At 41.5% G+C, this 72089-nt stretch overlaps 1 protein-coding gene and 1 non-coding gene across 4 annotated transcripts; one reads left to right on the top strand and one right to left on the bottom strand.

Annotated features, from left to right (window-relative positions):
• The first annotated feature begins 21877 nt into the window (after window positions 1–21877).
• On the top strand, window positions 21878–37741 carry RAB18 (RAB18, member RAS oncogene family). Of its 3 annotated transcripts, XM_059818747.1 has the most exons (7): window positions 21878–21985; window positions 24654–24709; window positions 30374–30435; window positions 32411–32483; window positions 34288–34406; window positions 34484–34550; window positions 36047–37741. In XM_059818747.1, the coding sequence occupies exons 1-7, from the start codon at window positions 21918–21920 to the stop codon at window positions 36223–36225; spliced, it is 624 nt and encodes a 207-aa protein (XP_059674730.1). In that variant the 5' UTR covers window positions 21878–21917; the 3' UTR covers window positions 36226–37741. The 3 variants fall into 3 exon arrangements, with proteins under 3 accessions (XP_059674730.1, XP_059674731.1, XP_059674732.1); XM_059818748.1 differs by lacking the exon at window positions 34484–34550 and having other exon boundaries at window positions 36047–36191; XM_059818749.1 differs by lacking the exons at window positions 32411–32483; window positions 34288–34406.
• A 4112-nt stretch (window positions 37742–41853) lies between these two features.
• On the bottom strand, window positions 41854–41927 carry TRNAN-GUU (transfer RNA asparagine (anticodon GUU)). The gene has a single exon. It is a non-coding gene; the product is annotated as a tRNA-Asn (tRNA).
• Between the last annotated feature and the right edge of the window lie 30162 nt (window positions 41928–72089).

The following is a 72089-nucleotide window of genomic DNA, read 5'->3' as shown; positions in this document are numbered from 1 at the left end:
TAGCTGGATGTTGCCATTTTGGGCAGATTTGGGCCACTAAATAGCTTTTCCCATGTTGAAAGTGTATAAGGGAGGTATTACACTAAAAAGAGTGCTGTGAAAATGCTGTCTGGCTTTTCCTTTCCACAGACGTCTCCTCATTTCTTTCTGTCAACTGTCAGCCATAACAAACTTGTACCACCAAAATGTAGCTGGGGAGGTGGATCAGGAGTGGTTGAGGGGGAAGGAGCTGTTTAAGACACCGCTGCTCTAAGAAAGCAAAAGTTCTCAATCATCCAGATGCATGTCTCTCTCTTTCAGTTTGCCTTGGATGACACAAAATGGCACATATATTCCTCTTCTCTTCAGTGCACCAACTTCAATAACAGTACCTTATACTGAAAACATATTGAGGATTGTGATAATGAGACATAATTTCAGCTTGCTTGTTTAATAGTTGAACTAGTGTCTTGCTTCTCAACAGAGAAGGACAGGGAACTGAGTGTAAAAGCCTCATCCTGATCTCACAGCTGACGCAGCAAAGACTTTCTCTGTGGCCCACGTGAATGTAGGAAAGAAATGGGAGACACTGAGTTAGGTCCTGGGAATCATGAGGAGACAACCAACCTTGCCTGAAAACATGCTCTGACTGCACTTTCCTGCATTCATGGCACCTGCTTTACAGCCTGCACAGAGTGTAGGTGCTGTGAGGAGCTCCTTCCCACCCAGATTATGGAGTTTGGAGAAGAGAGACTTCTGGGAACAGATCTTTGAATTTCCAATCCTACAAAAGGGCCTATGCCTTGGCATTTGACTTTTTGAGTTACCAGAAGGATGGCAGGAAGGAAAACCTAGGGTGAAACTCAGCATACACACCTCAAGTTGGTTAGCTCCTTACTGTAGGAAGAAGAACTTGGCAAAGTTTCAGCTGGTAACCAGATTTATCTGAGCAGTGAGGGGGGCCCACCCAGTGGGTGCTGCAGAGGTGAGCTCTGCACCCACTGGTGCTGATTTCCACCGTTTCACTGTCACCAGGGAGTTCTGCAGGCAGCAACACTGCTGCTACAGTGTTGCAGAGCCCTTTACTACCAGGACCTCAATCCTCAAAAGCAGGATTGCAGAAAAGGCAAGTGACCTGAAAACAATTCCCATACCAGTGTCTAGTCAATGTGCTCTTTCCTAGTATTATCGTCACTATTTTCCTACTGTTACCACCATTGATGGGGTATGGGCTAGTACCACTGAAAAAACCACTACAAACCCAAAACCTGGTAGGTTTGCTCTATTGCAAAGCTTTTGGCAGACTGTCAAATATATCGCTAGAAACTGCCAGCTCCAATAGTGTTTTCTTCATGCTAGCCAGTAAGAGATCGATAGCAGTGCTAATCATGAAAGTAAAGCGAGATCATAAGAGAGCAGTAAAACAAGGGAAACTGTGAGTTTCACCTGTCATTCCTGTTGATTCTGGATGGTTTCTGCTAGTAATTTCATAATGCATCATGAATTTCCATAAGGCAGAGGGCCCAGCACATGCATAAAGAACTTTTGGAATTTTTGCCCATAGGGTTGAACACGTAATACAGAGAAAAATTTTGATCTGTGGAAATACGGGCTGAGATTGCAGTAGGGGACAATTAGCCATCTGGACTCAGGTATTACAGGTTGCCTGGTAAGCCCCAGTGCAGTGCAGATAACTGTAACCTCCACACATGAGCAGACAGGCCCTGTGGCTGCCCCAGTAGCCTCTTTAGCTGCTGTTTAGTAACTCTTTAGCTTCAGTAAAACGACTCTAGGCTTCTGCCAGTGTGAAACCAGGCACAGGTCCTGGCAGCTGAGTTCAGAGGTTATCTATACTTACACTATGAGTATGCTGAGTCTGCAGGAGGCTAGCTTGATTCGTAGACAAAAGGGACAGAAGATGGGCTAAATTACACAGGATTAGACTCTCATAGCTGCGTTTCAATATTTGCACCAGTGTGTGTGAGACACAGCAGAGCCATTGATTTTTCCCGGATGCCAGCCAGTGGGAGCACTGCAGGGCCAGGACATAACTGGGCGGAAGAAAGGGCTCCTATTCCCCCTCAGCAGCCTCCTCCAACCTTCTGTGCTCAGCATGGAGTTGAGAGCAAAAGGTGAAAGACTATTCAGTGTTTCTCTGCTGGGAGGACACTTGTCAGGAGATGGGGCTCATGCCAGGGCTGAGGAGGAAGCAACCAGGCAAGAAGCTTCCAGACAGCAATTATAAAACAATCCCAAAGAGCAGACTTTAGACAGCTCAGTTTAGATCATAGGAAACAATTTATGAACCTATCGTGTTCTGTTTTTCACTAGACTGAATGCTGATTACACAGACAGTACATGGTCAGGTTTCTTCACCAACACGTGTATACTTAGCACTTGCTGTGATGGAAGGTGATGTGCCAAGCAGCCGGATTTCAGACATGCAAAGGTATAGGGCAGAGAAAAAAAAAAAGTAAGGGTGATACAGTTTATACAGTGAAAGGTTTACTGAGCTAGGGCTAGGCACTCATAAAGATAGGGTAGAAAAAGCCATATTATAATACTTTTGATAAAAGGAAGTAGCATAGATTTCACAGAATTAGGAGGAAAAGCTCATATATTTTTACTGAAGTATTTTGTGTTGTATTTCATCTGTAGTGAAAGTAGAGGAACTACGGAAAGAGGTCCATCCAGCCCTTGATTGCTTACTTAGAAGAATTATTACAGAATTTATATACAGACCATGTCTCATCTCAGGCAATGTACTTTTCTGTCATTCATTCCGACACACACAATTTTAATATAACCAAGCCAATCAAAGATGTATTCTGTGGCATGATCAATATGCATGTTGAAGCAGCTTTAGAAGGAAAGTGCAATGTCCAAAAGCTGTAGAAACAATGAATAAAACTTCACACTACCAGAAGATGACAACTTTTTACTTGTTATTCATTCCTCAATTTATCCCTGAAGACTTCAAAAAGTTCAAGCAATTTCTATACTTTTAATACTTTTGGTGTTCTGCTGAAAATAATCTGTGATCCTTTACAAAGGCTTATCAATTCAAAGTTTCTGAATTCTGGATGCCTGCTAAACTTGAAATATTTAAATAGTCAATGTGAAATTCTTCTTCTGACATCTATTAGTAAAACAATAGTTAATGATCTAGTACACAGCGGTGAGAAGTATCTGTGTTCATAGCAAGTTGTCAGATGTTATCAGTCGTTGAACAATTTTCATAAAACCTTTTCTTTCTTTCCTTAAACAATCCTGTTTTTACTTGGATTGTATCAGCCTCCACATCACCACTGAAGAAAAATTAAACTAGACAACGAGCTTGGGGTTGTATATACTCCCGAAGTAATTTAAAAACAATGGAAGATTATATCACCTGTGGATATATGATCTGAGTGTTATGAACTCCCAGGACACTGCAATGAGCTCAGTAGTGTATGTGATGTCTAGAGAAGATGTCATCCACTGCCCAAAGCTGCTGGTTCCTGTTTCATGTACACAAGGGTATTATTAGGTGATATAATTTTGATGATGTAATGTTTGCAATTTTGTATCCTGTTTCCATAGTTTTGGTAGGTGGAATCCTAGGCTGAAATTACTTTTGCGTGGTTGAATTAATCTCTCCCATTAAAAGAGGCTGTTTTTATCACTTGTCTGCAGAATCTAAAATAGCAGCACTCCAAGCAGATGGCTATCCTCTTTGTCACAAGACAGATTCTGACTTGCAGATTCTATTTATGAATCAAGATAGATCTCAGTGGTAACTATTTGCTCATATAAATATTTGCCCAAATTTTCCCAGAAATAAAGGTAAACTAAAATCAGAAGAAAATTGGTAGAGATAAAAAGTTCTTTTTTCTGCTTCAGTTACGTAATTAAGATGGAGAAGTGCAAGCTACTCTAATAGTAGACTCCTGTGGAAATAAAGGTATTTTCCTATAAACATAAAGCTTACCAATTTCCTGTTGTCTGCATAACCTGAAATCGTCTGAATTCACCCTGAGTGAGGACTGCAGGAATGGCTCAAGCGGACCTAAGACTGTGCTACCACTGACAGTGAGGGGACCCCCTCACCCCCTTTGCTTATGTGCTCCTGCCACTTCACCTGTGCCAGCTCTGCCCATGTAGTGCAGCCATGGGGGAGTGAGACCAACTTGCTGACAGAAACCTTCCCTCTGCAAGGTTTGTTTTCAATCAGGAATTGGAGCTTTCCCACTGCACATGCTCAGGCGGCAGTGGGAGCATGTAGCTGTGAGTGGGAATAAAGATAAAGTTGCTGCTTTTGGCAGCAGTATGGTCTCAGAGAGGCTTCTGCAGCTTGTGGAGTGCTCCCTGAGTGCCTGTGCTGTGGAGGATATATTAAGACCATTTGGGCAGCTAATAAAGCCACCCCTTACCTTTAGTCAAAACAAGATTGTAGGAGCTGCACAAACTCTTTTCTTCATGTTGTAGCACTTGAATCATGTAACTCGTGTTGTATTGGCAAGTATATTTCTCTCCTGAAAAAGTGCTGCTGAGGAATAATGGATTAGGAAGGCGCCCTTCATTTTTAGAGATGACAGAATAATAACATGACATGCTTCCTAAAATATAGATAGTTATAAACTCAACTTTTGCCCTGGACCTATTCAATCTCTTGTACAAATTAATAATTAAACCATGCTTTAGTTTTTGCTTAGGAGTCTATAACCCTTTAAAGCCTGTAGTTCCCTGTAACATCTAGGCAGAGCTTACCTTCTCCTTTCGTGATACATATGAATATCTGAATTACACAGCAGGATGAAGCTCGTTTTGTTTATACTAGTTGAATTGATAGGATATTTTTACTCATAGCCACACATCTTAATTCAGCACATTTTTATGTGAGGAAGCAAAACTCCTTTTGTTTCTTGAAAGGGTAAATCCTGGAACCTGCACTCAGCCTGATCACTCTTGCTGGTGGAAGGGCCTTTCCATGGGAGCTGTGGGGAAAAAATGAACCTTTATGTTGCTAGTACAGTCTCAGGGCGACATTAGCTTGTGCAGCTAATCTGTTGCAACTCCATGGAGTTAGTGAGGGAATGACTGGCAGATCTGGGCGGCCCTGTTCTCCCTAGCAATAATAACATCGGGCAGAGCGTGCTCCTGCACTGTCTGCTCCCATAGCATAGAGACCATGCACAATCTCCTTTTGCTGTTCCTCAGGTGTCACGGGCAGCACAGCAGGGCCATGCCTTCAGCTTGTATTAAGGAAGAGGTAGGATCTGACTGAGTCTGCCTAGAATAGGATCTTAGCAGACAATGCAACTTTAGAATAACAGGCAGCTATGAAGAAGTAGCCAGTATTACTTATGTCTGTAATACAGGAAGTGCCTTTCTCATGTCGGCTGGTAGCCATCTGCCAATGCGCCCTGCAAGCAGAAAGCTTATGGTGCCTAAAGGTCAAAAGGAAGTTTTCTAGTATCAGCTTTCTTTGCTTTTGTAGTGCTTGTAAGACACAATCCAGCATACAGAGCTAAAGTTTCACACTATTTCTGCCTCACAGTATGGCTCTATAGCAATGTCTAGCTCTTTCATGATGCTTTCCATCACTAGAAATGTTCTGTAAAGGAGCTTATTTTCTTGTTCCAAATTTACAGATGAAGAAAGAAAGGTAATAAAAACATAAATACATAATGTCATTTTTATAGATCATCCAGCCAACTGCCTCAAAATTGAACCCTGGCCACCAAATCCCCATAGTGTGATCCAGCCACTAGGTAACAGGGCCTTCCCTTTGTGTACTCAGCCAGAGTGGTACAGCTACTGTTTTTATGGGAAGTCGTATTTCATGAAACATCCTGCAGCCATGTTCAGGGAGAGATTGTTTATTTTAAACAGAAGGGTAAAATAACAAGAAGCTCTAAGCAATTTTAAGAGCTGTTGACTTGCACATGTATTGAAGAAAATGTACTATTATAGAATCTGTGCTTGCTTATTTGGCTAGAAATTATGTTGTTGCTTAGATTTCAAGGCAGGGGGAGTTTCTGATCTGTTCATATGGTTCTAGCTCATTTAAAAACCTCCTCTGGTTTCCTGACTAGCCTCCTCTGTATTATCTCCCTTCCACAAATTGTTCTCCATGGTCACCCTTGTATCCTGACCTCAGGCCACAGCTCTCCACATTTCCAAGATCCCTCCAGCTAGGTGAGCTCTGCCAAGACTTCCCTGAGAACAGCTCTACCCTAATTCTTTCCTACATTCATGTTTCTTTGTACTAAGAAGCCAACATTTTCTGATAAATTACATCATCCTTCCTAGAGAAGTACAGGGAAATACTGGAGTATCTCAAATAGCTCAAGATGCTGACTGTTTGTCATCATTAATAAATTAGTCTCCAGCTATTTTTGAAAAGAAAGAAAAACTACGGGCCATTTCTGCCTATACAAGTCCATTAACACATCCTGAATAACAAAACATTATGTAAAAATACTTCCCTATGTATAGCGTTGCACATTCTCCATTCAACACAACACACTGAGTCAGATTAAATGAACAAAAACTTACTGAAAATATATGCTTGCAATTGCTTGTTCAGTGAGTCTTAAAACACTAAGCAACATAAGGTGATGCACCAAGAAACCACAGCTGAGAACAAATTTAAAAAAAAGAAAAAAAGGAAAGAGACAAAACCAACAGAAGACTGTAAAAAAACAGGAATTACTTGCAAGGAATCACTGCAGAGAGTGAAGGAAACAGAGTGCATGATATATGAGAGGAAACCATTATGACTTAGTTCTGCTTATACAGAAATCACTGTGAGATTTATTAGTAGTTCCCCAGGAGCGGGACCAAACGCTGTATAAGTGGGTATTGAATGAAAACAAAAGGTCTGGTACTGGACTGCTAACAGTTTACATCCTTTTATGTTCAATGTGTGCATTCAGATATTATGACATATACAGATTCAAAATAACAAAAGCTCACAATTAAATAGTTCTATAAAACATTGTTAGGTTCCTGGAAGACAATTTAACATCAAGGGTTTTCTTTCCCCTATGGAAAAAATCTAATAATTTCTTAATACCATGTGAAGAATTTCTCTAATTTCACAAACTACAGTTGCATGTAAATGTATTGAAACAGACTGCAAACCTCAGAAATGATCTGCAAGTAAAAAACTTTACATGAACTTTGTTATGTTGACATTTCAGTCAAGAAGAGATTAATTTCACTGATCTTAACAGGAGCTGAAAAAAAGCCAAGTGTCAAGTGATCGTGACTCTGTATATTCGGTAATAAAGATGAAAAAGCACCACTGTATTGTCCACTAATAACTGAATAATGCCATAGACCTGAAATTCATGGAAAAACCAACAGCCAAACAAACTCAAAAGCCCACAGAAGCCCAGAACCCCTGAATGCCCATGGGAAAGCCAAATAACATGTTTGCTGAAATGCAATAGTAATAGGTATTTATGCATTGTCAAATATTAGTCAAGACAGAGACATAGGTACTGCGCTTTGGAAAAATATTTTGTTTGAGGAAGGTGCACAGATTATTAAAAGGTCACAGAAAATAGGAAATTACTCATATCGCAGGACTTCAAAATCTCCTGCCACTTACAGGGGTGAACATACTGTGCCTCATCAGCTCAAATTGTAATGGAGATGATTTAAACCTGTATCACCTTGTTACAACAACTGTGAATGCAAAGGATACATAAAATCAAAGAGTCAAATATATACAAGATCTGCAAAAGTGTGTCCAAAGCTCAGTGTGCTTCTAGGCCCTGAGGTGGAAAGCTAAAGTGACAAATGGAAACCAAAGGCTTTAAAGTCCTTAGCAAACACTAAATGTCAATTCGTAATTGAAATGCTTGTGGGAAAAACTACTTTGACACAATAGATGGTGGATGATGGAACAAAAGATCTGACAGGTTGAATACAAGACCTTGGGAACTCTAGTAGTATATCCAAAGACTAAATGACAGATCTAAAAACTGTAACTTCATTCAGGTTACCGGACGCACTATAGACACAGAGTTGAGCAGACGAAACCAGAGAATCAAGGGGAAGTATTATGGTGATGGAGGAAACCCAGTGGAAAAGTAATCTTTTCAAACCCATGGGAAACAAAAAACTATGTGTAACTATATATATGGTATAACAGAGGAGGATTAGGTGAAAGACAAGGAATAATCCTCTCATGCCAGGAAAATTCAGTCATCTAATTCAAACTCCTGATCCAGAAGAAAATATTTTGGTTTGTTTGCAAGTGTTTTGGCTTATGTGTTGTCATGAGAAGATGACAGCAGATTACACTTAATGTTGCCATCCAGGACATAAAGTCTGATCACTATTTGACAGATACCACCAAGAAAAACTCAATAAGTTATAGGGAAAATTCTTGTCTGCATAAGTAGGGCTAGTTTTCTCTTTCAACAATTTCAGAAGCCCTGTGATTTTGCAGAAATGAATACAGTTGGACCCCGTTCTAATGAAGGTATCCAGGCATTTGTGCAGTGGAAATATAGAAATAATAGGAAATCAGTACCTCAGCTTGGTATTAAGGAGGCTTGCTCATTTACTGGCACTGCTTCTTATCAAATGAAAAGTAAGGAAAAAGATTATGAACATGAGCTGTAGATTCCCATTGCAATTTTTGCAACAGTATAAGGGTACTATTAGCATCATTACATTTTGACTGTGTCCATCTATATTTTGGCTTCAGTTTCAAATGGAGATTGTATTTTGCCTTGCTTTCTCTTCTAAATTGGTCTTCAAGGTTGATGTGTTACACAGTTTCTGGCTTCTACCTCAAGGAGCTGTACTTCAGCGGTTGTTAAAGAGCCTCCTACAAAGTTTACAGGTAACACTCAGGAGAAAGGGATTATACAAATATATTACAAAATCATTATAATTTTTTATGATAGACTCGATAGCAAGAAATACTGACTACCTACACCTCTTCTTAAAAGGGAGTTGCAACAGACTAACAGCATGCCTCAATAGAAAGTCTCATAATAATAGCATAGTCTAAGTGCAACAGAAATGTGATGAAAGTGCAAAAGAGTTACTCAACCACACTACTGCAGATCTTTCCAAAACCCTGATGTGCTGCAGTTTTTATAAGGGAAGATCTAATGATGCACAATGTTTGTTATTATGCTGCCATGGCCACCTAGTGAGGAATGTGCTTAAGAGAAAGTCAAATAAAGATGGCACAGTGACACTAACCTTGGCATAGGCCCTCTGTTGGACACAGAAACAAAGGTCCTTTGCTGAGTATGTCGGTGGATAAAATAAGCTGTGCTCTTGAAGGAGAGTAGGACGTCGCATTCTTGCACTATATTTCTTTTTAATGCTCATGCATTCACAGTGATGCCCAAACTTTGAAGGTATTCCATCTGCTGGAGGTATTGCCAGAGACAGATGGCCCATCCTGTGCCAAATTCCCATTTCCACTGCCTCCCTTTGCCACATTCATTCATAAAGGAACTGCTACATGGCTTCTCTCATAGGTTTTTACGTTCCTATCTTATCAGCAGGCTTGTGTGTTGGGGCAACCTTTGAGCCACATGGTTTTTATGACTCTTAGTATTAAGCCTTTTCCTGATTGGAAACTGGTTATTTAACATGCAAACAACAACAATGTAGTATTAGGAGTGTGCAACGGACTGCCTGACCAAGGTGATCACAGGGACAATGACATGATGAGCCTCTCAGCCACGGTGAGTCTCTCAGAGAGGCTGAGAGGACAGGGAACTCAAATAATAATGAAAAATTCAGTTACCTCCAAGGTAAGTTACATAAAATATCATGTCTAGACACGGTGCTAGGAATGAAGGTTTGGATTTCAAAAATAATTTCTCCAATAAACAGGAAGCTCAGCATAAGAGCGAAAACAATTCTTGACATTGTTTTGAATGACAGAAACGGTCTAGTTCAAAATGTAACTATGAAAAAGCCTTACTGTAACAGTTGTATTCAACAGCCTTGCAGAAATGACAAAAGGAGGAAAAAACAGTACCTAAAAAAAAAAATTAAAAAAAAGATGAAGAGCACTTGAAAAAGACAAAAGGGTAAACTAAAGGGTAGAGTATAGGCAAAATGCAGACTCTTTAAAGACAGGATACTTGAAGCCTGGTATAACTGTAAACCACCTGTCAGTAGCAGCTTTTGAAAGATGCAAAAGACCAACATGGATAAACAGCAAGATACAGGAGATTTTAGAATTAAGAAGGCATCCCTCATGGCAATGGAGGCCAACAGCTTCCTGGGTTGTATTAGGAAAAGCATTGCCAGCCGGTCGAGGGAAGTGATCCTTCTCCTCTACTCAGGTAGAGGCCCCACAGGTGTGTTGGGTCCATTTCATCACAATGATACTGACTTAATGAAGCCAGTTCAGTGAAGGGGCATGAATATGATGAAGGGACTGGAGCATCTTTCATATGAGGAGAGATTAGGAGACTTGGGACTGTTTAGCCTGGAGAAGAGAAGGCTCAGGGGGATCTTACCAATGTGTATAAATATCTGATGGGAGGGAATGGAGAAGAAGGGGTCAGGCTTTTCTCTGCAGCGCCCAGTGACAGGACAAGAGACAATGGGCACACACTAAAACATATGAAATTCCATTTGAACACAAGAAAACACTTTTTTTACTGTGAGGGTGGTCAAACACTGTAATACATTGCCCAGAGAGGTTGTGGAGTTTCCATCATCAGAGATGTTCAAAAGCTGCCTGGACATGGTCCTGGGCAATGTGCTCTAGCTGACCCTGCTTGAAGAGGGTGGGTTAGACTAGATGATCTCCAAAGGTCGCTTCCAACATCATCGATTCTGTGATTCTTCAGAAAGTTGGAGCCTCATTTCCACTGCCTCCCTTTGCCACGTTCATGCTACAATAATGGCTTCTCTGAAGTTAATGAATTCTGCACAAACACATCAGAGTTATTTGAGAAGCCGGTGTCACATCCAACTGATGCATTCTACTATGCATTCAATAGCTGTTCAAGAAGAGCCTTCATCAAAGATCATAAAGAAACTAAGCTGCCATGGAAAAACAGAGAAGATCTTCAAGTGGACAAATAACTGGTTAAAAGACAGAAAGCAAAGGACAGGAATTAAAGGGGGTGGGGATCCACAAGTGGCATCTGAGAAGGAAGATGTGTGCTGAGGCCTGTAACGTACCATGCACACTTCTGAATAAGGAGGGTAACAGGAGCTGACATAGTTTGATTCTGCTGCTGCAGAATTATTCAGGAGAGTGAAGATGAGGACTGAAGGAGAGTGGCACGGATCTTGCTCTACTGAGACACTGGGAGATAAAATGGCAAGGCAAAATTCAGCATATGTAAGTGAAAAGTAATTCGTGTAGGGAGAAACTGTCATATGAAGAGAAACTGAGAGAGCTGGGATTGTTTAGCCTGGAAAAGCTCAGGGTGAATCTTATCAATGTGTATCCATACCTGATGGGAGCAAGTAGAGCTGATGGAGCCAGACTCTTTTCAGACTCTCTTCTTCGCTGACCAGACCCAACCCACAGGGAAGTCTGCTGCCTCCCTGGGGCCCGGGGGAGAGAGGTCACTAGGAAACTCCCTGGTCTGGCACGGCCCGCTGATTACTACCTGCTGTTCGTTTTGCAGGTTGGCAGCAATGACGTTGCACAGAGTAGCCTAAAAGTGATCAAGAGGGACTTCAGAGCGATGGGGAGACTGGTTGAGGGATCGGGAGCACAGGTAGTGTTTTCCTCAATCCCTTCAGTGGCAGGGAGGAACACTGAAAGGAACAGGAAAGTGAACCTGGTTAACATGTGGCTCAGAGGATGGTGCTGTCGGAGGAATTTTGTTTTTTTTGACCATGGGGCGGTCTACACTGGGCCTGCTGGCAGCAGATGGAGTTAAACTATCCTCAAGGGGGAAAAGGATTCTCACCTATGAGTTGGTGAGCCTCATCGAGAGGGCTTTAAACTAGACTTGAAGGGGGAAGGGGATAAAACCAGGCTAGAGATGAGCCTAGAGGTGGCGTGCCGATGTTGGGGGCGAAATCAATAGCCCAGCTCAAGTGCATCTACTCCAATGCACGCAGCATGGGCAGCAAACAGGAGGAGCTGGAAACCTTTGTGCAGCAGGACAGCTATGACATAGTTGCCATCACAGAAACATGGTGGGACGACTCGCATGACTGGAGTGCTGCGATGGATGGCTATAAGCTCTTCAGGAGGGATAGGCAAGGAAGGAGAGGTGGTGGGATGGCTCTGTATGTTAGGGAGTATTTTGATTGTATAGAGCTCAACGATTGTGACAAGGTTGAGTACTTATGGGTAAGGATGAGGGGGAAGGCTAACAAGGCAGATACCCTGCTGGGTGTCTGTTATAGACCACCCAACCAGGATGAAGAGGCCGACGAAGTGTTCTACAAGCGACTGGCAGAAGTCTCACAATCGCAAGACCCTGTTCTTGTGGGGGACTTCAACTTACTGGACGTCTGCTGGAAATATAACACAGCAGAGAGAAAACAGACCCAGAGGTTCCTGGAGTGTGTGGAAGATAACTTCCTGACAGAGCTGGTAAGCGAGCCTACCAGGGGAGATGCCCTACTTGACCTGCTGTTTACAGAGAGGGTCTGGTGGGAGAAGTGAAGGTCGGAGGCCGTCTTGGGCTTAGCGACCATGAAATAATAGAATTCTCAACTCTTGGTGAAGTAAGGAGGGGGGTCAGCAAAACCACTACCATGGACTTCCGGAGGGCAGACTTTGGCCTGTTCAGGACGCTGATTGAGAGGGCCCCTTGGGAGACGGTCCTGAAGGGCAAAGGGGTCCAGGAAGGCTGGATGTTTTTCAAGAAGGAAATCTTAAAGGTGCAGGAGCAGGCAGTCCCCATGTGCCGTAAGAAGAGCTGGTGGGGAAGATGACCGGCCTGGCTGAACAAGGAGCTTTTGCTGGGACTCGGAAAAAAAAGGAGAGTTTATCACCTTTGGAAGAAGGGGCAGGCAACTGAAGAAGAGTACAAGAATCTCGTTAGGTCATGCAGAGAGGGAATTAGAAAGGCAAAAGCCCAGCTAGAGCTCAATCTGGCCACGGTCATACGGGATAACAAAAAATGTTTCTATAAACACATTAACAATAAAAAGAGAGCCAAGGAGAATCTCCGTCCTTTACCGGATGCGGGAGGGAACATTGTCACCAAGGATGAGGAAAAGGCTGAGGTACTTAATGCCTTCTTTGCCTCAGTCTTTAATAGCCATACCACGTATCCTCAGGGTATTCAGCTCCCTGAGCTGGAAGACAAGGATGGAGAGCAAAATAAACTCCCCATGATCCAGGAGGAAGCAGTTAACGACCTGCTATGCCACCTGGACACTCACAAGTCTATGGGGCCTGATGGCATCCACCCAAGGGTACTGAGGGAGCTGGTGGAGGAGCTTGCCCAGCCGCTCTCCACCATTTATCAACAGTCCTGGTTAACGGGGGAGGTCCCGGATGACTGGAGGATTGCCAACGTGACGCCCATCTACAAGAAGGGCTGGAAGGAGGATCCAGGGAACTCCAGGCCTGTCAGCCTGACCTCGGTGCCAGGGAAGATTATGGAGAGGCTCATCTTGAGGGCGCTCACAGAGCACGTGCAGGACAACCAAGGGATCAGGCTCAGCCAGCACGGGTTCATGAAAGGCAGGTCCTGCTTCACCAACCTGATCTCCTTCTATGACCAGGTGACCCGCCTGATGGATGAGGGAAAGGCTGTGGATGTTGTCTACCTGGACTTTAGTAAAGCCTTCGACACTGTTTCCCACAGCATTCTCCTGGAGAAGCTGGTGAATCGTGGCTTAGACAGGAGCACTCTTCGCTGGGTAAAAATGGCTGGACGGCCGAGCCCAGAGAGTCATGGTGAATGGAGTTAAATCCAGCTGGCGGCCGGTCACAAGCGGAGTCCCCCAGGGATCAGTTTTGGGGCCGGTCTTGTTTAATATACTTATCGATGATCTGGACGAGGGGATTGAGTGCACCCTCAGCAAGTTTGCAGATGACACCAAGTTGGGTGAGAGTGTTGATCTGCTGGAGGGTCGGAAGGCTCCGCAGAGGGATCTGGACAGGCTGGATCGATGGGCCGTGGCCAATTGTATGAGGTTCAACAAGGCCAAGTGCCCGGTCCTACACCTGGGTCACAACAACCCCATGCAACACTACAGGCTTAGGGATGAGTGGCTGGAAAGCTGCCTGGTGGAAAAGGACCTGGGGGTGTTGACTGACAGCCGGCTGAATATTAGCCAGCAGTGTGCCCAGGTGGCCAAGAAGGCCAACAGCATCCTGGCCTGTATCAGAAACAGTGTGGCCAGCAGGAGCAGGGAGGTGATTGTACCTTTGTACTCGGCACTGGTGAGGCCACACCTCGAATACTGTGTTCGGTTTTGGGCCCCTCACTACAAGAAGGACATTGAGGTGCTGGAGCGTGTCCAGAGAAGGGCGACAAAGCTGGTAAGGGGTCTGGAGCACAAGTCTTGTGAGGAGCGGCTGAGGGAACTGGGGTTGTTCAGCCTGGAGAAGAGGAGGCTGAGGGGAGACCTTATCGCTCTCTACAACTACCTGAAAGGGGGTTGCAGAGAGGTGGGTGTTGGTCTCTTCTCCCAAGTGACGAGTGATAGGACAAGAGGAAATGGCCTTAAGTTGCACCAGGGGAGGTTTAGACTGGATATTAGGAAAAATTTCTTTACTGAGAGAGTGGTGAAACACTGGAATAAGCTGCCCAGGGAAGTGGTGGAGTCACCATCACTGGAGGTGTTCAAGGAATGTGTGGGCTTGGCATTATGGGACATGGTTTAATGGGCATGGTGGTGTTGGTTGATGGTTGGACTTGATGATCTTACAGGTCTTTTCCAACTGTAGTGATTCTGTGATTCTGTGACTCTGTGATTCAGTCCCCAGTGACAGGACAAGTGGCAACAGGCACAAATTAAAATACAAGAAATTCTTTCCTTCCAAGTTCACCCATTCTGTAATTCTCTTTAAAAAATATCCTAAAAGTACATTCATAATGAAGAGCTCTGACCTGGCTGTTACCACTCCAGAATGAATGACAGGCAGGATTTCAGACAGATAATCCTGGTTAAAATGTAGGAATAAAAGGACAGGAATAAATAGGCAATGGAAAGAAGTAGAAAAAATTATAATACAAAGGTCTATGAAAATATTAGCTCAGGGCTAACTGGTGACCAGAAAAACAAATAGACTTAGAAAATATTAGAAAACACTCATAGCATAAAACAGAAAGCATCCCATTCTCAGCCCTAGGGGCACTAATTTTTTGTGTACTTTGTCTAGTTCTAGTCTTCTCATCTGAAAAAAGATACAGCAGGAAGGCAACTGTACAGCAAAGTGAAAATAGGATAATTAAAATTGTATTTGCTTCCTTATGAGGAACAATTAAATAGATCAGGACTCCTCTGGCTGAAATAAACAAAACTATGGGAGGATATGACGGAGATTTACAAAATCATGTGTGGCACAGAGTAAGCATAGACAGTTGCTCACTGTCTCGTCTAATCTGAGAATGGAAATCAAATGAAAGTAGCAGGTAGAAAGTATAAAACTAAAAGAAGGATGTATATGTAGTTACGGTGTGCAACTCTGTCACAAGAGGCCTTAGATGGTCTAAGTTATTTTGGATTCAAAATAGATGGATGAGAAATTCTCTTCTATGAGGAGAAATACAGCTATTATATATGAAGACACCATCACTATGGGCTCAAAAAGCCCTGGGTCACAAACTGCTGAAGTCTGCAGTAACATTCCGAGCACGTATCATTATATGTTCATCCTGTTCATAAGCTGTTGCCTAGGCAAAACTACTCACTGTCACTGGTGGCAGATGGACTTTGCTCTGACCTGATAAAACTGGTTGCCATAGTAGGCCTTGATATGCCTCCATTTGAATTTGCATTTCTGCATGCATTTCTTCCAATGATCGTTATAGATTGAATACAGATTGTTGTTTGGCTTAGTTGGCAACCTCTGCCTTGATGTTGTGTCTCCGTCCTTTGGCCACCAGACCCTGATTTATCAGGATTGCTTCACACAATGTTGTGCAAAGGGCGAGACACTGATGACAGTGGTTACATAATCCACTCCATCCCATTCTAACAGCTAATTCTGCAGGCACATGCGACCTAAAGGCTAGATGAGGTATGTTATCCCTTCAGAGGGGATTATGGATAAGATGGTTGCACAGTAGGGAAGAGGTTATTCCTTCCCTTCCCCCCTTAACATTAACCATGGTAAATACTGAAAGCAACAGGAGAAGGAGAACTGAATATATTCTTTATTAAATGCAAAGTCACTCCATTCCAGATTTTCCTCCCTTGAAATGATCATTTAAAGTACACCCTCTCTGAAAATGGGAAGAGTTTTTTCAGAACACCTGCTTTGTGAGAAGAAACCTGAGTTGCCTTGGTTGTGAGAAATACAGATGTTGCTAAAGCAGAAAGGTACTGCACACAAAGGCATGCCTACTGTGTCTCCTTTAGCAAGTTTACTGTATTCGTAAAACACATCTTTAGCTCTCCCACCAACATAGGAAGTCCAAAGCAAATCCTAAAGTGGCCTTTGAAAGACTGAGGAACCAATGTGGAAATAGTAAGCTTTGGAAATGTATTACTACTTTTTATTTCATTAAGACCGAGAGGAAACACTTCATATCAACCTGGTCTGTCAAATATTCTGTGATTTTTTTTTTCTGTCCTCTGATCTCAGTGGTAAATATATTATATATTGTGCTGCACTGGATACAAATATACTTCCCATGAAAGAAGAACAATTCACAGCACCCAGTGTTCAGTACGTTCATAAAGCGCACATGAAGTGCAACTGTGGGAAAACTAACGTCCAAACTTCGTTATTCTTACTGCGTCCTTTGAAAACTGTTGTCTCACCCTTTTCATTGTTGATGTGCAGTAGATGATAGATGTACTTCAAATATCAAAGCTGTTTTCTTATTACTTAAAATGACTTAATGTTTTCTAAGGAATCTGACAATCCTAAACAGGAATCTACTTCTGTATCATTATTGTTTACATGTTTCAATGGTTGCTTTAGAGACATTTAACAAAAGAGTATTTAGGTCATCCAGTCTTAAAAGCTGTCCTTGGTTTAAAGGTTCATGACAGGATGTAGAAAGATAAGCTGTCATTTTTAAAATTACTGCTTGCATTAGTTGGGATTAAATGATTAATCAATTTATCTGAACAAAATTCAATGTAAGTAGGAGGTGGCTAGCCTTTTCCACAATTTTCCAGCAGAGAAGTAAGATGTGGTGTCTCTTGAGTGTTACACCTTGTACCTAGCAAAATAACATTTCAAAGCAACTAAGTTTTTCATATTATCTTCAGCAAGCAAATTACTCTAGCACAAAATCAGGAATTTACTCATGATCATTATGCATGACTCAGTTAATGATCTTCAAAATACATGTTGGCTTTCTCTGAAAAACACTGGCATATCACTCTCATATCCAACCATAGCTTTTTGAGTGGCTGAAACACTGTTTTTCTTGTTGTTCTTCCCCAAATAGCTGGCTCCTGTCTGTTACAAGCCCAACGCTGTGTGTAATCCACTTTTTTAAACTGCATTGACTATAAGCAGTGTATTGTAATTGCCCAGAGCTAATGTGCTTATAGTCTTAAATCCCCCTTACTGTTCACAGAAACTGAGCAGGCACTGAGAGGATCAACAGATGGAAGTGCCCAGCTCTGGCTGCTGTTGGAGGGCGTGAGAGAAACATTACTACGTAGTTGCTTCATAAAAATAGGCTAGATTCTTTAGAAAAGGAGTGGCCAGCCACAGCAGGATCTTTTACATTGCAGTGTGCTCTCCAGAGAAATCCTGCCCAGAGTTCTGGGACTGCTGCAGCACTTTCACTCCTTGCTATTATTTGCTGAATGTGCAAACACATGGATGTGCTGACTGTGTTTAAGAATGTCACACAGAAAAAGAACCTCCCTCAATCTGACACACATGCTGATAGTCACTTTTACAAACTTTGCAAATTACCGCATGAAGAAGAAAAAAAGAATAAGCGTGTGTGTCATTTCTGCTAGGAGGGACTGGTGAGCTTAGCAATCATGCTTGTTTCACCGTGAATCATAACGCCTGACTCGCTGCCATGACAACATATGGGTCAGCCTCACAATCTGGAAATGGGACAGCAGGATTAGACTTCACAACAGGAGATCTGTAGATTGCTGTCAACCTCTCTCTGAAGTGGCTGAGCTTCTCAGCTTCCGCTGGACATTGTGCATAGTTGGCATAACTGAGGAAATCTTTGAAAGTACCAATGAACTAAGGACTTCGATACCTGGAGACATGCATCCTCCTGAGACTTTTGTGTACTCAAACAATCTAAAGAGAACCTAAACATTTCAAGGCCCTGTTTTACTTGTGATGGCACTGGTGAAGGGAGAGAGAGTAGGATAGCCATGCAGTTACGTAGCCACTCCCCCATCATGAATTTCACAGCTCATGCTAAGCTAGGCAGTGCTGGCAGGGAAAACACAAACCCTTAGCTCCCTTGGCAGATCAGCCCTTGCTGTTTCTGCAGTCTTCTATAGCAAATACCATTATCCCCATGTTTAACCTGTGGAAGCTAAGGCAGATGGTTCAAGTGAACTTACCAAAGACTCCCAGGTGTCTTTCAGACACAGAATGAAACTGAGGGAGCCCTTTGTTGTTTATTTCAGGTTGTCTTTCACCTCATTACTGACACACTCATCTCTGTTGCTAAGGTTACACTGCAGCTAGTTCAGCAGGGACAAACTGCATGGAGGTCCTTCTAGCCTTTACTTGCTCTTAGTGGCTGCCTAAGGGCACTGCGTTATGCAACTGGTCTAGGGTCCCCTGAGGACACATGAAGTGCAATGGTCCTTTCATTATAAACCCCAGCCCTACGGGAAGGACTGTAAATAATTCCCCATCTTTTGAGAAAGGTAATCACAGTTACTCAGTCCCAATGACCTGTTTTCATGGTCAAGGATATAGCCAAGTCTGTCACACAGTGGACAGGGAATTTTGATGCTGACAATACAGGAGCTATCATTGTTAAGATATTCTCCCTGCTTTGTCACATCCCTGAAGTAACCAAAACCTCAGGAACACTGATTGCATACCTTTACACTAGCTGAGATGGAGCTGACATTCTTCTACTTCTCTGAGCCCTGTATCAGGCCAGGAACCAAGCAGCCTTCATGCAAGACTGTAAAGGCATGAGGGGAAACTCTGAAGTGCAAATTTCATCTCTCTCTATATATATACATCTCCACACATGGCAGTGAGCTGCCTTTGAACCAGGTATGCTAGTTTTCTACCATCAGACTGCTTCCCTTGGCAGTGTATGAAGAATTAGGAAAGTACATGCATAATTATTTACAAATATTATCTGCAGACAAGTTGATCTGTTTGGTGCTATTGTGCCAGAAATTCAGAGATCACTGAGAAGAAATCAAGAGGAAACAGCATAGCATAAAAAAAATGCATTCAAAAGATCTCCAATGTTCTTCTAGGAAGACTAATTATCAGGGAGGGCTAACCAAGCTGTCACGGCTTGATCCTCCCACGTATGAGGTCAGGATCAAATGGGATAGTAAATGATAAAAAGAAAAAAAACCCTCCAGCCTTATTACAGAAATTAATTGGGTTAGTTGTCATGAGTAACTGAGGACTCCTGATGAGTAGTGAAAAGCACGCAAGAAAACAGGCAGACACCCAAGAATTACAGCAGGCTAGATGTCTCTCCCAACTCAGAGACGGCTTCATTGAAGAAACTCTACAAAAGCTTGATAGGAAAATAAATACATATTTTTCCCCGATTATTGTACATCTTTCAGTGAACAAATAATACTCTTACTTTGAAGGAGCTAGGTCTGAGCTGCTTTAATCATCCACTACCACTGGGCCCTGTAATAGGGATGAAAAACGCACAGCACAGCGTGGCTTTCCAGAGTTAAAATAGATAGAAAGACAGCAAACAGGTCAACTGCAGCAGACAGATCCAATCTCAGAGCAAAAGAACTACATAGTTCCACCTGGAGGAGGAGAACACGGAGAAACACCTATTCTCAAAGGGCATGCTCGGGAAGGTCTAAAGCAGCACATCCATGAGCGTGAGCTATAGGACTGTTCATTTAGGGCAGGTTTCACCTCCTTTCTTGCGTCTGCTTATCATTAAGGTCAAGGATCTGACTGTCATCTTGGCCAACCCTTCATTCTGAGTAATATATAGAATTATAATCTGAATCAAAACTAATACCCATATGGAACAGTTTGATTCTATGGCTACAATGGAAAAAATAAAATCCCAAAATACAAATAGTCTCTGACATCAGGGATTAAGTATCCTTAGTAGAATAGTTTGCTGTTTGGGTCCACCATCCAAATTCAAATTCTCATCCTTTACCATGCTAAGACCCCACAGCTCCTATACACTTCAACAAAAGCTACAGAGTATAGGCATACTGCTTTCTTGTATGACTGCAAAACACAATCCAAACCACAAAAACAAAGTCACATCTTCAACAAATCTCAGATTATTACTAATAAACAGGCACAGTCCTAGTATAAACACAGCCAGCCATTTGCATGTGTTTAATTATAGAATATACCTCCATAGTTTAATAGGATAATTATTGTTATTGTACTCGTCCTGGGAGTTAGTTTTCTGCAGTAAAAGAGGCAGGAGAGCAAATCCTGAAAGTGGAAGGAGCAAGGCACCAGAGATGTTTACCACACAAACACAAAAGAACTGTCACTGTGTTGACCCCATAACTTGGTTGAAGGTAACTGCCCAGCAAAATCAGGACTCTGCTAGAGGAACTGTGCCCTCTGCAGCTAGCATTCTGACAAAAACCACCACAGTCTCACAAGTACACCTGCCTTGTGCAAACTGCTGACACGGTTTGATCTCTTTCATTCAGTGTGACCACAGAACAGCCTACGGCCATTTACGTGTGCTACCGAGTCAGTCGTCGGAGATGAACAGAGGCTGCCTAGCTGGCCCAAGGACTATAGCACAGACCAAGGACAATCTCAGACCCACATCAGGTACACGCTTGATTAACCTTAAGAGACTTGCACTTGCTTACACACAGTCTGGGGTAGGTTTCAAGCCCTAATTGCAGGTTAGCCGAATTGGTTATAAAGAGGCTTTCTCACTGGAATCAGTTTTAGAAGAACATTTAGGGCTTTTAATGGAGAATGGAGGATACCGCTGGCAGAAATATATAGCGTCACGTCTCAACTGGCCTACACTGCTAGAGACAGGAAGATCTGTGAACAAACGAGGCCGTTTTTTTGGCGGTGGGTTCCTGACTTTCTGTTCTTCACCTCGAGAGGTGGCTGCTTGCTCTGCTTCAGCACAGGGAGCTGGCTAGCTACCATTGTGCAGCTCAAGCTTTCTCCTTGCCCTCTGCAATTTTATCTGGTTTCTTTTCTCCACCGATCCCGATTCTTGACGCCAACAGAAACGGAAAACCCAAGGGCAGCCTCCTCACTCTCCCTCCCCACACAGGACACTGAGCAGGAGCACCGCTCACCCCTCACAGAGGCGGCGCGAAGCAGCTCGGCGCCCCACCAGCCCTGGCCCCTCACGGGTCCGCGCCCTGCCGCGCACGCGCCCACGGACAACGCCCCAGTGCGCACGCGCGCGCTGACAGCACGGGCGGACCCTTCCCGCCCGCTGTAAACAAACGCCGGGAGGCTCGGCTCCCCTCCCTCTGCGCATGCGCCACCCGTAGGGGCGGGGGTGTTTTTCTCCCGCTCCCCCCGCCGCTGGCACACCTGAGGTGCCCGAGGCGCATGCGCAGGGCAGGCCGGGAGGGGGCGAGTGAAAAGGGGCGGCGGGGCGCGCAGGCGCAGGCGGTGCCGCTGCAGCCTGCGCAGGGAGCGTCGGTCGGGGCTGGGCAGGGCCGGGCGCGCTGACGGGATGGACGAGGACGTGCTGACTACCCTGAAGATCCTTATCATTGGCGAGAGCGGCGTCGGCAAGTCCAGGTGAGGGGGCGCCCGCCTCCCCCAGCCTCTCCTGCCACGACGCTGGGCACCGGTAGGGCCCGGCCTAGTCCTCCGCGGCGCCGCGTTGGACAACCCCACCGCTGCCTCAGCTGCTGCCCGGCCTGGGCGCGGCCTGCCTGGAGGAGGGGTAGGCCCCGCGGCGGGGGACTTCCTCGCCCCTACTCGGCCGGCCCTCCTGTAGACGGGGGGCTGCCCCTGCTTGGGGCTGCCTGCCTTTTCCGCAGCCCTTCCCCAGCCGCCGGCCCCGTGGCGGGGAGGGGAGAGCTGGTGTCTGCCTGACCCAGTTGGAAACTGAGACGAAGTAGAGCTCTGCCGGCCTGGCCAGGGGGATCTGGGCCTCCCTGTGTCCTGTGCAGCCTTGTGTCGTGTGAAGAGGGATGTACTTGTACATTTCCGTAGCACTTTGGGGTTAATCTGGTCCATAACATGTACATGTAGAGTCACAAGTAACCCAGCACTGGGTGTAGGAGGGGAACAGGGCCATACAGGTAGGCAGTGAAGTAGTTCTACCACTGATTCTTATGCTGACTAATCATACTCTTTCTCAAGTACTTTGAGATTTATTTCCTCCCCTCCCCCTATCCCCTGCCCTTTTCATGGCTTTTGTCTAAGCTACCTTTTTTTGTCTTTTAGTATTTCTGTGTTTTTAATTTCTTTTTGTTAGTGGCATAGATCTTCATAAAGGAAGTGTGATATAAATGCAGGAGGGCATCTGGGAATGCACCACACTAGTCATGTCAGATTTAATGTTTTTATGGCAATAATCTGAGTCTTCTACAGTGACCCTAAATAACATATAAGTTCCTAATAAGAAAAAAACCCTTATTTGTTAAAAATCTGGCACTCTCTTCTTTGAGTTGACTGCTGAATTGATAATCTAATACAGTAGGCCTCTGGTGACAGACATGATCTGAGCAAATTTCTTTTAGTTGAGGTCATCTCTTTTATATGTGGCCATATGGAAGAATTTTTCCTGAGACGGATAGTATGCACAATGTTTTTGTGTACCTACTTACATGCTTATTTCTTCACACCAGGAAAAATGTTAAAAGGGACTATGTAGAGGAAATAAAATTGCTATGAAATGGTAGTAACACTACAGCTGTTCAGGTACAGGAACTTAATATTGAACTATTCCTGAGTTTGTGTCACTTATCTATTCCTTAACTAGGAAAGGTCAGATGTTAAAGTTGTATTAGCATAGCATAGTAAGCAGTTGGAGTCCTGACTTCTGAACCAAATGCTGTCTTAAACTTGATTCCTGTGAGTGTGCTGTACTTTGTAGATGATGATATCTTCATGTGAAAGAAACGTGGAGAAAGTAGAGGTTGGCTGGGCTTAGCACTCAAGACTTGTAAACTGATGTTTTTATTCTAGTGGCAGTATGAGGGTTCCATATTTTGTCTGTTTTGAGTGAAACTAGTTTTGGTTGTAACTAAGAATAGTTGCCCTTAAATAGCATCCTGATTCAACTGTCTGAAGGTACCAGTAAAAACCCATGTGCTATCATTTTTTTTTTAATTTTAATTATTCTTTGGTAAATAAAGCTACCATTTGGTTTTGGGGTTCTGAGTAAGGGAAAAAAAAGGTTGGTCTATGGTTAACTTCAGAGTTGTCACCCAGCCTTACTGAAATAAAGGGGTTTCAGTAGTCACTTTTTTGTCAGTGCAGGACTGTGTCCAAATGCTAAAAATGACTTGGTTGCTAAATTCACATGCAAAAAGAATAGAGGAGAAAAAAAAATGCGGGGGGAGACTAAAAAATAAATAGAGCTTTGTTTTGTTTCTCTAGCCTGGAAATGAATGGAAGCTGTCAGTCATAGCAAACAGCTGTCTGCCACATGGTAATATACACTTGCCACAGATGCACAAGACTGGTGTTTTTAAAAACTGTATGCTGAGAATCTTTGTCTTTTGCCAAAATATTTACATTTGGCACAATTACACTGGCATTATTGGCACTTCTTCAAGGGACCCTACTACTATAGTGTGATGTGCTGGTAAATCTTACTTGTAGCTGTTCATCGATTGGTAGCAAACATATCCATCAGGATGGGGGAAATACTGTGTGTGTGTAAGTCCTTATCTACAAAAAGATACAAAATTGTAAAACAATGGTGAACTAATTCTACTATTAAACTTCTGCATCTTTGTTTCTGATGGGTGTAATCCTTACTGTTCTGCTGTGTGCCTAGTTCAAGGAGCTATTTCTGGGGTGAAAAGCTGACTTGGAATTTTCTTCTCAAGCTTACAGAAATACTGTGTGAGGCAATACGAAGCCAAAAAAATCTTACTTTTGCACTGAATCGTAGGAGGACAAAAATAGAATAAGAGCTAAGTAAACTGCTTTGAGAAGCAGACCATGTGACTGTTCAGGCAACTGACAACTTGCGTGGTACTTTGTTTTCAAAGAGACATACTCAGTAATAGATGCAGAGAAGAGGCCTGGCCTTCTAGCAGAGCTTGTCTACTGTATTATTTTCATGTGCCCTTTTTTTTTGTAGGAGAGAAATTACGGAAAAATGAGATGTGTTTTTATTTAGCTATGTGATCTTGCTGTTACTTTCAGAGTTGTAATTTATAGGCTTCCAGCAAGCTACAGATATGCTGCAATAACAGCAACTCTTATTTTTCTTCCCCACTATCAGCCTTCTGCTGCGGTTCACAGATGATACATTTGACCCAGAACTAGCAGCAACGATTGGTAAGTATGTGCTGATGCTACCTTAGAAAAATGTATACCAACTTCAGTACAAATTTGTAGTTTGTTCAGACTTGCCTAACCAGTAGTGAAGTTCAGACATGTCTGCTTCTTTGTAAGAAAAGAATGATGTGGACACAGTTCTAGCATGCAGCGCTCATTGGTGCAGAGCATTGACTGTAATGGCCTGTAGTTGTCCCCTTTATGCAAAAATATATCCTTGGCTAGGAAAACAGACGTAAATGTCACCCTTCACCAAGAAGATGTAAGTCATAGGTATAGGCAGTGGAAAGCTCTAGTGGAACAACCTGCAGTGCACTGTTTGCCAGTATTTCAGGCTAAAATGGAAATGTAAGAGCTACTGTTATGTCTCCTACTGATTTATCTGTGCAAGATAGCTATCAAGTTGTTTCAGTAGTAATATTGATGTCCAGAACTTGTGTTCTATGTAATATGGTACTTGATAGCTATCTTAAGAAGACTTAAGACCGTCTTTAGTAGGGGATGTTAGCTCTTGCAACTCCTGACAGTACTAGAGTGTACTGGGCACTGAGTGGCTTCTGCTTTTCTTCTGTAGGGAGGAAATTACAATGTGGCTTTTTCTTTCCTATTTAGTAATCAGTTCCTTGGCAGCTAGGCTCCTGAGGAAAATGGAAGAGAGCCAAGAATCTAGAGCTGCTGGGAAAAAAGCAGTGATGTGTCATTGCTATGCTATGCTACCTTCCAACAGTGAGGTCAGTTGTGCTGGAGGAGAGTGACCCAGAATGCAGGATATACTATGTAAATGGTTGACAAAGGAAGCAAAATGAAACTTCGAAGAATGTGATGCAGCTCTGTGCCAAATTAAATGTAATAGAAAATAGAGGTGATTTTTCCACACAATGCATTTCAATTGCATTTTTTTACTTTCTCTGTAGGAATGCTTCTGGCTAAGGACTTGTATCAGATTTTTTTCTTTGAGTTCAGCTGTTGGTAAACAAAGCCAGCTCTGTCTAATTGGTTAAGAAATCAATAAATTGATCTATCTTTCATTAATGTTAATAAGATACAAGAGTACTGTTTCATGTAAAGCACTGAGCAGCGGAGGGGAGAAATGTGGCCTATTTTTGTTAATTTCATTGCTCGTAAAAAATGAACTTGTGTAAGTAGCCCTACCTCAGTTCATGAAGGAGGATAAGGTGGAAGGAAACAGGAGTGGAACAGACCAGGTCATGAAGATGGCAATCTTGTATTCTAATCTAAATAGTTTTGGTATTGTATGTACTTCACATCACGTTACTTTCTTGGTATGTCAACCATGTGGGCCAGGAAGTCAGTGCAGAATAGCTACTTTATCTTTCCTGATTTTTTGGATACCAATAGACTAGTTCGGTCTCAGTGTGGGCATCTTTATTGGGTTTTTGGTTTTTTTTCTTAGTTGTTTTTTTTTTCATTCTGCTGTTTATACATAATACTCTTTACCAATGTCAAAAACTGACATCAGCGTGCTATTTCAGAAACTAAGGAATTATTTCCTGGAGTAATTTTTCCTCTTTGGGTTTGTCAAAATTCACAACAGCATGTGTGGTAACTAATTGTTGGCTGTTAGATAGCAGCAACTCAAGGTTTACTACTGGCAGATCCTACCTGCCAGTAGTAGGATCTACTGGCAGGTCTTACCCTGCTATGTTTCTGATGTGGAAAAGGGGGAAGAGTACTCAGTGTCAGCATTACTTCAAATAGAGACTGACTTCTGAAATAGATATACTAATTTGGAATGAACATGATCATTTGGCAGGAAAAGGAAGTTTCTAGAGAAATGAGCAAATGCTGGCCTAGATCACCTAACTGTTAGGCCTCTCTAGCTGATGTTTGTTTGTTGTAGTATTGTGCAGTAGAGCTACTGTGACCCCAACTGCAGAAGTCCTATAGCATGGTATGTGGAGCACTCATGTGGATTAGCAGATTCTTCTCTTTTAATTTTTTTTCCACTTAACTGGAAGGGGAAAAGAATCTGGGTTGTTCTTACTTGTTTTCTTGTTTCTGTTTTTTTAAACTACTAGGCTGTGGCATTGCTGTTTTTCTGGTGAATGTATTGCTAAAAAGCAACATGTCAGCTTTAAATTCAGGGCAGGATTTTTTGTTCATATGGATAAAGTACTTGGAGTGAGTTCTTAGAGAACTGTTACGTGCTGCATGAACAGCTACAGATCCTAGATGCCAAATTCAGGTACTCACAAGACAGTGAAATGCCAAAACACTTTGTGAATCTCAACCTGGATTTCTTTTTGTGCTGTTTAAACGCTAGTTTGTTTTGAGTTTGGGGACGGAAGAGGTTTTAAAATAATTTTAAGGCTTTTCTTTTGAGACTGCAGAGTATGGTGCTTTTCCAAAATGAATGGATTGACTAGAAGTAATGTCATCTTTCAATGTCATCTACATACTGATGGCTGAACTGGTTCAAGTGACTAGATTTTTATTTGGATTAGAAAGTGAACAGATACATGCTATAGGTTTAAAAAAAACCAAAACAACAAAACACACAGCTGCACACAAAATCACTACACTAGGGAAAGCCTTGGCTGTAGCACAACTGATCCCTTGCAGTGACCTATTAAGATGTACCTTATCTTCGTAGCTTGCACAGACCTACTGGATGGAATTTAAATGAAACCCTAAACTATTGTTTGTGGGGTTTTTTCTTCAGAATTTTGTAAAAATTCTGTGGTATTCTTAGAAGAATAAGCTGCCTTGGGCAAATATTTTGCTTCAGTTGGATTAACCATGTTTTATTCAACCTAACAGATCGCTAGGTCTTCCAACTCTAAGCTGTCCAACTTGTCAGTTACCTACAACACAAATAATACCCTCTAGCTGATTTTGCACTTCCTGTAAATACAGCATGGCATGCTGGCCTGAATGTGAGAGCAGCAGGAAGGTGACAGAGCTATTCCTTGTAGACTGTAAGTCCATAGTATGTTAGTGTGTAGTGCTGACTCTATTTGGCTCAGCTGTATGTGTCAACGCACAGGAGTACAGTCTAGTAGTGCTGTCTTGTTTATGACTGCGTTCCAAGGCATGGTGGAAAGCACTGTCAGCTTTGTGTTGTCAAGGGTTGAAACATCACTCTTACAAGCTCAGAATTTGACACCTGTCACAGAAACGTGTGTGTATTTCACTGAAGTATTTAGGAAACATAAGTACCCTGTTTGTTCAACTTAACAATATTTTCTTGAGCTCTGCATTTTTTCTACTTGTCCTCTTTTATGGCAGACTGATAATCAAAAACCTAGTTATTTAAAAGATTTATTTTTGTTAACTGGCTTTTGTATGTGTTGGGCTCCTTGATTTACTAGAGTTATATTTGCCATGTCTTGATCACTTTAAAGCATATAGTTTGGTGTGCTATTAGTTCATTTTCATACTTTTGCTTTTCAGTAATAAGTCTAACACACGGGGCTTATTCACTATTTTAGTTGCATTGCTCATGCAGAATTTAAAGCATTATCTTTTAATTTTAAGCCAGCAGCAAGGCTAACATAAAGGGCTATATGCATTTTCCATTAAATGAAAATTGCAGAGCTGTGCAGGCACAAGATACTGGATCTGTTTACTGAATGGGAGAAGGATACTGTGGCTTTAAAATACACCTAATACGTTTGTCCTAAAGAGAACTTTTTTCCTTCTTGAAACTACTATGGCATACTTTTGATTTGTTAAGTATCTGATAGGCTTGTAATATCTGCAGTTACACAGGTTTTGATGTCAGACTAATGGATAAAAGAATGTGCTATGAGCTGTTGGACATCCTGGTTGAGCAATGGTGACTTTTGCAGTTTAGGGAAAGAAATGCGCAATTACAGTGGAAGAAGAGATTCTGTTAGTCTGAGAGTTACTGCTGAGTGCTGAAAAATTGGCTGGACAGGATGTTCTTTAAGATCAATTTGAGTCAACTTGCTAGCATAGCAGTCTTCTATGAATGAGGTAAAGCTCTAAGAACTGGTGTTTAAAACAAAGTTAATAGCGACTGTTCTTTTCTGTGAACACAACTCTAGAATAATGTACTGTCCTGTAACTGTATTGTGCATGGCATGGAGCATTGCATTACTGCTAAGTTAGGGACTAAGACTCTTAGTCTCTAAAAAAAATGGAGTTCTGTTCAGTTACTGCAAAAGTTAAGGTACTTTGGCAAAATATTGCTTGAAATAAAGAGTATGGGCTTCTTCCAGTGCAGAATGTAGCCTGAAAATCACTTGACACTTCAGGGAACACTAGTGAGCTGAAGCTGTGAAACAGTGGAATAAAAATTGTGTGTATTTTTTTTTTAAATAAAGCTATTTAAAAACTCAGCTGCAGTGAAGTCATAGACCTGCTTGCAATGTGCAGTTTCTTAAGCATCCCATATACCCTCTGTGACTTCGTAAGTTGAACGTATTTTGGCAGCTGTTTGCACTTGTTTGTAATCTGCATGGCCTTGGGAATATAAGTACAGCACACTTATCATGAGGCCCTACTTAAACATTTTGTGTTAGAATAGTTAACCCAGAAATTATTATTCTTGTAGCAAGTATGATGACTACCATTTTAAGTCAAAGTGCAAAATATTTGCTCTTACACTTGAAGTAGTTCATATAAAGGTATCCACTTTCCACACTACTGCTTCATTTCAGGGCTCTTGCCTGGTGGGGAGTGAGAGTCACTCCAGAATAATTTAAACATATTTCCAATTACTTGCTGTTGGTAACATAAAGATCAAATCACAGCAAAATGGATCATAACTGTACCCAGCCTCTGACTGATGTGTGTTGCTATATCCTTTAAATTTGCACAGTCATTAACATCTTGTCCTTCTTGGCTTGAGTTTTGTGTAGCTTGTCCTTGGGCAAGTGATAGTCTGCTGGTTCCTGTGTATTTAAAATAAAAGGGGGGGTCGGAAACTGTCAGATGTTGAGGTGGATGACTGTTAATCGACAGCAGAACTGTTACCACGTTGGTGGTTTTTTTTTTTGCTCTGTCACTGAGCATGGTATTGGTGAGTCCTTGATGTTGCTGGAATCGCTGTAAGAGATATACTGTGTGTTCAAATAATCCAAAGCTTATTTGACATGTTTGTTAGAGGAATTACTCTAACAGTTAGAATGTCATCTAACATTATTTCTCACAGGATAGTGATCACGTAGTAGATGAGTCTCTGTCTATATTGGTTTACTGCTGAATGATCACCTTGATGGGACTTGGTCAGATTGTTTGAGATAGGGGAAACAGAGTGCATAGCTACCTGAATGCAGCTTCCTTTATTTTGAAAGTATGTTGTTCCTCAAGACCATGGACATACTCAAGGAGAACGAATGTATGAGTAATGAATAGAAAGTTAGTCCATTTGATTTATAAAGGTGAATATTTGTCCTGGAATATGTGCTTTAATACAGGAAATGTAGTATTTGCAGTACTTCCATAAAATATTTTGAGTCAATGGCTTAAAAAGGCCTTTAGGCTTTTGCAAAAGCCTTTCAGCAACAAAACGTTGAGTTTTGAGGAAGGTTCATAAACAGCTAATGAAACTTACTCTTCCTGTTCCTCACAACTTGTTTTCTGAGTTTGATTATTTTTTTTCTTTTCTCTTTACATCTTCTCTTTTAAAAATGGCTGTAGTATGTTTGAAGAACTAAAATGTTTTTCCTCCTCTAGGTGTGGACTTCAAGGTGAAAACTATTTCAGTTGATGGAAACAAAGCTAAACTGGCAATATGGGTAAGTATCTCCTAAGTTCCTAATGTATTGCTTTGCTTTAGGAACAGTGATGGCTTGTATAATGTACCATTTGTATAGAATCCTTTTCTATTTAATATGGAGGTTTGGAGGAGTGGGAAGTTAATACTGAACCATTCAGAAGGTGGAATGAACTGTGGGGCGACTGCCTAATGGCGTAACTCTGTTGCCTATGCGCTGTTTCTGCAGCACCAATTCCGGGTCTGGTTGGGATGGGTGTAAAGAAAAGGAGGAATAAAATGGTACTAAATCAATCGGACTTTAAAACTGAATGTGGCCATTCCTATATTTTTTTAATTAGTAATTCATCATTTAACTTCTAAAGACTTAGCCCTCACTAGTCTGAGACTTCCCTGTATACATCATTCTTGTCTGTACTTGACAGATTTTAAAAGGGTGCACTTCTTAACCTACACATTTTAGGCAAAATTTAGTAGTGTATTAATAGTTTAAGCATTATGTTGCATGCTCAATTTATGCTTAAAGGTTACCTCTCAAAACAGTTCTTAGCCTGAAAACTTCGTAGCCCTCATACAAAGACTTTTATAGGCTTGAGGTCACTGTTACTTGTAGCAGATGCAGCTGAAAGAGGGAGAGGCAGTGTTTGTAATCTTAGCCTTGGAGTGTTCAGCATCTACTCTAGTTAAAACTAGAACTTCTAAATTCATGGCAAGAAAGAAAGAGTACTTCCAAGCTTTTTTTTTAAACATTCTCCGTTCTGCAAACCAGCCTCCGCACTTGTGTGACTTGAAGCACCTTTTGAATATTCAGAGCCAGTTGTGACTTCTTGTAGCAAGCAAGAATAAAACCTTGTTTCTTACATAAGCTAGGCACCTGACCTTTACTTCCTTGGGAAGTAGTAGTGGAGCATGAACTAGATATTGCAATACTTCTGTTGCTTTGAGGGTGTTTCATATCTTGACTAATAAACAGGACTTGCATCATAGTGTGACAGTAGTAATCACTAAAATAAATGGGTTTGGCAAGGAAAATAACTCCAACAACTTGACAGAGAGACATATAGGAGGAAAAACAGACTGATAGCAGAATGATGAGTGATCATAGGATGGCAAATACTACATAGGACTGACTTAAGGTTTATATTCTTTCATATTGGTGAATATGAAGAAATAATTCTGAGGTAGATTGGAAAAGAAAAGCTTGTAAAGGTGTATCATGACACAAAATCAGTTTGAGATGTGTGGAATTGACTGAGTGACTTGTAGAATGTTGGAAGTCCAGTTCGGTTATTCAGGTTCTTTGGCAGGGAACCGTTTTGAATCCACAGTGTTTCAAGGGTTGCTTCTAACCTGGGGTAACTTGGATGAAGTTATTTAAATCTTCTATGCATAAAGTCTGCAATGAGTGTGCACTATAACTTAATCTCTGATAAAAAAGCAGCATTCTAGTATTTGTTTTTTTGCAGAGCTGTTGAAACTTTAAATTTGAGGATGTAAATTCAACTTTACTTAAAACCAGAAAAATCTCTGACTTATTTCTGCTTCTGCTCTGTCATAGCATGTTAAATGCATTTACCCTGGCACTGAATTAAATTTAATTGGACCAGAGTGGTTGAAGTGAGGGAACTGGTTTTGTTGCCATGGGTTTTGATGCTTGTTACAAAATCTTAGTTAGTACTGCAGCTATGCTTCTTTCTTCCTTGTTGCTGACATATTAGCAGCAGAACAAATGCTTCTGCAGAAATGGCTATTGTATTGCATTATAGTCCGGTTATTTACTACACCTAACAGTTTAAAGGTGTTTCCCAGGACAGACTATACAAATCTCAAAGTTAATGTGCAGTATAACAGCAGGGGAGGTTATAAACTCAGTTAATCTGGTAGTTGAACATTCAAAATAAGATTCAAAGTATATTCGTTAGAAGCAGAATGCCTGAGAGCTAAACTTAGATTCTGCTCAAATTCTGAATAATGGAACTTTCTGAATGGCTTTTTAGGATACTGCAGGTCAGGAGCGGTTCAGAACATTAACACCCAGTTACTACAGAGGTGCACAAGGTGTTATCCTAGGTAAGTATAGTTTTGCATGGTATTTTGAATAAGTTTGTGGTTTTCTTGTGCATTGGAGTTATACAAACTAATATAACCTTTTATAATATCTAATTGATACTAAAAATCATTGTATCTGTGTTGAACAATTCATACGTTAAAGGATCTTGAATTTGATGTCTGACCTCTTTCTCATGTAGTGTCAGTCTCACTGGCCTGAGAACCACTAATTTTTGCATGAGATTAAAAGCTACTGCTATTTGAAGGGATAGCTTGGACCTGTCCCTGTGCTGCCAGGAATTTACCTTTTATTTATTACTTTTGTATTTTGCCTGTGCTTACTAAGCCCAGATTAAAAAAAAAAAAGATTTTTCTCTTCTCCTCAGTGTATTCTTTCTGTATCAGTATGTATATAGCTTTCTCTTTTTTCTTCTACCTATTTCTTTTTCTTAATGAAATTAATGTAAACACTGTGGAGTCTGGCTGGGATTTTTTGCTGTTTGTGTCTCCATACTGATGGGATGTTACATAGTCAGAATCACTTAGAAAAGACTAGATAGGAGCATAAAAAGCATCAGTTTCTGTGAGAGAAACCCAGGCCAGAACCCATAATTGCAACTTCACAGTGAAGTCTCTTTTGCTTTTCTTTTGTATGTGGAAACCTGTTCACTAGGCACTGAGCTCTGAAGTTCTGCTTCTCTACCACTAGAATTGAGGGGCTAACTGAAGTAAGGGCAGGGAATAAGTTTGGGGTTTTTTGAAGTTGTGTCTGACTTGAGAAACACTTGGTAAGTTGCTGTGTCCAGTTAAAGAATTTAACTTGGAATAACCTCTGTCATTAGACTTCCTGGTAGGTTTTGGTTTTTATGTATTGTTTCCCAAGTCTGAGTTGCATTACCTTCCTCATATAGGAAGATGCTGTCAAGACGTGTCTTGTCAAGTCGCTTAATTGCTGGCACTGAACCTGCCACTTACTGTTGAAAGCTGTAAAACTAAGCAAGCATTGTCTGGGAGCTAGAAAGTTCTGCTGTTGAGATTTGCTCTCATTTTATTTAATAATCTTATCTTGACTATTTCTTTGTTAAATGACTTCCTAAAAATAAGGTTGTTGATGCAAGTCAAGCTATAGATTTGATTGAAATGAACTGTTTATGTCTGTCTGCAAATGGGATGTGAGAATGAAGGAAGAAATAGTTTCATAGTTTGAAATGGTAACTATTAGATAGTTGCTGAGTAGTGGATTTTAGGTTTAACAAGACTTGCTTTTTCTCTGCCCTTTCTGCTCCTAGCATGGCTTATTACTTATATCACACACAAATGCTAAATAGTTTGAAACACTAAAATGCTGAAAATTCAGTAGTTCACTGGTATTTGTGAGGATTTGGTGATCAGTTTACTTTTTCAGCTAAATCAGTAGAACAGCAGCAGTGTAATTATCATCAATTAACTCGGTGCAGAAAGTCATGCTATCCTTTTTGCATATCTTTTGTGTAGTAATGTTAAGTATCCTACATCGGGGTCTGCAAGTGTAAAATTCTTTGCAGAATGATAGTCTCTAGCCTGTAAGCTGGGATGTCTTAACATAAATTAGTCTGAGAACAGTAGGTGACTGAATCTTGAGTTGCTTTGCATTAGCATCATCAGTGTTTTGAGCTGGTGGATATTCAACTTTTTTCCAATTGTTGTCTTGCTGTAGTAAGTAAACTGGAATCCTTGGGACTTCCTCAGTTTTCTAATTCAAAAAGCTGTAATTTTTGCTCGTTTTGTAATGTAAGCTGTATTTCTTGGAAAATATTGTGGAAGTAATATTGCTAATATCTTTCAGTTTATGATGTCACAAGAAGAGATACTTTTGTCAAGCTGGATAACTGGTTAAATGAACTGGAAACATACTGCACAAGGAATGACATAGTGAAAATGCTAGTTGGAAACAAAATTGATAAGGTAAATTGAATTCAACTGCAGTAAGTAATATGTTGGTGTATTTTGTTAATAATGCATATTAATGCTATGTCTTATAGGAAAACCGTGAAGTTGACAGAAATGAAGGTCTCAAATTTGCAAGAAAACATTCCATGTTGTTCATAGGTATGTTATAGATATTTGCAGAGATCTTAATTGATTTTTGTTACATAATGAAAAGTACTGCTTCTGTAGGACTGATGGTCTTTATACGTACAATCCAATTAATGATATTTCTCAGCTGCAGTAGGTATAAAGATAATAGGCATTCCCATCTTTTTTAAATATGTCCAGATACCTATTCTAACTGTGGATGAGTATACGGAAATGTGTAAGGATTAAGGGTGGAATACAGACTTTACTGTAGTCTGACAAAACTTGTTTTAGGTTTGGGGTTTTGTCTGATTTCTTGTCCCAGCCTACTTGCTAAATTGATAACAGCAGCAAAATGAAAGAGGGAAAACTGGTACTAGTCGCCAGCTTTCAGTATAGCAAAGAGCTGGTACTTGACAGAAATCTGTATTAGAACTGGGATGTAAAAATAGGTAGGAATATAATTAACTTACAAATGGTGGGTGGGATCGAATAATGATGTAATCATGACTGTAGCAAATATGTTGGTCTCATCTTGCTGCAAAATGAGATGGGTCTTGTAGGCAAAGCCTTGTAATGATAAATTAAAGTGGGTGGTGAAGTGATTCTTTATGCATAACTTTACTACATGTTTCATTTAAGAATCAGCAGGGATTACTTTATAGGATGACTCCAGTAGCAAAGCAGTTCACTGACATTTCCTGTACTTAGGCTTATGTTCCCATCTCTGACTAATGACATGTCTTTTAGTACCTTGCTGTGTTTCTTTTTGGCTATAGTGTCAGATGTGGAAATAAAGTTCAAAGTTAAGGCACAAGCTGTTAAGTGCATGGAAGATGAAAAGAAACATGAAAATTAAACTATAAGTAAATATATATATATCTTCATGCTACATATGCTAAGTATCTGCATGACTGTGTAGAAAAACAAGGCAAGCCCTAGTGGGACTGAACAGTTTCAGATAGTATCTGCTGTTCTCATAGTATAGCCTGTGAGTAAATTTCTTGGGCTCAGCCAAAGTCAATGAGTGAAATTACTTAGAATTCTGCTAACTGCAGAAGAAATAAGATCCCTTATTGCTTTTTATCAGATGAGTTGTATCATGGAGGATGACCCAGAATCCTACAATGTGGATCCTTGCTTCTTATGGTATGGTGGTACTGCAGTTCTGACTAATGTACAGAACTGAAATACAGAACAGCAACCAGGTTTTTTTAGACATCTTAAGTTAGTAGAACCCTCCTTTCTTCTTACTGAAGTGCTTTCCACAGAAAAATTAAGCTCTAACTGTCTCCTTACGTTCTAGTGGCATTCAACTTGGAAGCTCTTCTATTAAGAGTCTTTGGAGGTGCTGCTTTATGTGGCGACAGAAGTCTGCATACCTGCAATTTTGGCACTGCTACATTATTGCAGAATATATTGTAGAAGTTGTAAGTCTAGGTTGTAGGTTGAGACTTAACTGAAAGAGAACTACTAAACAAGTTACTGGAAGCTATGCTAACACTTGACTTCTTGCATCCCTTCTCCAGAGGCAAGTGCAAAAACATGCGATGGTGTACAGTGTGCCTTTGAAGAACTTGTTGAAAAAATCATTCAGACTCCTGGACTGTGGGAGAGTGAGAGCCAAAACAGAGGTGTAAAGTTATCAAACAAGGAAGAAGGATATGGAGGAGGAGGAGCATGTGGTGGATATTGTTCTATGTTATAAACTTTGGGAAGCTTATTCTTTGCATATTTAAACAGATAGTGACATCTTTCTGTACATAAATTCATTAAATGCTATTTTTAGGGACCTTGCAGTTTGCACATACTTGTTTTTTGTATCATGGCAGTGAACACTTGTAGGAAAAATGTTCTGCAGCTTTCCCAGTTTGAAAATGTTATGGTAAGCATGCCCAACTTGCAATCTTCGGGTTTTTATAAGTAGCATAAATAACGTGCAGGAACAAATGCACTAAAAATTTTATGACTGTATACATTCTTCATCATGTAACTATTCTAAACAAATCCATCTAACAGAAACATTACTGCATTGTCTGCTCTGTCTTATTTTCAAATACTCTTGAAATTATAGAACTACACAGTGTGCACAGATCTTAAACAGTGTGAGCTATAAATGTTACATTTCACTTCTTCTAGTAAATGCTTTTTTATGGTATTAAAAACAGCAAGATTATATGGTTCTTAGACAAATCTGCTAAATTTTTGTCTTTCAGCAGAGCTGTCTAAAATACAAATTGGCACAGGCCATAGTTGGTATCAGCACCTTCTTGAAGAGATGCTTTGAAAGCTTCCTTTGCAAAGCTGGGGGACACCCTTTTTTCTTTTTATCATCGCTTCATTTGATGGCTTAACTGGAGTTTTAATCCTGTGATATTTATATACTAAATTTGTGGTACTCTTGCATTCTAGGTTTTTATGATGCGGTCTGCTCTAGACTTGCTGTAGAAAGTCTTCATTTTTGGCAAGGGGTGTGAATGACATCTTTGTTCTTTCATTGTGAATCAATATGCCACACTTCAGTACGGATGCCTAATTTTCCTAAATATTTGTAATATAACTTTATCTCAAACTGTAGCTCACTGTGGCTGTGAAGATCTCTATCACATGTCTGCTTTGTGTGGCTACTTGTTCAGAAATAAAACTTCCTGTCAGACACTAAATGGGAAGCTATAGGGCTTCTTGATCTCTGTATGGAATATACTATTGTATTGAGTATTCACTTGAATTTACTGTATCAAAGCCAATGGTTTGTTTCAGAAGACTTGTATAGACTAATAAATTTTTTTTCCACAGTATTCAACTTTTCTAACCTCTTCCTATTGTAGAGTTGTATATTTTCTAGCACGTACAGTTTAAACAAGGTCACTTCTTACAGACAAATGATTTCTGATTTCTGAAGGACGAGACAAGGATGCTGTGTTGTTGTGATTTTTTTTTTAAATAATCACTACAGTGCAATTGGTAACAATTATTGGGCAGTTTCTTGTAAATATAGTGATGACAGTACCTTTTATTATTGCAAGGTTTTGTGTAAATGTCAGCATACATGATCTGTATTTTGCAGCAGGTCTTGGCTGCTTCTGTTAAAATACACTTTATTCTTCACATGGAAACTTTTGTTTTCTATTCTGTTTTGCACTTGCTAGAAAACAATACCAAAATTTGAAGACTTAACCATGCTAGTTTTTACCAAATGTTGTATCTATAGTATTGTTAATGTAGTAGGATAATTTAAATATGTAAATGTAATATTAAATATACATACATATTGTATTAAAATGTTAGATTTGTATTACTGTTTCATGCAGAATATGTGGGCTGAGCAAATCTTGTTTGTTAGCATTGAGGTGAAAGGATTTCTGGTTTTTGTAGGCTAGCAGTGGAAGAAACTTGTAGGAGCATTAAAACTCTGAATAACAATTACTTTAGTATTATTTCAGTAATATTGGGCCAGTACCATATTGTTAGCTTATGTCTGTAATTTATTTCCGTACTTATTTTCCCCCTAGTCTGGGTGCATCCCTATGTTGAGAAGAGACTAACTTTTCAGTTTCTCACAAAAGGTCCTTTTATCACAGGATCTGGATTCATCTTTCATTCTGCCTTTGCCAGATCTGACAGCTCATGTCAAAGGGAGGAACTGCAGGGTACTCTGAATAGCGGGTATTGTTCTGCAAAAGAATCAAGCCATTTGCTCCCTCTTTCCCTGCAAAATTTTTCTGGGGAGAGAGGAGTATTCTGAAACAGCATATTTAGTGAGACTGAGAGCAGTTAGACGGCTATTTTGGTTTTTTTTTTTTTCAAAAAAGCAGCTGTTTTCTAATTGACTTGAAGATAGAAGAGCTAGTTTTATCTTTTAAGCATGTTTGGTTATGTCTCTGAGGAATGGCTTTTCCTAGAGTCTCGCCACTTTTCCTCATTGCTCTGTCAAGAGGCTATGTACTGGAGGGGTGGGTTCCTGTGCTTCCAGTATTTGTTAGAGCAAATTTAGCATCTTACTATGCTACTTTCTTTTTAAAAATCCTTCCTCTTGTCTCTTCCTTTTTTTTTGGGGGGTGGGGGGAAGCTGCCATCTTTCAAATAATGTTCCCATACTTCAAAAGTTGTTTTTCCTCATTGCAGGTCAGAATTGTATCACCGTTATCTCCAAGTGCACTTTCTCTGTTGTAGCTGTAATGAAAGCATATCTGAAACTCTTGCAAGTTGTATCATAATCTCTACTTAATACTGTTTTAAGCCTGTCTTTGTGTAATACTGAGTATTGCAGCCAGAGAAGTATGCACAAGAGATCCTTCAGTCTACCTCAGTAGGTAGCTGAGGGATAACGGAGATGGCTATTGTTTGCTTTTCATCAAGTAATGACAATGTGTCCATTTCCATCGCAGATAGTTTTATAAGAAAATTCTAAACCAGGATGAGATAACTGCAAAATCTTACATGATTATGAAAGACAGTTAAAACTGAAGTTGTTTCCAGTTCATTCACTCTGTAGTCAATATTAAAAATGCTGACTAACAGTTAAGTACTTGTGTCTGGAAGAGGTTTTCTGTAGGCTTTACACTAGCCTGGAAGAATATGGCACAGCAGTTGCATCTTCTTGAACTTACACTTGAGAATACTACTAAGTGTTGTTATTGTTTTGTCTTGGATTTATTCTTCTACTGTTTAAAAAGGTGCAACAGGCTTCTGGTGGATGTTTCAAGATGCTTTTTTTTTTTATTATTGCTAGTGGGGTTTTTATCCAAAATACAGCATCACTTTTCCTGTTCTCCTGCAATAATGAGATCAACAGCTGGCTCAGAGTAAGTCTTAACAAAATGAAAACCTGAGTTCACTAAGTCCCCAAACAATACCAATGACTGTCTCATCAACCTTGGTAGAACTTCAGGAAACAGTGTTGTTCTTGCTGCCATCGCATACCACAGTGGCAACTGCTCTGCATGTTTCACTTTGTTAGTTCCCTTGTTTGCCAGTAACCTGAAAGATACATAGTGAACTACAATAATGCTTCTAACCTTGCCCCACAGTTTAGTGTAGTAATTCTACATTTTGAAGCTGAACTGGATGCATTTTTTCAAACACTTGGAAAACTTGGGCAGCCTGTGTTGTGATCAGCACAAGTTACTGCTGTTTATCTACAGAGGATTGATAGAAATGTTCAAGGTTCAATGTGCATCCAGCCCATAAGTGCTATCTTGTTGAAAGCTCCTGTAGTAGTTGTCAGTGTCTTGCTGTCCTTCATGCAGGTGTCAAGAAGCAACATTAGTATGAGCAGGGCTTTTTCATGTTGCCAAGCAAGTTGTTGCATGGTTTTCAGAGCTAGTTGAGCCTTCAAGGGCGAAATACAAGGTGTTTTTCCTGGTCACTTTCCAACAGCATTAGCTTTGGCGGGGAAAAAAAAGAGAGAAGCTCTCCATTAAAACTGTTTAAAGTTTTGTAAGGTTTCCACATACCTTGCTCTTGAGTACCTGTGGCACCTTAATTAAAAATTGATGAAGGGGTATACAGGCAAAGGACTGTGAAGGTGTGTTTCCAAACTACTGCATACTTAATTCTGTGGCTGATTTTAATGCAAGAGTAAGAAGTTTTGTCCTTGTGCCAGTGTAACATCTGGTCCTTTCTGTTGGAGTTTAAATGGTCATGATGGTTAACTACTGAAGATTTTTTTTTCTCATGCTACTAGTTTCTGTAGCATCTATGCATATTTTATGTACAAAATGCCTAGTGAAGTTCTGGAATTCTTGGGCTCTAGTTCTGTGTTTTAGAAGCTTAAAAAACCCAAACAAACCAGAAGAAGCCTGAAAATAGAAATGTCAAATCATGATTGGAAGGAAACTTTTCTAGTGTTTTCTATGTATGATCAGCTCTGGATTTACTTGGTTCTGGGAACAAGTCTTCTGGTTGGATCCTTTTGACAGGAGTGCTTGGTTCCCAGTTCTTAATACTTGTCAGGCTGGACTTCCTGATCTGAGGAGTGTGGCTATCAAGATGTTCATGATAGCATGAAACTTTTCTTTAACATAGCTAGATTTGGAGCTTCTCATTACTATTTAGGATTAGGAGCAAAGCTATAAACTGGGGTACAGGGATGAGCAGTAGCAGCTGCCCAAACTGTGAAGGCAGTTTTAGTCATATAATACATTTGATTTATAATACATTATATAGACAAAATACCTATTACATGCCATATAGTAAACATAATATTTAATATAATAAAAACATTTTGTTATAATGTACTTTATTAAAATGTATAATGCAATATAGAAATATAATCTATTAATATTTTATATTGGTTAGAGATTATGTATCATCTCTGAACTTCAGCTTCAAACATAATGAATTATTTTAATTCATGGTAGGTATGACAAAGGTACAAAGCCTGTGGGCACGTGTCATCCAGAAAAACAGAAAGAAGGATGCCTATGGAATTAAGAGTTGGGCTTTATATACTGGTAATGCCTGAGCTTGGTATGAAATCAAAGCTGAAGTTCTAGATTAACTGGGTACTCAGGGTGCCAGAGGTCAGAGATCCCATCTGCCTAGATGTAATTTGACTTAAATTTTTCTCCTGAATGGTATCCTGAATCACAGAATGGTTGAGGTTGGAAGGGGCCTCTGGAGGTTGTCTGGTCCAACCTCCTTGCTCAAGCCAGGACACCTAGAGCTGGTTGCCTGGGACTATACCCAGATGGTTTTTGAATGTCTTCAAGGAGGGATACTCGACCTCCTTGGGAAACTTGTTCCAGTGCTTAGTCACCCTTACAGGAAAAAAAAAAGTGTTTACTGATGTTCGGACAGAACCTCCTGTGTTTCAGTGTGTGCCCATTGCTGCTGATCATGTCACTGGGCACCACTGATCCTCTTAGCACCATCCCTTCAGGTATTTATATACATTAGTAAGATCCCTCCTCAGCCTTCTATTCTCCAGGCTGAACAGTCCCCTTAATATCTTTGTGGCCCCTCCTTGGACTCTCTTCAGTGTGTCCATGTTTCTCTTGTACTGCGGAGCCCAGAACTGGAGACACACTCCAGGTGTGGCCTCACCACTGCTGAAGAGAGGGCAAAGATCACCTCCCTTGACCTGCTGTCAATGCTGCTTTTAATGCAGCCCAGGAGACTGTTGGCTGCCTTTCTTGCAGGGGTGCTTTGCTGGCTTATGTTCACCTGGTGTTTACCAGGACCCCCAGGTCCTTTTCTGCTGAGCTGCTTTCCAGCAGGGTGGCCCCCAGCATATAATATACTGGTGCCTGGGGTTGTTCCTTTCCAGGGGCAGGACTTGGCACTTCCCCTTGTGGGGCTTCATGACATTCCTGTCGGCCCTTAAAAGTGAGCTCGTCCCTGGGTGGGCTCGAACCACCAACCTTTCGGTTAACAGCCGAACGCGCTAACCGATTGCGCCACAGAGACAGATATGTGGAATTTTTCTTCAGAAGAGCTGAATTCCTGATTGCGTTTGATAACGGATGATGATGGTGGCTGTATGTGTTGGACAGTGACAGGCCAGCACTGCTGGCGAATTGCTGTAACAAACCTGATGTGTTACTGTGTCAGAATATTGTGAGAGATGGGGGTGGGGGGAAGCAATGCTATTACCACCTCAGGGGTGTGAAAGATAAGATTCTCTTGATTTGAAGAAGTAGCTATTCCTCACCACTTACCTCGCTCAGGAGAGGAGGGCTTGGGGTCATGTCATGCTAGGCTGCCTGCCAGTATTTCAGAGGTGGGTTAACAGCACTGTGTCTCTAGCCAAAGCTACAGAAAGGCCCTGCAGTACCCATGTGCTTTTTGTGCCCTTGGCCATGGCTGTAGGAAGTCTGAAAACCTGTGGGGCTGTGAATGTTAATGCAATTAAAGCAAAACGCAGGTACACTTCAGAACATGGTCTGAGAGATGTCCAAGATGCTGACTGCAGCGTTCTCACTGCGTCTGGGAGCCGGGGGTTGGAGATGAGAGAGCTCTTGAGTAGGTCATAAGGAGCAGTGACAATTTCATGGTGAAACTTGCACTTTTTTTTTTTAAAGTTTTATAGGTGTACTACCTCAAAGAAAGCACTGAAAACATCAGTTTGTAGTGGGCATGTGTATTTCTGTCATTCAACAGCCAGGAAAAGATGGACCCTTGCACTCTGTATGCCCTTGCGTATTGATGGTAACCAAAGGACATGAAATACTGAGAAACATGACAGGAGTTGGGTTCTGTTCAGCTAGTGAACCTGTACCTGTTTTATGTCTAGTTTTCCAACAGAAGGAAACTGTCTGTTTTAACATCTTAGCCTTTTTTTGTTGTTTGTTTGGTAAAGAAAATACAGCAACATGTTGGCTTAAAAATGGTTGAATTGCTTTTAAAAAGTTAGGAAGCTTAATCTCCGCAAGGTTGCGCTTTGGAGTGCTGCTGACAGTGTTGGCGAAATGCTCCTGTAACTGAGCTGCGTAAGCATAGGAAGAAGTGTGGGTAACAGTTTTAGAAGGAGTTTGAGCGATTTTCTTTTGGAGGGGTAGGAACTGGTAGGTAGAGAAAAACGTACTTTCAGTAGTAGTAGCAGCAGCAGATCGCCTCTCCTAGTACGGAGTTTGACAGAGAGCAGCTTCCTTTCCCTTCCCCAGGTGTTTTAAGCTGTACTGTAAGGCAGTCTACGCCACGTGCCTCAAAGCTGCGGAGCAGGTCTATCCCACAGCGCGCACTGGGGTCCTGCACCCCCGTTAGCTCCTGGGGGGAGCAGCCGGTGGAGGTACTCGGCTCCTGTCTGGCCTGCACGCCCTGGTGTCCTTCCGCTGGGATCCCTGGCAGGAGGCAAAGGTACAGATCCAGGTTTCATCCTGAGCTGGAATTGGAGGGTAGCTGGGCTGTATGCGCCTGGGAGCTAAAATGTCCCAACGGGTGGCAGAGTGTAGATGTAGCCATAGGGAACACAGGGAGGAGTCCAGAAAGTTGCAGAGCCCCACTCACTTAGTGCCGTGGTGTGGTACATGAGGTACAGGACCTTTCTGGTTTTTGGTGAAGTGTCAATAATGGTCTCTCAGTTTCCAACACGACCTGTGGGAGCACTGACAGTATTTAAGCTTTGGCAATAATGTTTGAGCTAACACATTGTTGGTTTTCGAGACTGCAGGTATTACTCATACAGGCTTTTCTGTAACTTACAGTGTTTGAGTCAAAGCTTGTAGGAGAGGGAAGACTTACTAAATTAGCAGATCTAGTTGGAAGAGATAAGTGTTAAGGCACAGAGATCCTTTTTCAGGTCAGTGAAATGGCTGCAATAACGCTGTTATCGCAGCGTATTGCTGTTTCTTGGTGTGAACCAGAAGATATAACAGTACCCTTTTTTGTCAGGTCTGAATGCCCATGCCTCCCTCTACGTATGTAGCAATCCAGGTAGAAAGATGAGTGAGGGTGTGAAAAGCATCAAAGCATCAATAGACTCTTAATGTGGCACAGACATGGGAGCTAGTTCAGGTACCGGAGGCAGTCTGGCTGAAGCAATGCAGGCCTCAGTAGTTGAACGTACCCCTCCAGAAAGCAGGCTGCTTCCTGGGGCTTTTCTGGTTTGGTGCCACAGGGAGCGCATTTGGGAATGGACCTGCTCTGGCTGTGAGGTTTGACTGCCTGACCTTGCTCTAGGGGCAGGAGCACCTTCCGACCATGCTATTTCATTCTCCTAGGATTGCATGCTAGCTGGCAAATGGAATGAAGGAAACTTCTGTTGTTTCACAGGCAAACGTGATGAAATATGGTGGGCTGGCTAACAGATTTCTATGGACTGAGCCAGCAGGTGAGTTTAACCCCAGGAATAACCTGCCTGGTTCTCTTCTCCCTTTAAACAGTAAGGAAAAGCCATCTTTTGGTCTTGTAATTTCCTTTTGCCTGGAGAGAAGAGGCAAACTGCGTGAGGCTGGAGCAATCAAAAAGAAGGGCAATGAGTTTTCCCCTGTAAGTTGCAGACAGACAGCAGTGATACCTGAAGGCCTGCAGTGTAATGCTTCCTTTCTTTGTGCTCCTCCAAATATGACTAGCAGCCTTCTAAGCTTAGTGGAAATTGTTTGCTATGTATTTCACAGTAGTAGACAGAAGCAATAAAAGCATTGAAATGCATTTGCCATGCCCTCCAGAGAAGTCAAAATTATTTGACCGTATACAGATCGGAACATTTTATTGTACTAGCTTGAAGTCTGAATACATCCTTTGTTTGCAGACTTAGTCTGGGAAAACAGAGCAGGAAAGGACTTTAAGACACCACGGTAGTCTTTCTCTCTACCCTAAGAAAGGATCAAGTACATTCAAACCGTTCATGTAGTTAAAATATTCTTACAAGAAACCCAACAATGAAGATTTTATTGCCTCCACAGACAACCTTTTCCACTGTTTTTGGAACCTTAATAATGGAAAGCTTATCCTTTTGTTTAACCCTTATTTCCTTTGCTGTAATGAGATCATGTTCCCTTAGCTGGGGCTTCTACTGAAACCTGTGTTTTCCAGGTGATGCCTACGTGCCTAATGGAACCAAGCTGAAGATTGTTTCATTTATGACATGTAAAGTAAAGAAGCAGTTGCATTTCTTGCTGGACAGGAAAGTTGCTCATTGTAAAGTGATGCCTTTTCAATCTTCTTTTTTTTCTTTTTGGGTAATACAGTACAGAACGAGTAATGTAATCTCTCTCTGAGTCTGTACCTCTTTTTACTGCATCAGTGTCTGTGGAAATGAACCATATCAAAAAGCTTAAACCTAGTAATAGACTTAGTTCTCGGTGTGGCTCTGAGGAAAGCAGCTTAACTGCTCTGTGTCTCTCTCTTTTGTATACAGGAAAACACCTCTAAGGCTTTTTTTGTTCACTAAAACCTGAGTTACTAGTTTAATGACCCTATGGTAGTCCACATGTTTCAGAATGTCTACTTGGAGTTTTGTCTCCTAGCTGAGTCCTAAAAAGCTGTGGTATTGTTAGTAGCCACTCCTGAGCTGAGGCAGATCCGGGGGGATGATCAGCCCCAGTTGCGCCCTGCTGCAGTGTGGCAGGAATCAAGTCAGCGGACTTGGAAATGCATGAAAACACGTTAAGGGAAAACAAATGCTGAAGAGCCCCTAATTTTTCTGGCAGATGGTGTTTGAGTGTTTTTACTATCTGTAAGTAAATCATATAATTGAGAACTGTTTCAGTTCAGTTATTTAAATTCATGTTTTCTCGTTTGCTCTGTGCTTATGCTTCTGTCTTGACCCAGGCCTGTGCTTGATGGCTCCGCACGCTTTCCTGCCACGTTTAGCCTTGGCAGCGCTCTGAGGTTGAAATCTGTTAGAGTGGCTGCTATTAATGTTAGCAACCACATGTAAGTGATTAACATTAGTGTGGTTTCCCTATACTTAGTGGAAAGTTCTAGGTCTAATGTTAATTTAGTAATAAAAGGAGATTAGATTGGAGATATTTTAGGGATGTTCAGTCTCACAGGCATGGCCGAAATTGGGAAGGGAAGAAATTACATGACGCTGAGACAGCAACATAGTTTAATGGCAGCTTATCCTAAAGAATACCATGATATTTTGTAATTACTTGCAAACACTTGCTGTCTGCATTGCAAGAAGGATTACTTTGATATCTCTAATAGAGGAACTATTAAATAAAGCAGTTGCTATCTATTAGCAAGGAGTTACATATCTCCTGAACATTTTGCTGCTCAAATCATGCTCTAGAAATGTGCACCACGCTGTCTCCTCCTGCGGTGCTCAGAAATCCATCCTGCACTGGCAGAGCAATCAGTGGTAGGAGAGGGGCTGGAAAAGTGCTTTGCAGCTTGACCTACACCGATAGTGGGGGCAAAGTCTTCGGTGTCCATCCTTGCAAGTAGCATACACTCTTTATCCCCCTTGATCCCTAGATATTTTTACGGCATAACCGATATGGGGAAGTGAGGGAGCAAATTAGGAAGGGGGGGAAATGAAAAAGTAGGCCTGTGAATGTTAAAGATAGAACCTGCTCCTTTCTGCTTCCTGCAGCCCCAAAACTGCTTTCAAGACAGAGTGACATAAAGGACTATGGATTTCTTTAGGACTGTGCCATTGCTCAAGTGCATGTGTGTGTTGTACGAAAAATGATACCTAATCATGTGTAAAATAACTTTAAGATGTGAGAGTTTGTGTGTGTTCTTGTGCTCTGTAACCTCTGTCTCCCTTGCAGACTCTCCTGTAGGCTTTGCAAGGGTTAGAGGAGTTTGCCACCATGCACAACTCTTTCCTCCAGAGCTTTTATCTTTAAAATGACCTATTGAAAAATTCCCCCTTTGCCCATGCACAACTGATTTTTATGAAGTCCTGTCAAATCTCCTAATCCTGTTTCGGTCTTTTGGTGCAATTTACTTTATCCCAAAACCCAGCCCTCCAAATTTGCCAAAGAAAACACCAGGCACTATAGAAAGACCATTTTAAATGAAGCTGTTTGGAGGACCCTTTTAGGAAAGTAAAAAAGTGAAAGAAAAAAACCCCAAAAGGCAATGTGTTTTTCATATCTTAAATATATGTTTAAAAAAATCTTTCTTTTATGCTCTGATTAGAGACTAAGTGGACCCTTGAAACCACAATCTCTTTCCTTACTGAAATTTTATATCTCTCAGTTAATAAGGGGCCATGAAAGTGCTGGAATTTTTATTTAAAGACCAAGGTGAACATTATAATAACATATTTGCAGGCGTAACTAAGAAATGCTGCTAAATGAGATTTTGCAAGCTGATATGAAAGAAGATAGTATATTTGTCTTGGGCACCTGCAGCTATCCATTACCATAGCCCGTGAGCTCTCTGCAATCATTCGCCCTCTGCAGTGCTTTGAGGCAGGCTTGCTGGGTCACTGCAAGATGGGTCTTGATGTCTGTAGAAGCATTTAGGTGGCAAACTCCCCTTGAGTATTCAGGCACAAATTACTTAAGTAAAATCCCACAAGGAGACAGAAAGCCACAGCTTGAACGAACATGCCTGAGTTCCCACCTAGCGTCCTTAACCCCAACCAGTTCTTTCCCCCTAGTACAGTAGTTGTAGCTTTCTCGTAATAGTTCGGTGACACTATAGATAAGCTTCATTTAGTCCCACTGGGAGTATGGGGAAATAGGGATTATGGCCTGACCCAGGAGCTATTAGTTTGTTGACCCAAGGCTGACTGTGCACTCTTGCTCTAGCGCTATGGCTTTGGGTAAGAGAGAGGATGCAGTTACGCTTCCTCTGGATTAAAGCAGATTTGAGTTATGGTTTTGCTCTTGGAAAGAATGATGTAGAGACAATGTGCTGGATGTATGTGCTCTTTCAACGGACTCATCTTACCAAATGATCCTGATGTCTCTGTAGGGTTTCTTTGCCCTTCTTCTCAACAGTCTGTCAAAGTTTGGTGTTTTTTTTTTTTTTTTGACTGTTACTAGCAGTGACTCACAATTTTTACAAACTCTTGATGAAAATGGAGTGCCTGCAGCGTCGTGTCTGCACTACTGTCTGAGATTCCTGGCTGACATTTACCTTGTGAGTAATGTCAGTTTAATCTATTGAGCATGGGGCTTGCAGATACCATGTAGTGTGAGTGGGTTTTTTAGAGTATCTGATCATGGTGTGTCAAACTCTGAAAAAACTGTGTCATTTTCATTGCCACTTACTTTGTGTTTGCCCCAAAGAAGGAAAGCAGATTTTCCTGATGAGACCTATTTCCAATAAATGGTGTTTAATTCTGCCATATATTCCACCCTCTGGCCAATCTCATTTAAAGACTTGACTTGTCTCACGTTGCCGTTTGTCTCTTACCTAACCCATTTTGTGCAGTTACATGTAGCTCTGGAGGCTATAAAAGCCCTTAGCAATCTTTTCAGTCCCTGGTGTAGTTCTGCTCTCTGGTTTGTGCCTTCTAGCAGCATAGTGATTAAAATAAGCTTGCTTTCTTTATTAATGACATACTGTATCATCCTTCTACTGCATTGTCTGGGAGTAATGTCTGTATAGCTCCAGATCTTCCTACTTGCCTTTTTGGATACTGATACAGCACCATAACTTCTCTACTTTGTGGAATTTCAGTGGAATTCAGTATTTATTAGACATAGCTATCAAGTGACTAGACATCTCCTCAGTTAGCTCTCGTAGGATTGGTACATGCCAAGTTACCTAAATCTCGCTAATATCACTTAAAAATCTAGATACTAAGAGCTGTTTATTCTCAGTAAGAATTCTTTAATGTTCTCCCTAATTATCAGTGGATTGGAAACTCTTTCATGGGGAGGAGGGAAATGAAGAGCTGAGGCCAGGGTAGATAAAAGGAAGTAAGTGGTAGACCAGTGATTGTATTTTACCCCTTGGTGCTAGCCCCGGAAGGGCTGGGGAGCTTGGCCTCGCTGGTAGCGGGTCAGTGTTAGCTGCTGCGGGAGGTGAGGAGGACACTTGGCTTCTCATTTATCCTGATGATCTCATGCTGATCATACTCCTTCCAAAAATATTTTTGATTTAAATGTTCAAGTTGAATATTGTGTCCTAGGTTACAACAAGAGTTGTGAACTCGCGGGAGTCCTACATTCACACAAATACAGTGTCTTAGCCTTGCTGACCACTCTCCTGTCTCAGGCAGTCCTTGTCTGAAATCTTGCATTTCTATCATGCAGTAACATGGAAGCTTGTGGAGGGATTTCCTTTTCAGATCAAAGGCAAAATCTCTCAGCAAAGCTCCCTGACATTCTGCAAATGCAGCTTTTTGTGCCTTACAGATAGAGAAATCGAACCCTTGTGTACATGCTGGCTTCAGGCTTACACTGGCTTATTTTCATTTACCTTAGTAAGCATGTTAAAAAATCACACCTTTAGTTAAACTGGCTCAAGCTGGCCACGTAGAGAAGGCCAGAGATGGAGCACACAGAATGATTGCCTTAAGACTGGGCAAAAATGATGACTTTATCCTGTAGTGGCTGAATGGCTCCAGCTGTTTTTTGTTGTATCATACAAGAAACCTCTGTCTGAGGCAGTGTCAGGATTAACAGCCTGGCTGGTTTGTTCCCTTTCTCAGTACACTACTCCGTCTCACTTCCTGGATGCTCTGAAAATTACTGTAAAATCACAGGTGAGAAAGTAACTTCCACTAAGAATAACTCGCCACAATAGGCAGATCTTTGCAAAGCAAGGAAATTATTTTTAAAAAGTTATTAATCCCAGAGTAAACCAAGTGAGATGAATAAAAGCTGCAAGGGAGGAAGAGCAGAACTGGTTTTGGACTAAATGCTTTTCAAGATCTCTTCCATAAGATGGCAGCAGCTTATTTTGTGAACTGGACTGGGAGGCTGGTGTGAAAGGGTATCTGCTGGAAGCCCTACAAAACGGCATTCATTCTTCATAGGTTTTATGTCTGTTTGCGTGGTAGACATCCCTTATTGTCCCAATACAGATCAGTTGGGAACCTTACTTTATGTGCTAAACCATTTTCTATTTTTTTGGTACAGTGATGATTTTATTCTATTTTTTCTAAATACAGGCACAGATGCTAAAAGGCAAACTCTGCAAGAGAGTTGTTAGCGTTAAATGACACTTTTGCATTCGCAGGGGTTGAGTGTGCAGGATGCAGGGAGGGTGGCAGGGTTGTTTGGCCTATTTTGGATTTTTTTTTTTTTAAAGTGTTTCACTTTGTGTAGTTATTTTGTTAACAACTGCCCAAAGCAACTTGAGTTTTGTGAGCAGAAGAGGCAGAAAAACTGTTGGGATTTTTTCTCCTCAAAAAAATCGAAATCTGTTTCATGGCAGTTGAATCAAACACTCGTTTTGAAGAGGGGGACTGCGGAGAGAAGGGATTTTTTTTTTTTTTTGCCTAACAGAAAGCAGTGGAAGGAAAAACATTTGAGAGGAACTATTTTCTGAAGTCTTATAGCATAAAGAATTTTATATTTCAGCTATTTTCACTTTCCCTTCTAAATGTTTTCCATATTTTCAGTGACACCCACAGTGGTGTGTGCAATACATTTATGCAACTTGCCTGTCTCCTATTCTTTGATGCATTTTTCTTGCAGATGAGCGTCAGGCACTTATCCCACTAATATCAAATACTTAATATTCATAAACTGCTGTGATATCCTCTAATAGAAGATTCTGTTTAAGTGCAAATTATGAATAATTTTCTCAGTGTCTGTGCCTATTCTGAATAGCTGGATAACATGGGAAGAGCTAAAAGCAGCCTACTTTTGGCTTTCCCTGCTGCTTATGCTTACTGGCTTATGTTAGTCATCTGTTTTTGTTTCCTGTGGCCCATTAGTATCCAATCCATCAAGTGCACAGGAGTCACAGTAACAAAACTGTAAACTTGAAGAGTGCAAGGAATAAGACTCTGTGGTATTTGCCTTCCATTCAATTTTAAATTAAGCTGTTCAACTTCCGTGATTCTGGTTTCTGTGTGTTGCTGGACTGTTGCAGTACAGCCCAAATGGGGTCCCTCACCAGCCGGTTCTGACATTGCTCCTCTGTCCTCTAATTCAGACTCCGGCTTGGTGAGGATCCCAGGGCTGGACCTTGTCTGGAGGTGAATGGGCCAAACACAGCAAGTGTGAGTGGTTTCCACAGGCATGCTGGGAAAGAGATGCACCCAAATTACTGATGACAGGGGTCTGATAGTTTTAATCCCGGAGGAGAACTTGGGGAGTTAGAGGCTGAGAGCATCTCTTTCTTAACTATTGGACCTGCTTTTCTACTGAAAACAGTGGCTAGGATGGGTTGCTTTAGCCCCTTTTCCTTTCTCTGAAACTACAACCAGGAAAAGAAGGACTTTCAGCTCTCAGATTTTGGCCAGTGGCGAAGTTTAAAGTCTTCGAAGAAGTTATGCTTGGCATGAAATGCAGTATTTTAAGGGGTCATTTCATTGTTACTGGTGTGCAGTTTGTGTGCTGCCTGATTTATACCAAGGAGACTCCTGGAATGTGTGTCCTGGTGACTTCTTTCTTTTTTCCAATTAACTTTAAAGAAATAAAAAGAGAGATGAAAGCAAGTTATTTGAATAACACTTAAAATGTTTTATTTATTCTAGAAAGGTTCACATTCTTTCCAAGAGTCCACTTTCTTCCATTTTCAGAATGGAGTCTTTGTCACCTCAAATTATTTGTATTGTGATAGCATCCAGAGACCGTGGTCAGGATGGCTCCAGAGGGCTTGGGGAAACAAATTGGGTGAAATGAAAAGGAAAAGTAAATGAGAGCAGTTCAGAGCGTATGGGGACCACTGGGTGTGCGAAGTTGGCTTGTGGCACCGAGTGCAGGAACAGATAACGCAGAACTGGAGCCTGGATGGGGAGGACCAAATTCAAAGTAAAGTGCCCCATTTATTCAGTTTAGGTGGAGTGGATGAGGCTGAGAGGGATGGCCCAACATCTAGCTGAGTGTTAGCCTAAGGATGGTGCTTCCCATGGCCACATAAAGTGCTTTTGCTTTTCTTTTGTTCAAAGTTTTGTTATGGAACAAGTTAATGGCAATAATTTTGGTTAGTAACTAATTCTTTGGAGCAAAAGGCTTTAAGTCAATTGTGTATCAGATGTTGCCACATATTACTTTGTTTTGGTGTTTAGCCACAAATAACTCATGACAATATTTTTGTGTTATAATACACCATAATTTACTTCTAGCAAGCATGTAATTCCTAAGAGACAGAGTGGCATTCAGCCTATACGTTCTTTGGTCCGCTCTATATTGAATCCAACACAATGGGTGCAGCTGAATGATTTAATGTCATCCTGAAAGAATTCACACAGGCTGCTGAAAAAGAAAACAGGCCATGGAAATAAATTGTAACTAAATGTGTTCTTAAATATAGGGCTACAATGTGCACAGAGATTGTATAATGCTGTCCCCCGCTGAACTTTTTCAACAGCCTTGGAGCCTTACCCTCCTGTGGGATAAGAATTAGAAAAAAAAAGGCATCCTGTAGGGTAAATTCTACTAACCAGTAAATTCTGTGAAATGCTCCTTTCATGTCAGATAGGTGGAAGTTCAGGATTCTGGGACAATTCAGGAGGAATATGAGATTCATATCAAGCGTGAAGGTATTCTGTTTATTGACACACTGGTTTAACTAAGAGTGAGAAATTAAAGAAATTGTTAAAATCTGCCTGCTTGGTGGAGGTAGCTTGGGGAGTTTTCAAGTCTGCTGTGCATCAAAACAAACAGCTTGCTAGTTCACAGGGCGTTCATGGGCTGGGGGAAAAAAGCTGTGGAGCTGATCAATAGCTTTTGAACAGGTTAGCCTGCAGTGGTATATGCCAGACCTGGCATTTTGTACAAATATAACTGTTCCTGTGGCAAGATCCTGACATGACACTAACACTAGGTGCTAGCTTGCATTACAACAAAATCAATAGAAATTAAGTGTTTCGCTTGATAAGCCCAATTAACTGCTGGACACGCAAAGAGTTGATGCTTGGTTCGTTAGGGTAGAAAAATAGCTTACACAGTCACCTCTGACTTGCACCACTTTTAGCAAACTGACTTTGTTTTGATTTTGGAGGGGTTGTGTTTTAAAATTGTCAGTTTTTAACTCAGAGAGGCTGTTTACCTTTTATTTACTGGAGGAACCATGTGATTCCTTGCATTAGAATGTTCATTAGTTCTGCTCTGTTTTAACTATGTCAGAAACCTACTAAAAAGGTTTTTTTAAAAAGGTAATTCAGAAAATTTCCATGCCAGCTATTTCAGTGTACTTCAGTTGATTTATTTTATTCTACTTCTAGCTTATTTTATTTAAACTTATATTTGAATGCTTTCCTGAATGTGGGCCCAAATAAATCATTTTTATTTCAAAAACAATGGAAGTAACTTCAACCAATACTCCAAAGGATATCGCTGAGCAAGTGTAATGCTTGCTATATGGCTCTGTATGCTGCTTTTGAAACAGTACCTATGGCAACTGTAAATCAGATTTTTTGGTACAATTGTCCCCAGTGCTGCAATAGGATCTGCCAGTTAGGAAGCGTACAGCCCCTGAATCCCACTGAACTCCGGGGGGCCTTGTGTGAGCTTGAGGATCTGCACCGGGGTGAATTTTGTTTCAAGGTGGAGGCTGTGGTGTTGAAAACGCAGTGACAAGATAGAGTTCAGAAAATGTGAGTCCTCTTGCAGCATCTCCTGCCCAGGGAATGACGTCTTTATGGCTGCAAGGGTTCAGGCAATTTACTATTTACTAGTCTTCTAGTGTTTTAAGGTAGTCAAAAGTGGATTAAAGAGGCAAAACTCTAACAGAAGTTTTCCTTACCCCACTGTGTTGGTACAGGCTGATGCAGTTTACCTTAAAGTGCCCGTTCTTGGAGAAATTGGTACCAATAAAATAAGTACCGGTAAGAAGCCAATTTATGTACCAGAAATGACTACATGTGTTACATAATTAGAATACCTGCCCCAGCTTCTGAAACCTATCACTGCTGGGCCTGCTTTTAATCTAGTGTTGTCTCTTCAGCTTACGAGATGAAATGTAGCTGGGGAGCGTTATGAGAACCAGATGGAGATCCTGGCTGGAGGGCTGGCGGGGATGGAGACTACCTTGGCCTGCTCCAAGCCGAGTGTACTGTGTACCTTCGAATGATACCTTAATCCATGATAGAGACAGACAGCTCACTTTTCCAAAATCAAAACCATATTCATCAATGGTAGCCTCTTTCCAACACGGTGCAAGCTACTGCTTAGAGAGATGCAATCTGGAACAGCTTGATACAGGCAGAACTAGATGGCTACACATGGATAAGATAAAATCATTCAGCTACCTAATAAATAAATTTGAAAGATGTTTTAAGATGATACAAATTCAAGTACTAACTTGATTTATTATCCCAGAGGGATGTTTGCTCCACCTTTCAGTCGCTGAATCCTGATTTATGATACATGTTTTTAGGCTTGATCTTTTTAAGAAAGAAAACCTTTAAAATATAGTTGGTTGACCTAGTTCTCTCCGCCCAGCTAGCTTCATGCTGCTTAAATTAATATAACTCGTTCAAAAATGTAGTTGAATGGATGGATTTTTAAGTCAGCAAGGATTCAGTTTTGGTAACTAAATGTTATTCCTACCTGGTAAAATACCAGTAGAAGTAAAGTCAATAAACTCTAAAGGCAAATATATTAAAGAATTCTTATGCATCACGATTTTCCTCTCGCCATCGAGGGAAAAGATTGTATTTTATACAGGAACTGAGATGTTTCCCTTTCTGTAGTTCTGTGTGGATTTAACTAAAGCAGCAACTAAGAGAAACAAGAGTTTCATAAAGAAAGCCTTGTTGATAATTATAGAGTGGTTGTAAGCATATGTTCATAGCCCCTATTTTTCTTGTTCAGAACTTTGTTATGGATCTTTAAGTTTCAAATGGCTCTTGATACTTCGCATGTGTGAGACAGATTTTAGGTAAATAAACATAACTTATTATTTTGGGACAATACTTCAAATATATGTGTTAAAGGGTGTGTTCTTTGTTTGACCACATATGACTCTTATAAATGTATAAGCTAACTATTCTAAACCAGATTATCAGATTGTAAATAGGATAGGATGGATTTAGAGGGGGAAATAAATACTGTTTGTAGTTAACAGTTCTAGCAAATCGCCCTTATATGAAGCGGGTATAAATTACGTATTGGTTGTTCAAAGTTTTCATCATGGCCAGGGTTAGAAAAATTAACCATAAAAACATAAAACCACTGTGTTCATTTGCCAAATCACAGGCTATATTTATGTTTGCAGAAAAGTAAGAATCTTTGACAGCCATCTTTTGAACAATCTGTTGTGGTTTTTATCATCTGTGTATTCAATCAGGAGTAGAAATTATTTGAGGAAAATGTGAAACGTTGTTTACCAAGTTCTGTAAAATATCTTGTTGGCTGGGATTTTGCCTATTGCTTTTTTAACACCTCTTGAACTCCAGCAGTGTCATTTTTATAATGTAGCCCTGCAGATGTGAACGATTTGGTGGTAGTAGTAACCTTCAAATGTAAGGCATTCATTGATCTGGAAGAAAAACTTAAATCTATGCAACCTCTTTTATTTCCAGGTAATGTTCTCTTTGGTAAACAATTTATGTTAAACCCACAGTGTCCTGAACACCAAGAATATGATTGATGCGAGCCTGTACTCTGTGTTATATACCATAGCGTTTGAACCATTGTGTATGTTGGTGAATTATTTTCACAAACCATTGATTCAAAAGGCTGTGGATTCAGAACAGCATGTTTTGAAACTTTGAAGGCTTAACAAAAGACCCTCAATCCACCAGAAGGGTGTGATCTTATGGGCACAGTTTGCAGTGCTGCTGCTTATAGCATTTGATGGATATCCAGATATAAGCTCCATAGATTTATCTTTGCTGTAATCTATTACCTCCCCTTTTTACTGGACCTGGTAGCAAAATTAATGAAACCAGTCCTTTTTGTTCATAGTTAAAAGTTTAAAATTTTGAAGAGCCAGGCCTTAAGCTGTATTCCCCCTGCTTTGAACTGGTAGGGTCTCCATTTGCATACGACACCACTAATTTCTCTGATTTATTCTTTTACTCAAGGAAGGAAAAAAACATTCAAAGCCTGTTCTAAGTTATGACAAATAAAATTACTGATTTCTTACATGCTGAGGAGCCAAGAATTCATAGTCTCACTGGTTCCGATTTTTTCTCTCTAAAGGTGTTATGCTGCTCCTTATTCATGCTTTACTTGGGATTCCAGCCATTTAAAGAATGATATCCTGCTAGTGTATACAATGCATTTATTTTACTGCACATACCTACTTTGTTATTTAATGCCACCCAGAGTTTTCAAGGTGGCTTAGAGTATAAGTAAAAGGGCAGTGTCAACTATTAACATCTACAACTTAAACCAGACCTGATACAGTAAAGGGAAAAACATTAATCACAAGATGCTTGAGTGCCAGCAGTGGAACTTGCCCTTGCACGGTAAGACAAATCATACGGGCTGATAGAGCTTTGTTTTGGTCTGACTCCTCGGTATGCCTTGAGCAGCTGGTGGCCTTCTGGTGGTGCTGCACCAAGGAAGGTGGTGGCAGAGCATCTCTGGAAGGGTGGCTGGGACCCAAACCAGGTGATGGACAGGAGGGAGGGAAGGATGATGCCTTGTGACAGAAGGTACACCAGTGGGGAGAGGCAGAGTCTTGGGAGTAAGTTATGCTTAAACCTGAGGCAGCACAGAAAGGGGAGCTGTGAATGGCATCAGATGCAAAGACTTGCAGGGTCAGAGCTAAAGCCGGTGTAATTTTTTATTTGCAGCTTCACTGCCTGTGCCTCAAAGGGACATTTTGCATGGCTTAAGTCAATGTGGAAAGCAGGAGATGGTGAGCACATGGGTGAGTTGACAGTCTCCTTTGTGTCTGAATCAATGTTCTCTGCCTGTCATTTGCTTCATAGTCAATATATTTCAGTGTGAAGAGCCCAGCTAGAGTGAATTGTTCCACAAAGAAGAAAGCTAAGCTTTTCATCGTCTAATCAATATTTCCTGGAGAGGTGCCAATGTCTATTGAGGGAAAGTATGATCTTTCTGCCATAAATCTTGTCACTTCTGACCCTAAACCTTCCCTGCCCGGACGTCCCCTCTCCTGACAAGTGACATTTAGAACGGGAATATTAGCATTTAGGACAAGGACAGTGTGTGCTACAAAGCACATACTTGGGTGCGCTGCGGATAATACTCTGAGCTACTCATGATGATAATTTTTTGGAAATTCAGAATGCCTCAGTACATATGCCAGATTCCTGGATTTTGACCAAGAGGGTATTATAAATAATAAACATCAGTATCGTTGCCATCCACTGTAGCTAACTACCATCTTGGATGCAGATTAGTTTGTGCACTTGTATTGCACACAGACATATACAAAGTCTAGATTTCTCTTAAAAAAGCTTGGTGTTTTGGTAACTAACTAAATGAATAAACATATAAACTTTCAGGAGCTGGCAGAACAGCATCTAGTTCTCATTACCCTCTTTGTTTCTCTCCACCCTTTGGCTCGCACCATAATTGAAGACAACTGCTCTGGCCACTCAGCTCAGCATCTGCAAGATGAAGTTATACATCTCAGAATTAAGGTTTCCAGACGTGGCACCCAGTTGCCAGCACATTTCTTACCCTCTGGTATGCTTTGGGCCTCCACTTTGGCCTCAGAGCTGTCTACCTGTTTCCAAGACTGCTGCTGATGCTCTTTTAGCCATGGTGGATAGAGCTGGATTCCTGCGTTGCTCTTTGTAATACTATGCAAAGGGAAAAGGATGGGGAATGCTGCAAGAGCCAATTACATGGAGCTAACAGTAAAGCTCATTTTACTTGCAAACATATCCAGAGCAATCTGGTTATTTCAGAGCTTATGCCCAGCATTTTTCTGTCACATAGATGCGAGCTGAAGAGTGCTCTCTGCCATCATGCCATGGTTCAGAGTACCTGCGTATTTCTGTAACAGCAGTAGTTGATTTTCTATTTTATTTTAAGTAGAATGGAATTACCAGAAAATTGCTAACATTTGCATAGAGAAGGTTAACTCTTTTAAGTGGCTTCATGCCATTAAGTAGGAATGTAACCACTCCAGTATAGCAGTTTGTCCACGGAGAGGAAAAATAACCCTTCAAAACCCTGGCACCAGTTCCACATTAAAGCTAAATTACTGTAGCAGATTGAAATGACAAGACTCACATTTTTAAATGAGCATGTAAACGAGGCATGTGCGCAGATTGGCATGGGACAGGAATCCTAATTTGCACATATGCCTTGGGATTTGTGCACACATACAAAAGCAATTAAAAATAATCTGGCAAAGAGTATATAATACAAGACTGAAGGGATGAGTTTAATATTCTTACACCAGTGGTGTGTGAGAAGACCTAAGCAGACTTTAAATATTCAGTATTTTCTTTAGTAGGCAGTACCAGGACAGCTGAGGACAGCTCACCACAAATGACCAAGGAAACCTGTTATGGCACGTATATATAGAGCATACAAAGTCTAGAGTATTTATATAAAAATATATAAATATACTGTAGGGTAGAGGCCTCTTAGTTGTCTTTTGTGGCTTTCTAGATGCAATGCAAGAGATTGGACAGCCTGCATTTATCAGGCAGGTCCTTTCCTGTCTCGGCAGGTGAAACATGGAATGTCATTTTGTCCTGGACGGCAGCAATGCAATACATAATTGGAAACATTTCTTGTTGTTCTCCATTTCAGGTGATGTGTCCAGTAGCGTTGCTTTATGAACAGCTCTTTAGGGGCCTATTGGCTACCAGCCGGCCCTGTTGTGCTTTCCTGCCTGCTCAATGAGAGAAGCTGGGTAGGCTCAGCAAGGTTGAGGGCAGCTGGGCTGAGGCTGACTGTGCCCGGCTGGGGCCATGGTATCCTGCCACACACAGGGGAGTTTTCTTTGTGAATAGCAAATTCAGGCTTTGTAAAATTATTTTCTTTTGCCAGCCATGGAAAAAAACACCTGTTTGAATTGTGGAGATCTGGTTGTCCTGGAGCACTGGGTGCGCAGTGGGGCACAGTGACAGTTAAGGCTGTATGATCAAAGGGAGAGCTTGAGCCTGGCACTGGTGCCATGCTGAAGACCCACCACAGCCAGCCTCAGCTGTGATGAGTGCAGCAGTTATTTGGGCTGCAAGGTCAGCAGTGAGGCTGGCTGTACTGCAGCCTCGAGTACTAATTAGTGTCTTACAGCTTGTTTCAGAACTGCAATGTCTTGTTTCCACTCAGGTTTCATGTAGTTGCTTTATATACTTGAAACTTTGATAATTGGCTAAGTTGAAAACTTTCTTTAAGGTGAAATCCATATAGTTCTCAATGAAAAGGTTGTGTTTTAATAGTTTACTAACATCAGGCTGTCTGACAGCATTATGCTTTATTGTTATAGTAGCTGACACTAAAATATGATGGCACTGTGAAATAATCGTATGCGTGATTTAGTAGAAAACTATGAATAGAGGATTGGGGTTCCATCAATCTGTGTATGAGCACAGACGATGTGACTGACCCTCAAATGCAGTTTCCATACCATACTTTTGACTCTTTTCTTCTATTTTGGGGAAAGCTGCACAGAAAGTCTTTGCTGTTGGTTATGCTCTCAGTACATATGTGTATACTCTCTTCCAGCCCAATAGCTGGCAGTGTTACAACACACCAAATAATCACTTTTTTAAAGTTGGTTTTAAAGATGATATTTAGAAAAAAAAGCCATAAAAAAAGTCATGGGGTGGCTTTTCCAATAACATCTTGAACTTGTAATTCTGCAATGTTGTCTCTGAGCCATTAATGAAATCCATATTGCAGGGATGGCCTTGAAGTAATGGAGGAAGGAAAAAGCAGCTGTATTTGCTACCCTGCAGCTCTGTGTTTTTCATTATGTTCTCTCTTATTTTTGTTTTGGGGTATTTTTTCTGGAGCAAACAACCTCCCTGGGGCTGGTCTGCTGCAGAGAGCAGGCTGAGTGCCTGGTGCTAGTTCTCCGAGAGGCGTCAGTTGTGACACTGCAACCTGTTAAGCAAAGCACCGAGGTGCTCAGAAGGGAGGAGCAGCATTTTCTGTGGGTGAAAGTTCTGGCACAAATATTTGACTGAACGACTGTGAGTATATTACCAAAAAACCAACCCAACCAGCAAGATACTGTCCGAGTTAGCCTAAAGATCCAAGCATTTTACATAGCTGATGGCCAAGACAGGTTTATCATCTCTCAAAATGACACATTGGAGTAATATTAGCTAACTGTTTGTAGCCTGGTTGGGGCGTTTCCTTCCAGACACATAATTATTACTGTCACCTTTCATTCTGTATGGTATGCAAGGCTGATGACTATGAATTTTGCCTGTATGGTCTTTAAGAGCACTGGAGGCAGTCAGCCTTGAATTCTGAACAAATAGTGATGGCTCAATTAATAACAGACTGAAAAAGCACAAAATTAAAGCATGTGTTAGAGTGCATGCATTAGCTAGATGGTTTTTCAACAAGCTGTCAGACAGCATATGTAGGAGAAGTAGAGCTACCATGGTAGAGACAGAGAGATTCCACTTAGATCACTAAAGCCCAAATCATCTTTGATCAGCTTTACAAAACTGGATTCACTGTGCTTTTTCCGTACTTCATGCAACCAGTGACTATAGTCACTGCGGTGGAGCAGAGGGTTGGAGCTCATATGGATAAAGAGAGCCCCAGACAAGGGTTTAATCCCATTCAGCTCTCTATAGTACGCAGACAAATCTTCCCCCTAATGAAAGACTACAAAACTGAAACAGAGTTTATTAGACATTGGCTACGTTTTAAAAGGATCAAAATAATATAGGCACATCGCTGCTTGATTTTTGGCTCTCTAGTAACTAATTTCTCCCAACCTGAATCTGCACATTTATAATGCAAAAAGTTTTACTTCACATTAAAGTAAGAGTGTTTATTTATGCAGTTTTATTTCCAACAAAAGCTATGCTTTACAGTGCATTATACAGAATGACAGCGGTGCACTGAATTGCAAGGTCACGCTATAGATCATACTCCCTCTGCCAAACATCCAGTAAGGAATTTTGAAGTAAGCTGTAGTAAGGGGCTGAGAGGTGAGCAGAGCCAGAAACAATACAGGTTAGAAAAATGTTTAGTTTATTTAGTGAAAGAAGAAGGAGTTTGACTTATTAGGGAGGCTTTTCCTACCGTATTCATTCTGGGTCCAGGTCCTGGAAAGAACGTTTGGGATGGAACTTCCTGTAGTTGACCCTAATCTGTCCTCAGAGCCTCATGTGTCTTCCTCTAAACTGAGGAACATTGGGTGTGTTTGAAGATCTAACTAGCAGTTTATGCTCTGCACTGTTATATTGCCAGACTCTTGCCTTATTCCATAATGTGCGTGAGGCTACGTGTCTGGTGAAAGGTGGGGAAGTGTCATCCTCCGCACATACATTAGGTGTGCGCTACTGTGCAGCTGAAAGTAGTGGGTCTAAATAGTAAGAGCACCTTATTCCAGATGTTTGCAAGGGTAATTTGTCCTCCAGACAAAAAATTTACCCTAGGACAGAAAGGGTGACAGAGGTAACAATGCAACCACTGCATGGGTTTGTGCATTTTCTGTGTATGGAAAGCAACTTGAAGATAACTTATCAGACACCTAGAAGGCCAAGAAGTGCCAAAGCCAGTGTGGCAAATAACTTCTGTTTAGGAGGAGTACAGTTTGCAGGCCCTATTTCAGATGTGGGACAAGAGAAGCAGAGAGCCACAAGAGCAAATCTTGTCACACCCACACAAAACATGAGATCAAAGTAAAATTTCAGTATTGAATAGGCTGTTGTCCAGACGTGGTTGGTGAGCTGCACCCAAAGCTCTGAGGTGTCTATAGTAAACTGGCCTCCCAACAGAATCAAAGCTGAGCAACACCACTTGTGGTATTCCTCAACAGACACAGCTGGATATTAGTTTGGGACTACAACCTATTGGTGGGGTCCTACTGCCTGAGGGGACACACTTTGGACAACATGGACATGGTGGTGTCAGTTTAGACATCTCCCTTTTGACTTGGGCTCCACCAGGTTATTACCTGCAGAAGAAACAAATTGGTGATGGAGTGAGGAGCACCTTCGGTGCATTCAGATTAATTGATTTATCTATTTATTTAAATGCAGAGAAAGCACAGGAAGCTTTTTCAGGAATTGGCAGCAGAAGACATCGCCAAGCCTTTCTGTCTCTCACTGACTTTGGCAGAACTGCCTGCTCCCTCAGACCTACTGCCTGCTCCCTCAGACCTACTTTTTAGGGCACTCGTAGCAATGATTCTGAGCAGAGGTTCTGTTCGCTGTTGCCTCTCCTTGTCTCTGTCAGGCAATCACATCCCTCTGGGTCGCTGTGATTGTCAGATGTCACTGCAACACAGGACTGATGGTCCTGGGGCCTTTGCCCCACTGTTCTCAGCACAAGTCACTACTTTGAATTCTGTTGGTGGCCTCGTCCATGGGACTGAGTACCCACACTTAATGCAAGTGTTCCTGATGTGTTTTCCTGAATATTGTCATAATTTTCAGATGAATCGAGGTCAATAAAGAGTGAAAGATGGAGAACTGGGGTAGGGACAGCCAGAACAGGGTATTAAAGTGTTGGTGACGTAAGTCCAAAACAACAGAGACACGATGAGGGCGGGTTTCTCTACATGGGTCCATAAAGGAGCTAAGTGGCTTCTGTGGTTGACCCAGAGGAAGGCTGGCTCTTCCGCCCTGAACTTCAGTGAACCCAAGCAATAGTGATATCAGAGCTGTCTATTAATGTGTGACCCATATAGGTTAAGGCTGTATTAGGAGCAACTGGGTCCTAGCCTGATTTCAAAAGCAGTTAAAAAGTCTTTCTTGATGGGCTTGTCGGTGTGTACCAGGGAGTGTCTGAAGTTACTGCTTCACTGGGAGCTGTGCTCTTGCACAAAGTGTAAAGAAAAGGCAGTAAACATTACTGCCTTGGGGGGCACCAGTCTGTGCACTGGTTAGAGATGGGTGGCTCTTGCTACTAGAAGCTTCCTTTGGAGGAAGACTTTCTCTGGACAGATTCATGGTTTTGTCAGTGGTTACTGCTGGAATTTCATTAACTCCTCAGTAAGTGAAGAAAAAGTGGGTCTGACTGAAACAGAATAGATTGCTTTTATTGAATTCTTCTTTAATTAAAGCTCTTACTGGTTTCATGCTGATTTGGTGTCATAGTTTAAATTTTTACATTGAATGACAAGAGAAGGGAGAAAAAAGCGGAAATGTTTATTTAATTCATGTTACAGAATGTAATGACAAGAGATTGTTTCCATACGTACTGTTTGTGTTGACCTTTTAACATTTGGAAATGTCAGGAAATACCATTACTGTAGGTCTATCCAGCTTTAATGCTACAATAACTTTATAGCTATTCACAAGGGAAATTATTATACGTTGCCTGAAACAGTGAAGGTATATGTGAGCATACACACAGATCTCTTTTTCTCCCTCCCTGCCAAATAGGTCTCGGCGGCTGCATGCAGTCTCTGTTAAAAATGCAACTTTTGTCTCCCTGTAATTTTGACTTTGCTTTCAAACCTGCCAGATTTACTGAGGCAGCAAAGAGGTATGTTTCTGGAAAGTTTAAAGCAACTTAAAATAGTGTAGAATGCATTTTAACTTACTGTGATCAGACAATGGCCAAAAGGGCATAGGTTTTTCAAACACAGATATTAACCTTTGTTTGGTTTGGGTTTTTCTGAGGGGGCCTGTTAAGTTTCAGAGAGGTTCAGAAGGCGGTACTTTGATCTATGCATGTTGTCTTGCCTTTAGAACCGAGGAATAGGTTCCAGCCACGACCTTGATGCTTAAGTCCCCAAAACACGGGAGGGTTTTGCTGAGTAAGGAATGCTCTCCCCGGCTGCGTCAGCGCTGTGGCACACACCCGTGTCCTGCGGCGGAGCGGCCCTGGAGCGGCGGGAGGAGGCCGTCACCTTGGACAGCACCGCCGGGCCGCTGGGTCCTCGCTGCCCCCGTGACTGCGGCCGAAACCGAAACGGCGCGGAGACCCAAGAGAAAGCCATCAACGGCAAACGCACCGCTTGCCAGGCTCTGGCCTAGAAGTCGAACCTCCAGTGACGTGAGAGGGACGGGAATTTGGTCCTTTGGTTAGGAAAAAAGAAGACAGTAGGTGATGGGAACGAACCTGTCTCCTCAAATCTCAGCTGAGGACTTCAAATACAAAGCAAGGGAAACTGAAACCAGCAAACACACATGCATGTATCCACAAAATATTCTGAAGGATTAAAATTAATATTGAGAATGGGCATGTTGCATGTTTTATTGCATGTTATTGCATGCTTTACAGAACCCAGCCACTTAAACGTTAGGGAATTACCTCTAAGGTTATAATTAACTTCACACTGCCTGCCCAGAAATATCCTGGACCTTCCACTGGCTGGTGGAGGAAGCTCTTCTGTCTTCAGGAGAATCACAGTCAGTTGTGGATCTGGTCAATTTTACTTATCATGTGTACAATTAAAACACAGCGATCTCCCAAAACACCCAAATAGAAATGCCCCCCATGAAAACTGTAATCTGAACTAATGACAAGGTACTGTTGTTATCACTTCACAAGCTTAATTGGATTTTTGAACAAAGTAATTTTGAAATACAGCAAATGAGTAGTAATTGTCAGGTGTGATTTATTACTTCGTAGAAGTTTGGAAATGAGAACTGTGAAAACTGGCTATCCTAGAGCATCAACAAATCTCTCCTATTGGCTGAGACCAAGCTCACAGCTGAAGTTTGTATGGGTTGTTCCAAAGAATGCATGAAAAAGATTTAGATTTTGACACAATTTATTGAGATTTATTTGTATATAGTCTTTTAACTATATATATTGTATCTACATGTTTTTATAAATATGATCTCATTCACACAGAGTAATCTGACTACACTAAGTCTTCCTTTGTAATTCATTTGTATGATATCAGTATTACTAAATGTTAGCTTCCAGATGTACTGAACAATAGGCTGAATTTAAGTGTTTCAGTCATAATTTGCTAAATGTTTTTTAAAACTATGGATAGTATTCAAACATAGAACGGTAATGGATTATCCTGATAATGATTTAAACTGCTTTGTTTGTTATGCATTACATCAGTTAGAGAAAAATCTAAATTAGCCTTAGAAATATATTTATTTCAAAAATATCTTTGGTGGCCTCAGGATTTATACATATGTACACATGCATGTATATCTGTATAAATGTTTGTACCTGTGGATACACACACAAATGCACATATAGGATTCGGGTCTATGCTTGATCTCAGCCAGTAGTAGAAATTTCTGCTACTTGTGGATAGCTAGTTTTCACAGTCTTTGTTTCCAAAATTTTGCAAAGTTGTAAACTATACCTGACCGTTAGGACTGGTATAGTCATGCTGTCTCTAGGTTAGCAGCTTGCATGTACTTAAATAATTATGTAGCCGAAGTAATAATGATCTTTACTTATAAACTCAGACACTATGATGTGTGTGAATACTGATAGACATGCTTCATTTAGAGGTGTAATGTGCTTCCACATGTGATTGCTTTCCCATCTACGTATTAAAAAGAACTTTCCCTTTCTTTTTAATTTGGTAGATTTCTGATGAATGCAATTAAGCACAAAAATGGTCTTTAATACATCTGATCATTAACCTACTGGTGACCTACTTCGAGATAAGATTTTGTACAGGTTTTTCTGGACTATTTTGCGTCTGTAAAGGACAGAAGATTTATTGGCCCAGGTTGTTGCTGCCAGTGCCTGAAGAAAAAACACTGCTTCAGGGTGTTGGCCTGTTGAAAGTCCCCACGTGCTAGGACTGGACTGATTCCCAGGGTGGGCCACAGGCAGGAGAAACAGCCTGCTGCAAGATGACCTAAAGGGAAACTATATAAAATAATTGCTTGGTATAGATGTCTGGTATTCCTTGTGAGAGAAACTAAAAGTTGGGGCAACCCTCTGGAGCCCTCCAAATCAGACAGGCAAGATTTGAAGTTGGGTCTTTTATAACATAAACCAGCTGAGATGACTGATGGGCTACAGACAGGGGAAGGGAGGAAAAGAAGATGAATCCACCTTCTCCTCCCTTCTGGGAGCCTGTTGATGAACCTTCTCTTCCACATGTGCCCATGCTACCATATAAATTGCCAGGAGTTGCAGTAGATGTTTAATCACAAATTGGACACTGTTTCGCTTCACTCAAATCAAGGGGTTCATTTTCCTTTGCAATCTGCCGAATTGAGCGCCTGCTTAGCCCAAAGTGTGTTTGGCATTGCCAGCCATTTGTACAGCCTTGTTACTCAGTTTCTGTAAAACTGTGCCCAACTAAGAGCTTTGTAGTTACATTGCTTTAATTGCATAGAACAGATACATATCAAACAGCAGGTGTATGGGTGAAGTTATCTAGATGAGGTAGCGGTAGCCTTCAAAGGGTCACAAAAGCTACTACCTTTGAGGTACTGAGGCCTTGGTTTTGTAAAAACGTCAACCAAGTCTCCAGCTGGCTGCGGTGGCAGGTACTACAAATCAGTTATCCAAAATGAGGTATCAGTCATTAAATGTGAGGCTTACTCCCTCCTTGCCTGCATTTCCTTTGTAGTGGAAAAGGCAAATACAGCCTTTTTGGCAGAAGCTTTTGTCAAGAGCTAAACGGTCTTCAGGCACAAGTGATAGGTGCTAAAAGGAAAAAATGTGCATGATTTGATGCATACAGATTAGCAATGAGCGCAGTGTTGAAAATTCCTGGCCATGGGTCAGTTTAGCATAACATTTGGACAACATTTCCCTGAACTGAAGTTTCTTAGTCTGGAAATCCAAACTGGTGATAACAATTAGTTGTTCCCTTTGCTTGTGCCCTTAATTGGGAATATATAGGGAGAGGTGGGGGGGAGGGGGGAATGAAAAATAATCAATCATTTTCAAACCTGGCAGAAGGTGAAGGTCAGCATAAATTTAAGCTGGGGCTTATGTTTGATTCATATTTGATCTGAACCACCACACCCCCCTCAGACTTTAATACATCTTGGCAATCAGATGTTCCAAGGCTGCGTTTTTCCCATTACTTGCCAGACAGCGGCTGGGTGGCTCCCTGCAGAAGGCTGTAAGGAACGGGGAAAGATGGGAGGTCATCAGTGACCACTAAAGGATCAAAGAGGGGGAAGTTGGGTGGTTTCATACAGTCACTCTCCTATGGTAAATGATTTTATATTGCTCAAAGTCCAACTCTGGTGCAGTCCATTTTTACTGCTTTTCTAAATACCCTGACTTGTCCAGAAATGCAGTAAAAGGCTTTCATCCCAGCCCGTTCAACTTAAAAAATGGAAAACGAAATCCTCTTAATCCCTCCTTGGATCAGCCTGCACAATGAAGTAGCCAAACTGGTAGTCACAGTATTGCTATGGTGCTCAGGCTGCTGCGATTCCTACACCTTGTCCCTCTTGGATCACCAGTGGGATCAGTCATTCTCTATTAGGTTGGAAAAGCTCAGAAAATAAGAACAATAAAAATGTTAAACGTGCTGTGAAATTTCATTCCACTTCTATAATGAGCTTAGCAAACCCTAAAGCAGAGAATACGTAATTTTAAACAGATTTTTAAATAGCTTTTTTGTCAGCTCTCTTGGAAGAGGAGCAGAGCCAGCCGATGATACTTCTTCAGGAGCAGAAGCAGCAGCTTTCTGGGCTTGATTCCCCAAGGTGCTGACTGCTCCTGACATTTCCTGCCATCGCCTGGAGCAGGGTGCGCTGCGCCTTGTGGCATCAGGACCTCTCAGCGGGGTGGTAAGGGAGCTCCAGGGTGCTTCTACTCTTACCTATAGTGCAATGGTGGCAACACATGAACCCCTGGTAATTGGGCATGGAGGCAGCCAGCTGGGCCTTGCAAAAGAACTGGCCGGCTCCTTTTCACTGGAGAACAACTTTGCACAGCGATAATTATAATTTCAATAATTCCTCCACCATCTTCAGCTTCATTTAATTCCTCCCTTAACAGATGTCTGCTTTGAAGGACAAGAGGAGAGAAGAGCTTTTCTATTATGGGATTTTTTGGGGGTACCTTAAATAATAGCTATAAATTAGAGGAGGAGGATTGCAACCCAACACCATCACATCTCTCTCCAGAGTCCTTCTCTTTGTTCTTAATCTCATTTGACTGGTAACTACTCGACAGAGCAATAAGAAAAGCATTTGAAACATCCCATCAATCCAGAACAGATTTTTAACACGGGCCGGTCCAATTAGACTATTATGGGTGGCCAAAATAAGATCCCCGTGCTCTTGATAAGTCACATGAATAAAGTACTGGATGGCCATGTTGTATCGAGCAATTTGAAGCTGAAAGCAAGAAAGTTTCTAGTCTCAGTTTCTGTCTAGAAAAGCAGACAACACAGAAAAGATCTGCTGCTCTTGATTTAAAAAAAAATAAAGCTGGAAATGAAACAGATGAAACCATTAGTTTGTTTCACTTGAAAGCTTCTGCTTTGAGGAGAGCTATGCCATATTGTTCTGTACAAGGACACCAGATTAATCGCCTTTTCTCTCCTTCACCTTTTATAGTGATGCTGCACAAATGGTATCAAGCTGACGGAGAAAATTATAAATATACTGTGGCTGCAATTTAGCAGCATTCATCACACAAATTTAGTAGTTTTAGATGGTAGTAGGTCATCCATTAGCTGAAAAGTTGACAGTTGTAGCATAGAAGCCTGAGTTCAGGCCTCATCTTCCCCTTTCAGGTCATCTATTTCTTTCTCGGCAAAAACATCTGGTCATTTCAAAACTGTAATTTTCATACATTTTAGCTAACAGTGGAATGTTGAAAAGCTGTTCTGAAAAACATAGTTCTTTCCTGTGCCAAACCAGTTGGCCTAGAGTTAGCAAATGTTGTTATAAATCTTCCCTTTGCTTTTTCAACAGCTCTAAAACTACAGAATTAAATGCTTCATAAAGACTAGCCAGTGGACACAGGTTAGTATGCTGAAGCAGTTGAGCATGCAAAGCCACTAAGACCTCTTGAACGCTGCCCCAGTCACCCCACGGAGCTCAAGCCCGCAGAACCCCCAAGCTGCCTCCCAACCCCAAACCTTCGACTGAGGATCCTTTTGCTTTCTTTCCCTCCTCCCAAGTACAGCTTAATATAAGGCACTGAGTAGACTCAGAAAGAAAATAACAAAACAGAAAGCCTACCTGCAGTCACATGTATGCACACTCTCCATTAATGTGTGTCAGTAGAGATGGTCTTTCTTGCTGCTTGTCCTCCAAATCTTACCCCAGCCTTGTGTGTAGAGTCATAAATAGTAGGCTGAGGGATTTCCCCCCCAACACCTCATTTATTTGCCAAAAAGAAGAAAAAAAAAGAGAAACAGCAACACAGCAGTTTCTGTCAACCCAAAAGAATTAGCAATAGGAAGTGAAAATTTTGGAAGTGATGAAATAATTTTTTTACCTTTCCAAGGTAAATTTCATCCAGAGGGAACTGAGGACATCAGAGGTGTGCCAGCTGGTGTCCTGGTTTGTCCCACCAATCAACAACCCAAGAGCCTGGGAATGGCAAACCCAACTTTTTCCTTCTCCAACGGATATTTAACGATGTATGTCAAATACAAGGGGGGAACACTAGAAGTGCTCTACCCCCACTGATCCTATGGCTGGTGACTAGGGTGCACTGTGCATAGACCTGCTTTGGTCGGAAACCCTGTTCTGAGTTAGGCATAGGAATGTAAAATCCCACCTCCCCTCCCCATACAAGCCCCCTGGCTTCTGCTCTGGAGGCTGGTGCAGGAGACATACCATCCCCTACACTGTGAAGAGTGCGTGGATCCGTGGGTGAATCAATGGTGCGTTTTTAAAAAACACATAGGGAAACAGGATGACCCATTCAATCAGGGGCAGGGTTCCTGGTTTGGTGAAAATTCAAGAACTATTGAAATTTCAGGTCTGAGCCAAAGTAATTTTTTTTAATTATCATTCCGGTTTTGTGGTCCTGACGAGGACAGCAGGAATGGAATGTTCTCCGCTACTGAATCCTGACGTGCTAACACTGCTCATCCAGACCAGCAGCACCAGGATAAAGCAAGAGGAAAATACTGACTGCATGGATATCTTCTTAGAGCCATGACAAAATTTCTGGTCAGAGAGAGGCAGCTGTATTTCAGAAGAGCCCAGCAGGGCATAATACTTGTTTAACACATGGAGGAGGGAAGTTCAAGTTGCTCAACTGAGTGGCAAATCCCAAACAGGGACCCAGCTGCCAGAAGTTCTGGAGTTCGCTCACTCTCATGTTCTGCTTTGTGTAAGGATTAGCCGGAGCAAAGATTAAAATCCAGCCACTAAGCTGCAAGCTGAGTGTCTGTCCGTGGATCCGTTCACAACAGTCACTAGCCAGCAAACAGCTCTTCTCTTGGTCAGTAGAAGGAGGCAAAGACTTCAAAACACTTCATTTGAGAAAGAACAGGGACTTAAACACATGTCTTCCCCAGACTAGGTAAACAGTCTCAAAACTGGTGTTCTGGATCAGGGATCTTGCAGGCTCACTTCTTCTGATTCTTCATAAAATGTGAAATAACTGTCTTTTCATTTTGAGAAAGACATTTTTAGATTCCCCCAAAGTCATAGAAGCTGGCAACCTGATCAGGAGCTTTTGTGGTCACAGGAGATAGGAACCAGTCGTACATTATGTTAGGAAGCAGAACCATGCAGAAAAGTAATCTCTAGCCCCTTCTGCTGCTCCTGAATGTGATGCCTAGCAGCCTGGTACCTTAAATACTGGCCTGGGATGCTCAGCACACAACGACAAGATCACTCTTGCAATCAGAGTACAGCACCAGCAAAGCTATCAAGCAGGCAGATAATACTTACCGTTGGAGGGCCCGAGAAATACAGGTACAGAAAGAAAGGTGTGAATCCTGGCTGTTGGCTGGATGAACTTCCACGCTCACGTTTCAGTAGGGCCCATGCGGAAAAACACTTATTTCCAAGTCCTTCAGCCAGTCATGGTAAAATTGCAGACTAGCTCCTTATGAGCCAATGCCTCCTGTCATTTGCTGTCCAGGAATGTGGAAGCACATTCATTTTCTAATAGACATTATTTGAGCAGTGCTGTTTGCCTGCCTGCAGTCCAGGACTCTCAACACGCTGATAATGATATGGGAGAAGGACTTCTTACCCTTCATTTCTTCTTAGCCTAAGTTCACGAAGCCTTTATGCCTGAACAAACTAGTGTAAAATGCTATTTTGCTGGCATGGTGGTGTTTTATATCAAAACTACACAGATAGATGGTGACTTTGCAAGTTGTACGTTAGGTAGGAACAAGGTTTTGGTTACCTAAACAACACTTCCAGATCCTAGAAACAGACTACCACCTTGCAGATCTGACCATGTAGAAGAGAGACAGATAAGATATCTATATAAGATATCTATCACCCAGTCTCCCCCACGGCACGCTCGAGTTCCTCCACTCTGAAGGCTGGTGTTCAAGGCAGTAGCAAAGTTATTTCAATACTGCAAAGAGACCTGGCGTTGGTTTTAGCTTGCCACAAATTTAATTCCCTTCTATCTGAACTAGTTACCCTGTTCTTTCTCACTGATGGGCTTTCTGCCTGGGCATGTTTACCTGAAGCATGCTGATGTGGCAGCTGATAGTTATTTTGTAGAAAAAGTGTTCTCCAGCTCACCCATCTCACCTCTACCTTTGCCAGTGGTAGCCACCAAGGCTCCTCTTCCTCTTCCAGACACTGGTCTTCTCTTATAATTAAGGCTTCTGCATGCTCTATAACCAGAGGACCTGTACTGAATTTTAGAAGCTGTATTTGGGAAGCGTGGACTTCCCCCCCCCGCCCCCTTCTCCAGCGGCTGTAACCAGCGGCCCATTTATAGCTCTGTCTGTATTGTAAGTGCTGTGCGCTGCGTTAGCCCCTTCTGGGTTGGGAGTGGGGTTTCCTGGCCGGCGTTCAGGGCTGGCAATCACACAGGCTGCGACTGCAAGAGCCAAGGAGAAAAAATTTAGAAAGCTACTTAACAAAGAGATTGCATATGTGCTGCTTGACCTGAGGAATGAACAATTACTTTCCTGACTGGTCTAAAAGGGAGCTGCTTTATTTCAGTATCAGAAAAGACATTC

This window comes from Gavia stellata, chromosome 6, assembly GCF_030936135.1.
Source record: "Gavia stellata isolate bGavSte3 chromosome 6, bGavSte3.hap2, whole genome shotgun sequence".
Taxonomy (NCBI): Eukaryota; Metazoa; Chordata; class Aves; order Gaviiformes; family Gaviidae; genus Gavia; species Gavia stellata.
Note: the sequence above shows the minus strand (reverse complement) of the source record. Positions and strands in the feature narration are given on the sequence as shown.

Excerpts from the sequence above, each read along its gene's own strand:
- RAB18 (XM_059818747.1), top strand. The coding sequence starts at position 21,918 with ATGGACGAGGACGTGCTGACTACCCTGAAGATCCTTATCATTGGCGAG. Across the intron at positions 30,436-32,410 it reads AAGCTAAACTGGCAATATGG|GATACTGCAGGTCAGGAGCG; the intron begins GTAAGTATCTCC and ends ATGGCTTTTTAG. Across the intron at positions 32,484-34,287 it reads TGCACAAGGTGTTATCCTAG|TTTATGATGTCACAAGAAGA; the intron begins GTAAGTATAGTT and ends AATATCTTTCAG.